Here is a 72089-nt window from a genome sequence, read left to right as displayed (position 1 = left end):
CAGATCGCTGTGAAAACAGCGCTACAAGGCAAAAGCAAGGTGAATAGTAGGTGAACACAGCGGTTGCTAAATTAGCCTTTGGAAAGCACAAAGAAGCAAATCGCTATCTCTAAACTGTCCCTCAGTCAGCAAACAGCGTCCTGTCACTAACTGAATTCACAGCAGAGTGATCGCAAAATGGCGCCAGCGACTTTTAAACTGCAGCATGACATCATTTCAGCAGCCAATCACAGCCTTGCCAGTAGTTTCATGCCCTCCATGCTAAACAGGATGTGCCCACACTTGGAATCATTCTCATTGGCTGAATTTCTGCATTTTGAATCTTGGAACTTCCGATTCCGGTATCCGATACGCGGCAAGTATCGGAATCCCGGTATCGGAATTCCGATACCGCAAGCATCGGCCGATACCCGATACTTGCGGTATCGGAATGCTCAACACTAGTTGCGACACCAAAAAATGTAATTCTGGCATTTCATTTTTTTCTTGTTACTCTGTTTATTGATTGGATTAATTTATTTTATATATAGATCAGACAATTCTGAATTCAGTGATGTCAAATATGTTTTTTTTTGTATTGTTTTATTTTAAATGTGTCAAATGGGGAGTGATTTGAACCTTTGTGGGTTTTTTTCTTCATAGTTTTAAAAACTTTGTTTTTACTTTATTTAATAGCCAATCACGATCATAATGACAGGCACAAGGGGTCATTAGCAGACTCCCAGCTGATAGGACAACCCATCGGTGCCTCACAAACACGTGACAGGGGCGCTGATGGGCGGGATTAGTGATGTGTTTCTGGCCTGTACATTAGTGACTGATAGCAGGATTTAACAGGTTAAAAGCTATGGATGGAGCACCATTCCACTCGCAACTATTAAAGGCACATGATGACTGATTAAAAAAGTCTATGACATTTAATACATGGGGACCCAGACAGTTTTCAATAAACCCCTGGTTTGGATTTCTCTGTTAGGCATTTTGATAAGGCAGACACAACTTAGTGAGGATAATGAGATACGTGCAATTATTTATGTTATTCAGCCTTCTATGAGGATGGTTGGGTCAATGAAATTGTTGTGTGATCTTGATATTGAATGTACACTAGTCTCTAGAGGGATGATTCATTCTGATTTTACATAAAGTGAAGCAAGAAAGGGCCTTTAATATTTTCTCAGTGAATCTCTGTACAGACCTTTTGGTAGTTGGATACAAGTATTTTCTACCTTTTGTAACAGAGAGGTCATTAGTTTGGATGTTTTGTTATCATGTATGTGCTGTAATATTTTTGCTCGGTACATGTACTATTTTGCTGACTGCTGTGATCTTTAACCTATGTGGTCAGGGATGTTAGCTCTTGTAGGAGAATACCTGTGAAAGTTGATATAGCTTTACTAAAGTAGTTTTCATTGGTTATGTGTTTCCTACAGGTACAAGAGATAAGAGTTCTCTTAAATTATGTTTTTTGAGCTTCACATAGTGTGTTACCAGCCTTGCCTGAGGTTCGATTGTAGTTCAATTTTTATTTTTTTGCTCTGTTCTCAAGGACATCATTTTCTGCTGTAGCTCCAAAAGTTTTGAGAGTTTAACAGATTAAATAAGTAGAATAGATGTGTTAGCTGTAAACATGCTATCTATGTCACAAACCAGTGGGGATTCCAATGCCTTAGGGCACTGTATGTTCCCATGGTCAGTAAACGCTGCGACTTGGACGCTTCATACATCCGCGGCGTCCAACAAGCAGGGGCCAGATATTACAGCATAGTGGATGGGATTTCACCGGCGCCCCTGGCTTCCCTGTGGAGATGGTCTTTCCACACCGCATGTCTATTTATCTTGCAGAGATGCTCAGTCTCCGCAAGATAAGTATCACCTGTACAATGTATTGGACGTGGTGATTCCGCACGGTTCAGTGAATACATGCGAAATCACCTGCGTTCAATAGCCGGCAACGCTTTGGACGGCGCGGACATGTGCTGCGTCCAAAGCGCAGCCTAATACTGAACGTGTGGACATACCCTCATATATGAAAACATATTGGGGTCGCGTGTAGACATATGGTTGAAGGCTGTATACAATACACTATTATAACATGCAGGCTTAGCTTTCTTAAACAGCTTCACATTTTACAGACTTCCTGTTTCTATATAGAGCAGAGAAACAAGAAGAATTGAAAACGAAAAAAAAAAAAACACTTGAAAAATAAATTACCAAAAAATCACTGATTAAATTGAATTCAATTTATTGTATTAAATATTGACACCAAACAAGGCCAAACTATTAAAAGAAGAAGTAACAAAACACAATAAAAACAAAAAACATATATTGGAACCAAAGGGGAGCAGGTCAGCACACACAGCACCATCACAGATCAGTAAGTACAAGGAGTTTTTAATTCCACAGTGCAGAATGCCAGGAGCCCAAGGAAGCAAATTCAATATACCGTCAATTAATATAAGGTGCAGTACATTTTATTAACAATCATCATAGTCATGCTTCCCTATTCTCCCAGGAATCCGCACTGAAGGCACAAGTAACAGAAAAAAAGTGGCCACAACAAGATGTCAATAGTATGACCACAAAATAAATTGCCAGTGGCAGAAAATATGCAATATAATTTATACCGTATATTACAGGTAAGTGCATTAATAACATGATCATAAAAATCCTTTCATAAGATCGTCAACAAGGAAAGATTTAGCCAATCCCAAAATGTGCATAGTGCCTTCCCTGACGAAGCAACATATGAAACGCAGGTTGGAGTGTGGGGTGGCGGCTCAAGCACGTCCAGCATGAGCACTGGTTAGTATTATTGACTCTTTATGATCTAAGCATGAACTTGTTTGTAATACCTGGAAGGCACTATGCACAATTTGGGATTGGCTATATCTTTCCTTGTTGATAATCATATGAATGGATTTTTTTATTATCATGTTATTGACGCACTTACCTGTAATACATAAATGATATTGTATATTTTCTGCCACTGGTAACTTATTTTGTGGTCATATTATTGACATCTTGTTGTAACCACTTGTGCCTTCAGTGCGGATTCCTGGGAGAATAGGAAAGCATGACTATGATGATTGTTAATAAAATGTACTGCACCTTATATTAATTGATGGTATATTGAATTTTCTTTTTTTATTGTGTTTTGTTACTTCTTCTTTTTAATAGTTTGTCCTTGTTTTGGTGTCAATATTTAATAAAATAAATTGAATTTAATTTAATCAGTGATTTTTTGGTAATTTATTTTTCAAGTGTTTTTTTTCGTTTTCAGTGTTTATGTGTCTACTTCGGGATCCAAGAAGTATTGTTTCTCCTTGCGGAGAGTGACATGTTAAGCATGTCGAGGTGAGCAGACTTAAAGCCGCAATGCTCCTCTGGGAAATATGCGAATTGTCTCTTCAGAGAGGAAAAGGACTAGAACTCTAGTGCCACCAATTGGAAGTAGCAATCCTAACAGTCAATGTCGACCCTTTAACGAGCCTTGTCACATGAGTTGGGATAAGAGCCACACCAGATCTCAATTTGCAGACACTGTGTTTCGGGGTACTGCCCCTCGTCAGAGCAAAGTGGAGATCTGGTTTGGCTGATTGAGAGGCATCTGACTGAGATCCAAGACGTATCGTTTCTCCTTGCGGAGAGTGACATGTTAAGCATGTTGAGGTGAGGAGACTTAGAGCCACAATGCTCCTCTGGGAAATATGCAAATTGTCCTTCAGAGAGTCAATATTGACTGTTAGGATTGCTATTTTCAATAGGTGGCACTAGAGTTCTAGTCCTCTTCCTCTCTGAAGACACAATTTGTATGTGTCTACTTAAAAATGTATATGATACAACCCCTGTCAAAAATTATGGAATCACCGGCCTTGGAGAATGTTCATTCAGTTGTTTAATTTTGTAGAAAACAAGCAGATCACAGATATGGCACAAAACTAAAGTCATTTCAAATGACAACTTTCTGGTTTTAAGAAACACTAAGAGAAATCAAGAACAAAAAGTGTAGTAGTCAGTAATGGTTACTTTTTTTAACCAAGCATAGGGGAAAAATTATGGAATCACCCTGTAAATTTTCATACCCCAAAATGACACCTGCATCAAATTAGATCTGCTCGTTAGTCTGCATCTAAAAAGGAGTGATCACACCTTGGAGAGCTGTTGCACCAAGTGGACTGACATGAATCATGGTTCCAACATGAGAGATGTCAATTGAAATAAAGGAGAGAATTATCAAACTTTTAAAATAGGGCAAATCATCATGCAATGCTGCAGAAGATGTTGGTTGTTCACAGCCAGCTGTGTCTAAATTCTGGACCAAATACAAACAACATGGAAAGGTTGTTAAAGGCAAACATACTGATAGACCAAGGAAGACATCAAAGCATCAAGACCGGAAACTTAAAGCAATATGTCTCCAAAACAGGAAATGCACAACGAAACAAATGAGGAACGAATGGGCGGAAACTGGAGTCAACGTCTGTGACCGAACTGTTAGAAACAACCTAAAGGAAATGAAATTTACATACTGAAAAGCTAAACAAAAGCCATCATTAACACCAAAACAGAAAAAAACAAGGTTACAATGGGCTAAGGAAAAGCAATCGTCGTCTGTGGATGACTGGATGAAAGTCATATTCAGTGATGAATCACGAATAGTGTTCAGTGATACCTTCCGATATTCAAAAAATATCGGATATCGCCGATACCGATGCCCGATACCCGATACCAATACAAGTCAATGGGACACAAATATCGGAACGTAATAGGGAACGATCCTGGATGGTTCCCAGGGTGTGAAGGAGAGGAAACTCTCCTTCAGGCCCTGGGATTCATATTCATGTAAAAAATAAAGAATAAAAATAAAAAATATGGATATACTCACCCTCGGACGGCCCCTGGCTGTCACCGCTGCAAGCGTCTGCCTCCGATCCTAAGAATGCAGAGTGAAGGACCTTCGATGACGTCGCGGTCACGTGAGCGGTCACATGAGCGCTCACGCGACCAATCACAAGACCACGACGTCATCGCAGGTCCTACACTCACTGCATTCTTAGGAACGGAGGCTGCCGGTTGCACCGCTGAGAGCCAGGGGCCGTCGGTGGGTGAGTATATCCATATTTTTTATTTTTATTCTTTATTTTTTACATAAATATGGATCCCAATTCCGATTTCCGATAACGCAAAAATATCGGAACTCGGTATGGGAATTCCGATACAGCGAATATCGGCCAATACCCGATATTTGCAGTATCGGAATGCTCAACACTAATCACGAATCTGCATTGGGCAAGGTGATGATGCTGGAAATTTTGTTTGGTGCCATTCCAATGAAATTTACAAAGATGACTGCCTGAAGAGAACATGCAAATTTCCACAGTCATTGATGATATGGGGCTGCATGTCAGGTAAAGGCACTGGGGAGATGGCAGTCATTACATTTGCCATAAATGCCCAAGTTTATGTTGGTATTTTGGACACTTTTCTTATCCCATCAATTGAAAGGATGTTTGGGGATGATGAAATCATTTTTCAAGATGATAATGCATCCTACCATAAAGCAAAAACTGTGAAAACATTCCTTGAAAAAAGACACATAAGATCAACGTCATGGCCTGCAAATAGTCTGGATCTCAATCCAATTGAAAATCTTTGGTGGAAGTTGAAGAAAATTGACCATGACAAGGCTCCAACCTGCAAAGCTAATCTTGCAACAGCAATCAGAGAAAAATGAACTAAACAAAAAAGGTACCATAAAACTGTATTTATTGGAAAATATGTAAAACACTAAAAGACATCATATATATTGTATCACAAAAGTGAAATGGTGATTAAATCAAAGTGCACCAAAAGTTCCAGATACATAGGACAGTACTCTCATATCCTAATTATTGCGGTAACTGCAGTTTATATCACATGTGTGACAGCCATTGCTTAGTATGTGTGCTCACATGTGTGAAATAGTGGCAACACATCCTCCACTATACAGCACACTATACATTGCCATGCCGCATTTACCGTATCACATCCAAAGACATAACCATATTAAAGTGCAGGGATTGATTTACCCATAGATGTTAGTGGAGGTCCGTCCTAGTCCTGGATACGTGGGCCACACCCCCTGAGGAAGCGGTCACATACCAACGCGAAACGCGCGTCGGGGCACGTATCCAGGACTAGGACGGACCTCCACTGACATCTATGGGTAAATCAATCCCTGCACTTTAATATGGTTATGTCTTTGGATGTGATACGGTAAATGCGGCATGGCAATGTATAGTGTGCTGTATAGTGGAGGATGTGTTGCCACTATTTCACACATGTGAGCACACATACTAAGCAATGGCTGTCACACATGTGATATAAACTGCAGTTACCGCAATAATTAGGATATGAGAGTACTGTCCTATGTATCTGGAACTTTTGGCGCACTTTGATTTAGTCACCATTTCACTTTTGTGATACAATATATATGATGTCTTTTAGTGTTTTACATATTTTCCAATAAATACAGTTTTGTGGTACCTTTTTTGTTTAGTTCATTTGACTCTTGTTCCTCCTACTTAGCCATGATATATTGAGTCGTAATGTGCAGTTATTTACTGACGCTCTAATTTATGTATAAGCAATCAGAGAAAGTTGGAGCCAGACTGATGAAGAGTACTGCAGGACATGCATTTAGTCCATGCCTCAGAGACTGCAAGCTGTTATTAAAGCCAGAGGTGGTGCAACAAAATACTAGTGATTAGAGTTGAGCGACTTTTACTTTTTTCGGATCGAGTCGGGTATCGCGAGAAATAGGCCAATTATTGCAAAAAGTCGGGGGGCCAACTGAAACACGAAACCCAATGCAAGTCAATGGGGAATCAAAGTCGGCAGTGAGTGGAGGACAGGAAAACACCTACAGTGCCCATTTTAAAGCCAAAAACATCAATTCTTTCACTGAAGCTTGACAATCTTAATTTACTTTATAACAATAGTTAGGCATTGAAAACTGGGGGTCATTTGGCTAAAGTTGTGGGGGGTAGGGCTGGATAAAGATTTTCGTGGGCCCAGGAAACGCGGAATACGTCACGGCGGTGGAGCAGGGAGAGGTAAGTATTTCAACTTTGCAAGTGCTGTGATCCTGAGCAAGCAGGGGGGGTCCACTCATTGGCATTGGCACTGGCACAGGGCCCCTCATAGTACGGCGGTGTGATTGATGGCGGGTGGCGCCTCCCACCGGCAGAGACACTTTTGCATACTATGAGGGGCCCTGTGCCAGTGACGTCGCCAATGAGTATGCCCCCCCCCACCTGATGAAGGAACCTGCACTTTCATCTGCACCTTCCTCTTTGTCCCCATGTAAGGTGGTATAGTATGCGGGAAGGGGAACCTGACTTTCAGCAGGATCAGATTCTGGCTGTGTAGAGTGCAAGGGGAATGTAGTGGTCTGGGTCAATGTACCAGCAGACTCATATAGCATTGCTGGGCAATGGGCAGGATGAGGAGAAAACACAGATATAGGCCCAAATAATAAAGTGGGCTAAATGCAGTTCAAATGTGGTAACATGACTAAACAGGCGGCATTGCTTTGTTCAGTGGAGGACGACTGTAATGAGTGGCAGACACAGTTAGTAGGCCCAAATAATAAAGTAGGCTACATGCAGTTCAAAATTGGTAACAGGACTAAACAGGCGGCATTGCTCTGTTCAGTGGAGGACAACTGTAATGAGTGGCAGACACACTTAGTAGGCCCAAATAATAAAGTAGGCTAAATGCAGTTCAAAATAGGTAACAGGACTAAACAGGTGGCATTGCTTTGTTCAGTGGAGGACAACTGTAATGAGTAGCAGACACAGTTAGTAGGCCCAAATAATAAAGTAGCCTAAATGCATTTCAAAATTGGTAACAGGACTAAACAGGCGGCATTGCTTTGTTCAGTGGAGGACAACTGTAATGAGTGGCAGACACAGTTAGTAGGCCCAAATAATAAAGTAGCCTAAATGCAGTTCAAAATTGGTAACAGGACTAAACAGGCGGCATTGCTTTGTTCAGTGGAGGACAACTGTAATGAGTGGCAGACACAGCTAGTAGGCCCAAATAATAAAGTAGCCTAAATACAGTTCAAAATTGGTAACAGGACTAAACAGGCGGCATTGCTTTGTTCAGTGGAGGACAACTTTAATGAGTGGCAGACACAGTTAGTAGGCCCAAAAAATTACGTAGCCTAAATGCAGTTCAAAATTGGTAACAGGACTAAACAGGTGGCATTGCTTTGTTCAGCGGAGGACAACTGTAATGAGTGGCAGAGACATCTAGTAGGCCCAAACAATAAAGTAGCCTAAATACAGTTCAAAATTGGTAACAGGACTAAACAGGCGGCATTGCTTTGTTCAGTGGAGGACAACTTTAATGAGTGGCAGACACAGTTAGTAGGCCCAAATAATAACGTAGCCTAAATGCAGTTCAAAATTGGTAACAGGACTAAACAGGTGGCATTGCTTTGTTCAGCGGAGGACAACTGTAATGAGTGGCAGACACAGTTAGTAGGCCCAAATAATAAAGTAGCCTAAATGCAGTTCAAAATTGGTAACAGGACTAAACAGGTGGCATTGCTTTGTTCAGCGGAGGACAACTGTAATGACCGGCAGACACAGTAGGCCCAAATAATAAAGTGGGCTAAATGCAGTTCAAAATTGGTAACAGGACTAATCAGGCGGCATTGCTTTGTTCAGTGGAGGACAACTGTAATGAGCGGCAGACACCGTTAGTAGGCCCAAATAATAAAGTAGGCTAAATGCAGTTCAAAATTGGTAACAGGACTAAACAGGCGGCATTGCTTTGTTTAGCGGAGGACAACTGTAATGAGTGACAGACACAGTTAGTAGGCCCAAATAATAAAGTAGCCTAAATGCAGTTCAAAATTGGTAACAGGACTAGTGTTGAGCGATACCGTCCGATACTTGAAAGTATCGGTATCGGAAAGTATCGGCCGATACCGGCAAAGTATCGGATCTAATCCGATACCGATACCCGATACCAATACAAGTCAATGGGACCTAAGTATCGGACGGTATCCCTGATGGTTCCCAGGGTCTGAAGGAGAGGAAACTCTCCTTCAGGCCCTGGGATCCATATTAATGTGTAAAATAAAGAATTAAAATAAAAAATATTGCTATACTCACCTCTCCGACGCAGCCTGGACCTCACCGAGGGAACCGGCAGCGTTCTTTGCTTAAAATGCGCGCGTTTACTTCCTTCCGTGACGTCACGGCTTGTGATTGGTCGCGTGCCGCCCATGTGGCCGAGACGCGACCAATCACAGCAAGCCGTGACGTAATTTTCAGGTCCTCAATGCCTAATTTTAGGCATTGAGGATTTTAAAATTACGTTCCGGCTTGTGATTGGTCGCGTCGCGGTCACATGGGCGACGCGACCAATCACAAGCCGTGACGTCACGGGAGGCAGGAAACGCGCGCATTTTAAAATTACATCACGGCTTGTGATTGGTTGCGTCGCGGCCACATGGGCGGCACGCAACCAATCACAAGCCGTGACATCACGGAAGGAAGTAAACGCGCGCATTTTAAGCAAAGAACGCTGCCGGTTCCCTCGGTGAGGTCCAGGCTGCGTAGGAGAGGTGAGTATAGCAATATTTTTTATTTTAATTCTTTATTTTACACATTAATGTTGTTTCGATACCGATACCCGATACCACGAAAGTATCGGATCTCGGTATCGGAATTTCGATACCCGCAAGTATCGGCCGATACCCGATACTTGCGGTATCGGAATGCTCAACACTAAACAGGACTAAACAGGCGGCATTGCTTTGTTCAGTGGAGGACAACTGTAATGAGTGACAGACACAGTTAGTAGGCCCAAATAATAAAGTAGCCTAAACGCAGTTCAAAATTGGTTACAGGACTAAACAGGTGGCATTGCTTTGTTCAGTGGATGATAACTGTAAGGAGCGGCAGACACAATTAGTAGGCCCAAATAATAAAGTGGGCTAAATGCAGTTCAAATGTGGTAACATGACTAAACAGGCGGCATTGCTTTGTTCAGTGGAGGACAACTGTAATGACCGGCAGACACAGATACTAGGCCCAAATAATAAAGTAGGCTAAATGCAGTTCAAAATTGGTAACAGGACTAAACAGGTGGCATTGCTTTGGTCAGTGGAGGACAACTGTAATGAGTGGCAGACACAGTTAGTAGGCCCAAATAATAAAGTGGGCTAAATGCAGTTCAAATGTGTTAACAGGACTAAACAGGTGGCATTGCTTTGTTCAGTGGAGGACAACTGTAATGAGCGGCAGACACAGTTAGTAGGCCCAAATAATAAAGTGGGCTAAATGTCTGCAAAAAAATTGTTCATAAATAAACTGGTGGCATAGATAGGTACAGGGGTGGGCTCATCTGCTGAGTAGCAGACAGTGGTAGTAGGTGCAAAGTATTAACTGGTCTAAATGGAGGCCAGGGCCCCTGTATATTTTAACTATCATCTATCATTTCAACAAATTTGTATTTGCAGTGACATTGAAGGATTTAACAGCCCAGACTACACTGTGGTGGAGCAGGGAGAGATAAGTATTGCAAGTGGTAGAGCACTGTTCGAGCTGGGGGGAGCACTCTCTCTTGGGCAGCGGTACTGGCACAGGGCCCTTCATATTACGACGGTGTGTCTGACGTTGGTTGTGCACCACCACCGTCAGAGACACTTCTTTGTAGTATGAGGGACCCTGTGCCAGTGCCGTCGCCCAAGAGTGGGCACACCCACCTGTCCAGGCAAACGCCACTCACACGGTGCTTGCGCCAGGTGGTGACCAGGGCCCTTTGGGAGGAGTCATCCCATTTAGGGAGGTATAAAAATGGCCTATGATGGACATTCAGCAGCTGCAAATGGAGGAATTGGAGCAGTCAGTAAGAGGAGGCCAAAAGCAAGACATTTTTTAGGCAAGCTACGTGTCAGCAGGGGAAGGTGGGGCCAAAAATTTGAAATCCATGATTGGTTCATTTTAATGAAGGTTAGATCATCAACATTTCGGGTAGCCAGATGTGTCCTTTTTTCAGTCAGTATTGAAGCAGCAGCACTGAAGACTCTTTCTGATAGCACACTAGCAGCAGGGCAAGCGAGCTCCTGTAATGCATATTCTGCCAATTCAGGCCAGGTGTCTATTTTTGATGCCCAGTAATCAAAGGGGAATGACCTGTGAGGGAGAACATCGATAAGGGAGGAAAAGTAGTTCGTAGCCATACTGGAAAAATGCTGTCTCCTGTCACTTTCAATCGATGCAGCAGTACCTCTCATGTCAGCGGTCATTGCGAAATCACTCCACAACCTGGTCATAAAACCCCTCTATCCAATGCCACTTCAGATTTGTGCACCTCTAACACCTCTGCCATGTTGCCCCCTACGGCTCGTGGGAGAACCTTCACCGCCTCTGTGTGCTAGGAATGTGTTATGATCCCTAGTGGCTGAGGATCACAAATAGATCAGCAAGTGATTACACTAAGGATGAGCTCTAGGGAGATGGTAACTGGACTGATCGCAAATCTGAACCTATCCAAAACAACTAGAGGTAGCCGGTGAACGTGCCTAAAAAATTCCTAGATGTCTCGAGCCAGCCTGAGGAACTAGCTACCCCTAAAGAGAAAGAAAGACCTCGCTTTCCTCCAGAGAAATAATCCCCAAAGATATAGAAGCCCCCAACAAATATTAACGGTGAAGTAAGAAGAAGGCACATACATAGGGATGAAATCAGATTCAGCAAAAGAGGCCCACTAGTACTAGAAAGCAGAAAATAGAGCAGGGGTCTATGCAATCAATAAAAAACCCTTACAAAATATCCATCCTGAGATTTCAAGAACCCACACACCAACTAACGGTGTGTGGGCAGAAACTCAGCCCACTAGAGCAACCAGCAAGCAAGGGAATTACATTTTAGCAAGCTGGAACAGAAAACATGATAAACACTGCTGATCAAAAAATGAGCAAACAAAACCTAGCTTATCCTGGATGGACTGGGAGCAAGGTAGTCAGAAGGAATCTGAGTAGCACTGATTACATCGACAGCCGGCAACAAGTGGAAGTAAAACAGAGCTATATAGGAACCTCCCAGAGGATAACGAACCAGCTGATAGCCAGAGACCAGCAGGATAACAGGCAAAGCCACCAGGGGGAGCCCAAAGCAAAAGTCACACCATACCACCAGTGACCACAAGAGGGAGCCTGAACACAGAGTTCACAACAGTACCCCCCCTTGAGGAGGGGTCACCGAACCCTCATGAAAACCACCAGGGTGATCAGGATGAGCCACATGGAAGGCACGAACCAAATCGGCTGCATGAACATCAGAGGCGACAACCCAAGAATTATCCTCCTGACCATAGCCCTTCCATTTAACCAAATACTGGAGCCTCCATCTAGAAATACGAGAATCCAAGATCTTCTCCACCACGTATTCCAATTCTCCCTCAACCAGCACCGGGGCAGGAGGCTCAACCGGAGGAACCACAGGCACCACATACCTCCGCAACAACGAGCGATGGAACACATTATGAATAGCAAATGATGCTGGGAGGTCCAGACGAAATGACACAGGGCCAAGGACTTCCAGAATCTTATAAGGACCGATAAACCGAGGCTTGAACTTAGGAGAGAAGACCTTCATAGGAACGAAGCGAGAAGCCAACCACACCAAGTCCCCAACGCAAAGTCGGGGATCCACACAGCGACGGCGGTTGGCAAAGAGCTGAGCCTTCTCTGGAGACAGCTTCAAATTGTCCACCACATGATTCCAAATCTGATACAACCTATCAACCACAACATCCACTCCAGGACAGTCAGAAGGCTCCACCTGACCCAAGGAAAAACGAGGATGAAACCCCGAAATACAAAAGAAAGGAGAAACCAAAGTAGCAGAACTAGCCCGATTATTAAGGGCAAACTTGGCCAACGGCAAAAAAGTAACCCAGTTGTCCTGATCAGCAGAAACAAAACATCTTAAATAAGTCTCCAAGGTCTGATTAGTTCGCTTGGTTTGGCCATTCGTCTGAGGATGGAAGGCCGACGAAAAAGACAAATCAATGCCCAATTTAGCACAACAGGTTCGCCAAAATCTACACACAAACTGGGATCCTCTGTCAGAAACAATGTTCTCAGGAATCCCGTGCAAACAAACCACATTTTGAAAAAAACAGTGGAACCAACTCGGAGGAGGAAGGCAACTTAGGCAAGGGCACCAAATGGACCATCTTAGAAAAACGATCACACACCACCCAGATGACAGACATTCTCTGAGAGACAGGGAGATCTGAAATAAAATCCATGGAAATGTGCGTCCAAGGCCTCTTCGGGACAGGCAAAGGTAACAGCAAACCACTGGCTCGAGAACAGCAAGGCTTCGCCCGAGCACAAATTCCACAAGACTGCACAAAGGAACGCACATCCCGCGACAAGGAAGGCCACCAAAAAGACCTGGCCACCAAGTCTCTGGTACCAAATATTCCAGGATGGCCCGCCAACACCGAAGAATGAACCTCGGAGATCTATCTAGTCCATCTATCCGGGACAAACAGTCTCTCCGGTGGACAGCGATCAGGTCTATCCGCCTGAAACTCTTGCAGCACACGTCGCAAATCTGGGGAGATGGCAGACAAAATCACCCCTTCTCTAAGAATACCAGCTGGCTCTGAATCTCCAGGAGAGTCAGGCACAAAACTCCTAGAAAGAGCATCAGCCTTCACATTCTTCGAACCAGGCAGGTACGAAACCACGAAATCAAAATGACAGAAAAACAATGACCAACGAGCCTGTCTGGGATTCAGCCGCTTGGCCGACTCGAGATAAATCAAATTCTTGTGATCAGTCAAGACCACCACACGATGCTTAGCTCCCTCGAGCCAATGTAGCCACTCCTCAAATGCTCACTTCATAGCCAACAACTCCCGATTACCGACATCATAATTCCACTCGGCAGGTGAAAACTTTCTTGAAAAGAATGCACATGGCTTCATCACAGAGTCATCGGAGCTTCTCTGCGACAAAACAGCCCCCGCTCCAATCTCGGAAGCATCAACCTCCACCTGGAAGGGAAGTGAGACATCTGGCTGACATAAGACCGGAGCCGAAGAAAACCGGCGCTTCAGCTCCCGAAAGGCCTCAACAGCCGCAGAGGACCAATTAGTCACATCAGAACCTTTCTTGGTCAAATCCGTCAAAGGCTTAACAACACCAGAAAAATTAGCTATGAAGCGACGGTAAAAATTAGCAAAACCCAAGAACTTCTGAAGACTCTTAACCGATGTAGGCTGCGTCCAGTCATGAATAGCCTGAACCTTGACTGGGTCCATCTCAATAGTAGAAGGAGAAAAAATGAAACCCAAAAAAGAAATCTTCTGGACTCCAAAAAGACATTTTGAGCCCTTCACAAATAAAGCATTTTCACGCAGGACCTCAAAGACCATCCTGACCTGCTTAACATGAGACTCCCAAGCATCCGAAAAAAACAGAATATCATCCAGATACACAATCATAAACTTATCCAGATATTCATGGAAGATGTCGTGCATAAAGGACTGAAAGACTGAAGGAGCATTAGAAAGTCCAAAAGGCATCACCAGGTACTCAAAATGGCCTTCAGGCGTATTAAATGCAGTTTTCCATTCATCACCCTGTTTTATACGCACAAGGTTATACGCACCACGAAGATCTATCTTGGTGAACCAACTAGACCCCCTAATGCGAGCAAACAAATCAGTTAACATTGGCAAAGGATACTGAAATTTGACCGTGGTTTTATTCAAAAGGCGATAATCAATACAAGGTCTCAGGGAACCATCCTTCTTAGCCACAAAAAAGAATCCCGCACCAAGAGGGGAAGAGGACGGGCGAATATGTCCCTTCTCCAAAGACTCCTTTATATAACTCCGCATGGCAGCATGCTCCGGCACAGATAAATTGAAAAGTCGTCCCTTAGGAAACTTACTACCAGGAATCAAATTTATAGCACAATCACAGTCCCTATGAGGAGGTAGAGAATTGAGTTTGGGCTCCTCAAATACATCCTGGTAGTCTGACAAAAACGTAGGGACTTCAGAAGGAGTGGACGAAGCAATTGACACCACAGGAGCGTCACCATGAATTCCCTGACAACCCCAACTTGACACAGTCATAGCTTTCCAATCCAGGACTGGATTATGAGTCTGCAACAATGGTAGACCCAACACGACAACATCATGCAAATTATGCAATACAAGAAAGCTAATCACCTCCTGATGAACAGGAGTCATGCACATGGTCACTTGTGTCCAGTACTGAGGTCTATTCGTAGCCAATGGCGTAGAGTCAATTCCCCTTAGTGGAATAGGGAATTTTAAAGGCTCCAAATCAAAACCACAGCGCCTGGCAAATGAGCAATCCATCAGACTCAGGGCAGCACCTGAATCTACAAAGGCATTAACCGGGTAAGATGACAGGGAACAAATCAGGGTAACAGACAAAATGAACTTAGGCTGTAAAGTACCAATGGTGACAGATTTATCAACCTTTTTTTGTGCTTAGAGCATGCTGAGATAACATGAGCTGAGTCACCACAGTAAAAGCACAACCCATTTTGCCGTCTATAATTTTGCCGTTCACTTCTGGTCAGAATTCTGTCACATTGCATAGATTCAGGTGTCTGTTCAGAAGACACCGCCAAATGGTGCACAGGTTTGCGCTCCCGCAACCGCCGATCAATCTGAATGGCCAGAGTCATTGACTCATTCAGACCTGCAGGCGTAGGGAACCCCACCATGACATTCTTAATGGCTTCAGAAAGACCTTCTCTGAAATTTGCAGCCAGGGCACACTCATTCCACTGAGTAAGCACCGACCATTTCCGAAATTTCTGGCAGTACACCTCAGCTTCATCTTGCCCCTGCGAGAGGGCCAATAACGCTTTTTCAGCCTGGTTCTCAAGATTAGGTTCCTCATAGAGCAATCCAAGGGCCAGAAAAAATGCATCCACACTGAGCAATGCAGGATCCCCTGGCGCCAATGCGAAGGCCCAATCTTGAGGGTCACCACGCAAAAAGGAAATAATAATCCTAACTTGCTGAACGGCATCACCAGAGGAACGAGGTTTCAAAGAAAGAAACAACTTACAATTGTTCTTAAAATTTAGGAACCTAGATCTATCTCAAGAAAACAACTCCGGAATAGGTATCCTAGGCTCAGACATAGGACTGTGAACAACAAAATCCTGAATACTCTGAACTCTAGCAGCAAGATGATCCAGACTGGAAGCCAAGCTCTGGACATCCATGTCAGCAGCTGAACTCAGAGCCACACCAAGATTAAGAGGAGGAGAGAAGCTAGCACAGCAGCTAGACACACGGCAACAACAAGAAAAAAAAAAAAATTCTCAAGGCTTCTTTTCTCCTGCTTCTGCCATGCAATTAACACTTTGCGGGCCGGCGGTACTGTTATGATCCCTAGTGGCTGAGGATCACAAATAGATCAGAAAGTGATTAAACTAAGGACGAGCTCTAGGGAGATGGTAACTGGACTGATCGCAAATCTGAACCTATCCAAAACAACTAGAGGTAGCCGGTGAACGTGCCTAAAAAATTCCTAGACGTCTCGAGCCAGCCTGAGGAACTAGCTACCCCTAAAGGGAAAGAAAGACCTCGCTTGCCTCCAGAGAAATAATCCCCAAAGATATAGAAGCCCCCAACAAACATTAACGGTGAAGTAAGAAGAAGGCACATACATAGGGATGAAATCAGATTCAGCAATAGAGGCCCACTAGTACTAGAAAGCAGAAAATAGAGCAGGGGTCTATGCGATCAATAAAAAACCCTTACAAAATATCCATCCTGAGATTTCAAGAACCCACACACCAACTAACGGTGTGTGGGGAGAAACTCAGCCCACTAGAGCAACCAGCAAGCGAGGGAATTACATTTTAGCAAGCTGGACAAGACAACATGATAAACACTGCTGATCAAAAAATGAGCAAACAAAACTTAGCTTATCCTGGATGGACTGGGAGCAAGGTAGTCAGAAGGAATCTGAGTAGCACTGATTACATCGACAGCCGGCAACAAGTGGAAGTAAAACAGAGCTATATAGGAACCTCCCAGAGGATAACGAACCAGCTGATAGCCAGAGACCAGCAGGATAACAGGCAAAGCCACCAGGGGGAGCCCAAAGCAAAAGTCACACCATACCACCAGTGACCACAAGAGGGAGCCTGAACACAGAGTTCACAACAGGAATGCCTGAACAAAACGGTCTACAAGAGTTGCTTGTTTGGTAGCCAATATTTGCTCAAGGTTCTCATGTGGCATGATATTTTGTAATTTTCCTTTATATCGTGGATCCAGGAGGCAGGCCAACCAGTAATCGTCATCGGTCATCATTTTCATAATGCGGGGGTCCCTTTTTAGGATATGCAAGGCATACTCAGCCATGTGGGCCAATGTTCCAGGTGTCAATTTACTGCTTGTGCTACGTTGAGGAGCACTTTCTTGCAAATCAACATTACTTGTGTCCCGCAAAAACCCAGTACCTGACCTTGCAACGCCACCGGTTTCTATTGCCCCCTGAGAAGAATCCTCCTCCCATAAATATTCATCCCCATCATCCTCCTCCTCCTCCTCTTTGTCCGCCACCTCGTCCAGGACAGTTCCCTGAGCAGACAACGGCTGACTGTCATCAAGGCTTCCCTCCTCCTCGGCTGCAGACGCCTGCTCCTTAATGTGTGTCAAACTGTGCATCAGCAGACGCATTCGTGGGATGCTAATGCTTATGATGGCGTTGTCTGCACTTACCAGCCATGTGCATTCCTCAAAACACTGAAGGACTTGAGAGAGGTCTTGTAGCTTCGACCACTGCACACCAGACAACTCCATGTCTGCCATCCAAGTGCCTGCCCGTGTATGTGTATCCTCCCACAAATAAATTACAGCATGCCTCTGTTCGCACAGCCTCTGAACCATGTGCAGCGTGGAGTTCCACCTTGTTGCAACGTCGATAATTAGGTGGTGCTGGTGAAGATTCAGCGATCGCTGATGGTTCAGCATATGGCTGGAGTGTACGGGCGACCGGCGGATGTGCGAGCAAAGTCTTCGCACCTTCAGGAGCAGGGCTGGTAACCCAGGATAATTTTTCAGGAAGCACTGCACCACCAGGTTCAAGGTGTGAGCCAGGCAATGTATGTGTTTCAGTTCTGAAAGGGATATGGCAGCCATAAAATTCCTTCCGTTATCACTGACTACCTTGCCTGCCTCAAGATGTACATTGCCCAGCCATGACTGAGTTTCTTGCTGCAAGTACTCGGCCAGTACCCCCGCGGTGTGTCTGTTGTCACCCAAACACTTCATTTGTAACACAGCCTGCTGACGCTTACCACTAGCTGTTCGATAATGGGACACCTCGTGTGCAACACTTGCAGCTGCGGATGGAGTGGTCGTGCAACTGCACTCTGTGGACGAGCTTTCGCTTCTGGAGGAGGAGGAGGAGGAGGAGGGGTGGTGAACACCTACGGCCAACTGTTTCCTAGACCATGGGCTAGGCAGAACTGTCCCACTATGGCTGTCCCCTGTGGACCCTGCATCCACCACATTAACCCAGTGCGCCGTGATGGACACGTAACGTCCCTTGCCATGCCTACTGGTCCATGCATCTGTTGTGAGGTGCACCTTTCCACTGACTGATTGCCTCAGTGCATGGACAATGCGGTCTTTGACATGCTGGTGGAGGGCTGGGATGGCTTTTCTCGCAAAGAAGTGCCGACTGGGTAGGTCATAGCATGGTACTGCGTAGTCCATCAGGTCTTTGAAAGCTTTGCTTTCAACCAACCGGTAGGGCATCATCTCTAACGAGATTAGTATAGCAATGTGGGCGTTCAAACACTGTGTACGCTGATGAGAGGATGAGTACTTTCTTTTCCTAACGAGAGTCTCTTGTAGGGTGAGCTGGACTGGAGAGCTGCATATGGTGGAACTAACGGTGGTAGTGGTGGTGGACACGGCAGATTGAGAGAGGGTTGGTGATGGTATTCTTAATGTTGGCATACATACAGTGTTTCCTACCAATAACCTTGTGATTCCCTGACTGCTTTGGCCTTGCGACGATACCTCCACATTTGCTGCTGGTGGTGTCCTAACCGGTGGGCTTACAGTAAGGGAAGCAATGTAGCGTTGCTGACTACCTTCAATCTGAGCAGGTGCACCAACGGTACATGACGTTTGGTAGTTAGTCCAGGCTTGCAAGTGCAAGTGCAAGTGAAGATTCTTCCCTCTGCTAAAGGTCTTTGAGCATTTCTTACAGATAACTTTGCACTGATCATTCGGATCTTGGTTAAAAAATTGCCACACTGCACTTTTCCTACTATGGAATACCTTTTCAGGCATTGCACGCTGTGCTACTTTCACCGGATGGCCACACTTTCCTAAAACTGTTTTTGTTTTTGACACACGTTTTTGGCCTGATACGGGCCAGCTAGATAACAGCTGTTGCGATGTAGATGGCTGCTGTGGATCATCCTCCTCCGCTTCTGAGCTACTGGCAGTGGCACCCTCTTCCCCCAATGGCTGCCAATCTGGGTCAACAGCTGGGTCATCTATCACCACCTCTTCAATGTCATGTGCACCTTCCTCTGTGTCACCGTGTAAGGTTCTATAGCAGTCGGGACTGGGCTCGATAGTCTCATCAGGGTCAGATTCTGGCTCAGTACACTGCGAGGGCAATGTAGTGATCTGAGTCAATGGAACAGCATAATAATCTAGCTGTGGCTGTGCATCAGTGCACTCCATGTCCGATTCATCTTGCAATGAGCAGTTAACCATTTCCCTTTCTAACCCAGGCACGGTATGTGTAAAGAGCTCCATGGAGTAACCTGTAGTGTCGCCTGATTCATCCTTCACTTTTGGTTTGGGTGAAAGACACAAGGAAATGTCTTGTTCCTGACAGGGAGCATCCACTGACAACTCACTGCTTTTATATTTGGAACTTTCTGAAGAGGAGGTGAAAAAGCTAGAGGCTGAGTCAGCAAGGAAAGCCAAAACTTTTTCCTGCTGCTCTGGCTTTAAAAGCTGTTTTCCTACTCCCAGATAAGGGAGCCTTCGAGGCCTTGTGTAGCTTTTGCCACTACCACCAGATGCACCACCACCACCATCAGTACCAGCTGGCAACGACCGCCCACAGGCTCTTCCACCAGACTTCCTCATTATTTGGAAAATCTAACCAAAATAACAACTGTTATATGGGACTGTTAAACAAGGTAGAAGGTGTATATAAACTTGTTGAGAGTTTGAATCTCCCTTTTTTGTTGGGGAGACTGAACCAAAACTCAGGCCCAGTGTATAAAACAACACAATGTAAGTGGCAGAAAGTGGCTGGCTGATAAACGACAATCTAACAGGACTGTAGTATATCCACTTTGAAGGAATTTGAATCTCCCTTTCTTTGGTGGGAGACTGAACTAAAACTGAGGCCCAGTGTATAAAACAACACAATGTAAGTGGCAGAAAGTGGCTGGCTGATATACAACAAACTAACAGGACTGTAGTATATCCTGTTTGTGAGAATTTGAATCTCCCTTTTTTTGGGGGGAGACTGATCCAAAACTCACTCCCAGTGTATAAAACAACACAATGTAAGTGGCAGAAAGTGGCTGGCTGATAAACGACAATCTAACAGGACTGTAGTATATCCTGTTTGTGAGAACTTGAATCTCCCTTTTTTTGGTGGGAGACTGAACCAAAACTCAGTCCCAGTGTATAAAACAACACAATGTAAGTGGCAGAAAGTGGATGGCTGATATACGACAAACTAACAGGACTGTAGTATATCTTCTTTGTGAGAATTTGAATCTCCCTTTTTTTGGGGGGAGACTGAACCAAAACTCAGGCCCAGTGTATAAAACAACACAATGTAAGTGGCAGAAAGTGGCTGGAAGACATATGAAAAAATACAAGGACTGTAGTACAATTTCAATCTCCCTACAATGATCTCAGGACAAGTATGGCAGCAATAAAAAGGACTGCTGCACACAAAAGTGCACTGTGGACAAATAAACAAGATAACTGTGCAGAAAGGAGCAACAGGATTTTTGCTTTTAAAAAAGTAGTTGGTTTGCACAGCACCGTGCAAACAGCAATGCAGCTATCAGGGAGCCTTATAAGGCAGCCTAATAGGCTACAGAGCTGATGCACAAAAATATAGCCTCCACTGTCCCTGCAAAAAAAAGGTGGTGTTGGACAGTGGAAATCGCTACAGCACAAGCGGTTTGGGGGTTAATCTTCCCTCCCTAACTATAGCCCTTATTCTGATGAAGCTGCAGCAACCTCTTCCTATGCTAAGATCTACAGAAGTAAGATGGCGGTCGGCGTGCACGCCCCTTTATACCCCCTGTGACGCTGCAGAAAGCAAGCCAATCACTGTCATGCCCTTCTCTAAGATGGTGGGGACCGAGACCTAAGTCATCACGCTGCCCACACTCTGCATCATCCTTCATTGGCTGAAAAATGGCGGTGAAAGCGTCATATGAAACGCGACTTTGGTGCGGAGATCGCCGACCGCATGGCCAATCCCACACTAGGATCGGGTCCGGTTTCATGAAACCCGACTTTGCCGAAAGTCGGCGATTTTTGAATTTGTCCGATCCGTTTTGCTCAACCCTACTAGTGATGTTCTGGAGTGTTTTTTTGTTTGTTTGTTTTTCATGATTCCATAATTTTTTCCTCAGAATTGAGTGATTCCATAATTTTTCCCCTATGCTTCTTTAAAGGGGAACCTGTCACCCCCAAAATTGAAGGTGAGCTAAGCCCACCGGCATCAGGGGCTTCTCTACAGCATTCTGTAATGCTGTAGATAAGCCCCCGAAGTATCCTGAAAGATGAGAAAAAGAGGTTAGATTATACTCACCCAGGGGCGGACCCACTGTGGTCTGGGTCCAATGGGCATCGCGGTCCAGTCCGGGGCCTCCCATCTTCTTACAATGACGTCCTCTTCTTGTCTTCATGCTGCGGCTCCAGCGCAGGCGTACTTTGTCTGCCCTGTTGAGGGCAGAGCAAAATACTGCAGTGCGCAGGTGCCAGGAAAGGTCAGAGAGGCCCGGTGCCTGTGCACTGCAGTACTTTGCTCTGCCCTCAACAGGGCAGACAAAGTACGCCTGTGTCAGAGCCACAGCATGAAGACAAGAAGAGGACGTCATCCTATGAAGATGGGAGGGCCGGACCGCGACGCCCAATGGACCGAACCGCCCCCCCAGGTAAGTATCATCTATCCTCTTTTTCTCATCTTTCAGGATACATCGGGGGCTTATCTCCAGCATTACAGAATGCTGTAGATAATCCCCTAATGCCGGTGGGCTTAGCTAACCTTTGATTTTGGGGGTGACAAGTTCACTTTAAAAAATGGAACCATTACTGACTACCACATTGTTTTGTTCTTGATTTTTTTTAGTGCTTCCTAACCCCTTTCTGACATCTGACGTACTATCCCGTCGAGGTGGGGTGGGCCTGTATGACCACCGACGGGATAGTACGTCATACGCGATCGGCCGCGCTCACGGGGGGAGCGAAGCCGATCGCGGCCGGGTGTCAGCTGCATATCGCAGCTGACATCCGGCACTATGTGCCAGGAGCGGTCACGGACCGCCCCCGGCACATTAACCCCTGGCACACCGCGATCAAACATGATCGCGGTGTACCGGCGGTATAGGGAAGCATCGCGCAGGGAGGGGGCTCCCTGCGGGCTTCCCTGAGACCCCCGGAGCAACGCGATGTGATCGCTTTGCTCCGAGGGTCTCCTACCTCCCTCCTCGCCACAGGTCCCGGATCCAAGATGGCCGCGGCATCCGGGTCCTGCAGGGAGGGAGGTGGCTTACCGAGTGCCTGCTCAGAGCAGGCGCTGGTAAGCCTGCAGCCCTGCACAGCAGATCGTCGATCTGACAGAGTGCTGTGCACACTGTCAGATCAATTATCTGTAATGTCCCTCCCTGGGACAAAGTAAAAAAGTTTAAAAAAAATACCCCACATGTGTGTAAAAAAAAAAAAAAAAATATCCTAAATAAAGAAAAATATATATATATATATTATTCCCATAAATACATTTCTTTAGCTAAATAAAATAAAAAAAACAATAAAAGTACACATATTTAGTATCGCCGCGTCCGTAACGACCCAACCTATAAAACTGCCCCACTAGTTAACCCCTTCAGTAAACACCGTAAGAAAAAAAAAAAACGAGGTAAAAAACAACGCTTTATTATCATACCGCCGAACAAAAAGTGGAATAACACGCGATCAAAAAGATGGATATAAATAACCATGATACCGCTGAAAACGTCATCTTGTCCCGCAAAAAACGAGCCACCATACAGCATTATCAGCAAAAAAATAAAAAAGTTATAGTCCTGAGAATAAAGCGATACCAAAATAATTATTTTTTCTATAAAAGTTTTTATCGTATAAAAGCGCCAAAACATTAAAAAAATGATATAAATGAGGTATCGCTGTAATCGTACTGACCCGACGAATAAAACTGCTTTATCAATTTTACCAAACGCGGAATGGTATAAACGCCTCCCCCAAAAGAAATTCATGAATAGCTGGTTTTTGATCACTGTGCCTCACAAAAATCGGAATAAAAAGCGATCAAAAAATGTCACGTGTCCGAAAATGTTACCAATAAAGACGTCAACTCGTCCCGCAAAAAACAAGATCTCACATGACTCTGTGGACTCAAATATGGAAAAATTACAGCTCTCAAAATGTGGTAACGCACAAAATATTTTTTGCAATGAAAAGCGTCTTTCAGTGTGTGACGGCTGCCAATCATAAAAATCCGCTAAAAAACCCGCTATAAAAGTAAATCAAACCCCCCTTCATCACCCTCTTAGTTAGGGAAAAATAAAAAAAATAAAAAATGTATTTATTTCCATTTTCCCATTAGGGTTAGGGTTAGGGCTAGAGTTAGGACTAGAGTTAGGGCTAGGGTTAGGGTTAGGGTTAGGGCAAGGGTTAGGGTTAGGGCTAGGGTTAGGGCTAGGGTTGGGGCTAGGGTTAGGGCTAGGGTTAGGGCTAGGGTTGGGGCTAGGGTTAGGGTTAGGGCTAGGGTTAGGGCTAGGGTTAGGGCTAAGGTTGGGGCTAGGGTTAGGGCTAGTGTTACGGATAGTGTTACAGCTAGTGTTAGGGCTAGTGTTAGGGCTAGTGATAGGGCTAGTGATAGGGCTAGGGTTATTGCTAGGGTTAGTGCTAGGGTTAGGGCTAGGGTTGGGGCTAGGGTTGGGGCTCCAGTTAGGGTTGAGGCTAAAGATAGGGTTAGGGTTTGGATTACATTTACGGTTGGGAATAGGGTTGGGTGTGTCTGGGTTAGAGGAGTGGTTAGGGTTACTGTTGGGATTAGGGTAAGGGGTGTGTTTGGATTAGGGTTTCAGTTATAATTGGGGGGTTTCCACTGTTTAGGCACATAAGGGCCTCTCCAAACGGGACATGGCATCCGATCTGAATTCCAGCCAATTCTGCATTGAAAAAGCAGTGCTCCTTCCCTTCAGAGCTCTCCTGTGTGCCCAAACAGGGGTTTACCCCAACATATGGGGTATCAGCGTCCTCAGGACAAATTGTACATCATCTGTTGGGGTCCAATTTCTCCTGCTACCCTTGGGAAAATACAAAACTGGGGGCCAAAAAAGAAGTTTTATGGGAAAAAAAGGATTTTTTTATTTTCACGGCTCTGCGTTGTAAACTGTAGTGAGACACTTGGGGGTTCAAAGTTCTCACAACACATCTAGATAAGTTCCTTGGGGGGTCTAGTTTCCGATATGGGGTCACTTGTGGGGGGTTTGTACTGTTTGGGTACATCAGGGGCTCTGCAAATGCAACGTGACGCCTTCAGACCAATCCATTTAAGTCTGCATTCCAAATGGCGCTCCTTCCCTTCCGAGCTCTGTCATGCGCCCAAACAGTGGTTCCCCCCCACATATGGGGTATCAGCGTACTCAGGACAAATTGGACAACAACTTTTGGGGTCCAATTTATCCTGATACCCTTGTGAAAATACAAAACTGGGGGTTAAAAAATCATTTTTGTGAAAAAATTTTTTTTTATTTTCACGACTCTGCGTTATAAACTGTAGTGAAACACTTGGGGGTTCAAAGCTCTCAAAACACATCTAGATAAGTTCCTTAGGGGGTCTACTTTCCAAAATGGTGTCACTTGTGGGGGGTTTTAATGTTTAGGCACATCAGGGGCTCTCCAAACGCAACATGGCATCCCATCTTAATTCCAGTCAATTTTGCATTGAAAAGTAAAATAGCGCTCCTTCCCTTCCGAGCTCTGCTATGCGCCCAAACAGTGGTTTACCCCCACATATGGGGTATCATCGTACTCAGGACAAATTGCACAACAACTTTTGTGGTCTAATTTCTTCTCTTACCCTTGGGGAAATAAAAAAATGGGGGCAAAAAGATCATTTTTGTGAAAAAATATGATTTTTTATTTTTACGGCTCTGCATTATAAACTTCTGTGAAGCACTTGTTGGGTCAAAGTGCTCAACACACATCTAGATAAGTTCCTTAAGGGGTCTACTTTCCAAAATGGTGTCACTTGTGGGGGGTTTCAGTGTTTAGGCACATCAGGGGCTCTCCAAATGCAACATGGCGTCCCATCTCAATTCCAGTCAATTTTGCATTGAAAAGTCAAATGGCGCTCCTTCCCTTCAGAGCTCTGCCCTGCACCCAAACAATGGTTTACACCCACATATGGGGTATCGTCGTACTCAGGACAAATTGCACAACAACTTTTGTGGTCTAATTTCTTCTCTTACCCTTGGGGAAATAAAAAAATGGGGGCGAAAAGATCATTTTTGTGAAAAAATATGATTTTTTATTTTTACGGCTCTGCATTATAAACTTCTGTGAAGCACTTGTTGGGTCAAAGTGCTCACCACACATCTAGATAAGATCCATAGGGGGTCTACTTTCCAAAATGGTGTCACTTGTGGGGGGTTTCAATGTTTAGGCACATCAGGGGCTCTCCAAATGCAACATGGCGTCCCATCTCAATTCCAGTCAATTTTGCATTGAAAAGTTAAATGGCGCTCCTTTCCTTCCGAGCTCTGCCATGCGCCCAAACAGTGGTTTACCCCCACATATGGGGTATCAGCGTACTCAGGACAAATTGTACAACAAATTTTGGGGTCTATTTTCTCCTGTTACCCTTGGTAAAATAAAACAAATTGGAGCTGAAATAAATTTTGTGTGAAAAAAAGTTAAATATTCATTTTTATTTAAACATTCAAAAAACTCCTGTGAAACACCTGAAGGGTTAATAAACTTCTTGAAAGTGGTTTTGAGTACCTTGAGGGGTGCAGTTTTTAGAATGGTGTCACACTTGGGTATTTTCTATCATATAGACCCCTCAAAATGACTTCAAATGAGATGTGGTCCCTAAAAAAAAATGGTGTTGTAAAAATGAGAAATTGCTGGTCAACTTTTAACCCTTATAACTCCGTCACAAAAAAAAATTTTGGTTCCAAAATTGTGCTGATGTATATTAGACATGTGGAAAATGTTACTTATTAAGTATTTTGCGTGACATATGTCTGTGATTTAAGGGCATAAAAATTCAAAGTTGGAAAATTGCGAAATTTTCTAAATTTTCACCAAATATTCGTTTTTTTCACAAATAAACGCAAGTTATATCGAAGAAATTTTACCACTATCATGAAGTACAATATGTCACGAGAAAACAGTGTCAGAATCGCCAAGATCCGTTGAAGCGTTCCAGAGTTATAACCTCATAAAGAGACAGTAGTCAGAATTACAAAAATTGGCCCGGTCATTAACGTGCAAACCACCCTTGGGGGTGAAGGGGTTAAAGCCAGAAAGTTGCCATTTGAAATGACTTTAGTTCTGTGCTATGTCTGTGATTTGCTTTTCTTCTACAAAATTAAACAACTGAATGAACATCCTCCAAGGCAGGTGATTCCATATTTTTTGCCAGGGGTTGTATAATATAATTTATAATTGTTTAGGGTATTATTTTCTCCTAATTTTTTGGATTAAAAAACAAGAAGAATTAGCTGGGTAGAAAGGCAAAATGAGCAATTGTAAGTACACTATGTTATATAATAAGATGACTACAATATATTAAAAGGATAAAAACGTTGATGGGAGGAGTACTTCTTTAATATAATTTTTATGTACCCAGTTAATGTATGGAGAAGGATCCTTTGAATGAAGTTGCCTTAATTTGGAGAAAACATTGTTGTCTGTGTCCCATAATTATTTATTTATTTTAAAGAGTAAATAACCCCTTAACGACAGCCAATAAGCATTTAGACAGCGATTGCATAGAGGCCTTATTCCCTCATTGTCATATAATGGTGAACGGGAATGAGTATACAGTATAGTGCCTGCCAGAGTCAGAAAATCTCCTGGGTTCCAGCAACGGGGGGTTGCTGAGACCCTGGAGAACACAATTGGGCCGGATTTTGAAAAGTACAATCATTTCTCTTTCCTCTGACTTGATCAAATCTATGGTACCGCAATACTCCCTCGCCATCCTCCTCCTCTTCCTGATGTAAAAATGATCTGCCAGCTGGCAAGCACCAACTTCAGGAAACAATTTAATTGGTTTTTAGCAATTTTTCAAGTTTGTATTGCTTCAACTGTTTAAAAAAAATGATGGTATCAAACTAATCACTGCCTCACTAGAGAAATACATTAGAAGGTATTGTGATGATTCAGCATCAATAAATGGAAAAACTGGGTGCTTGTGCAGTGGTGAACTGTTCTTAATTATGCCAGATATGCTATTCCTTTATTTAGTAAGTCAAGGGACATGAGCCATTTTTTCATGTAAGACTTTCCAGTTTCCCTATTTCGAATGTTATATTGTTGATTGACGGATGATTACGGATTGCAACAGCTCTCTTCGGTGTACTATTCTGCATTATTTGGAGGACCATTATACAGTCTGATTGAATAGAGGGAACAGCCATGTTTATCTGCCCCAATTCTGTGGGACACAATGCCCTAAAATGAAAGCTGAGCGATATAAAATGGGGCCTACTCCTGTCATGGTAAGATTCTACAGGACTTCAGCCTAGGCACCCTGGTTCCAACTGGTGGATTACAGAACTTCTCCATTGCCCAACACGGAGATCACAAATTTGTTTGGATAGCCCAGGTTGGGACAATCCGGTCACCTGGCCACATGCATCGCTGTGCTTGGTCAGCTTCTTAAGCTTGCAGCAACCTCCTCTCTATGGGTACCTGCCAAAAACGCAATGCTGTTGGTTGGGGTAGTTGGCCCTGGATGCAGAGGTCCTAATCTCGAGTGAGCCAGTGGAAGAGTGAGCCACTGTCACTTGCACCATCTTGTGTCCATGCTGGGAATGCAATATATGCTGTTAATGGTTGGTGATCCAATAAAGTCTTATCGGAGTGTGGTACCCAGTTGCCTGAGTAGGGTTCTGCCCACAGGGAAAGAGTGAGGGTGTTTAGTGGGATGAGTCCTAGCCAGTGTGGTCTTTCTAAAGAAAACCAGGTCAGTAGGCCAAAGCACCCACTGACCCTCGTGTCTTCACAGGTATAATTTACAAAAAAGACATGTATGGTGTTTTTTTTGTTGTTCTTGGATCACACAGGCTCCACAAATATGACAATTTATTCCAAATACAGCCAAATTTGCGTTCCAAAATTTAAATAGTGCCTCTTCTAGTCTGAGCCCTGCCATTTGTCCAAATAGAAGTTTTGAAGCGTGGGTTATCGCTGCTCTTATAAGAAAGTGGATAACAAACTGTGGGGTCCACATTTTAGTGTTACCACTTGCAAAAGTGAGAAATTTGGGCCAAAGCAAAATTTTTATAAAAAATATATACATTTTCAATATGGCAAACTAATGTCATCAAATTCTGTGTAGCACCTGTGAGTTAAAAATGCTCACGATGCCCCAGGAAAAAATTCTAGAGGGGTGTGTTTTCCAAATTGGGGTCACTTATGGAGGGTTTCTACTGTTAGGTTACTTTAGGCCCTGCAAATGCGACATGGTGCCCGCAGTTATTAGCCAAATTTGTGTTCCAAAATTCAAGTGGTGGTTCTTCCCTTCTGAGCCCTCCCGGTTATCCAAACAGAGGTTGCTAAAAACATGTCGCGTATCAGCACACGTCGGGTATCAGAAGAAACTGATTACAAATGCTGCGGTCCATTTTGTCCCCTTGTAAAAGTGAGAAAATATGGGCTAAATCAAACTTTTTGAGATAACATTTAAATTGATTTCTTTTTCATTTCACTTTGCATTAATTCCTGTGTAACACTTCAAAAGGCAAAAGATTTCAGGAAAGCAGTTTCGAAGTATTTTAGGCATGCACTTTTTAAAATGATATCATTTTTGGTGTGTTTCTAATATTTAGGCCCTCAAAGTCAATTTAAATCTGAATAAAATGCTAAAGAAATAAGCTTTGTAAAATTTTGGAATAAGTCTCTCCGCACCGAGAGATAGGTGGGGGAACGCAGTGAATATTCATTAAGCATTTACATATGCAAAACTGGCAGATGAGTTATTTAAAAACAAATAAATTCACACAAAACTTCTATATATATAAAAAAAAAAATCCCTGACAATTCCCTTCATTTACCCATTTATTTGAAAGAAAAAGGTCATATGAAGGTCTGACGTAGACCAAAGCACGACGATCACTGCTCCACAGCATATAAAGCCTCGCTAACAGAACAGCTTGATTTGCTGCAGCAGACACTGCTGGTTCTCACACTGAGGATATCGTGTGAGCTAGTCGCTGTGACGAGTCGTGACATCAGGTAGGTTACCACCGGTTACAGATGCTGTCTGACAGCATGGGAAACAGTGTCTGTGAGCAGCGGTAACCTAATTAACATCACCGCCGGTCACAGAGACTTACTTCTGTGAAATCCTGCAGTGTAATGCTGGTGTGACCGCCTGTGAAGCCTCTTGACAAGGCATCAGCACAGTCCTATGTACTACAGCGATTCTGCCAGGTCACGCAGTTTGACGGACTGCCAGTCACGGTGCTCCGTGAGACCCATGCAGTTGTGAAATGATGTAACCTCACTGATGTCACTGAGGTTACATCAGTTCATATCTGGCCAGTCTCGTGGAGCAGAGTGCCAGGCAGTGACAGCTGCGAAAGCCTATTGTGCATTGTTACGGCGTTCCTTTCCTTGACGAAACTGCTTGTTGGCAGCGATACGCTTGGGATCTTCCCACACCCTTCCTCTTGCCCTGCTTTGCCCCACCATCCTCTGGACTTGCACTCCATCTATATTCATGTGCATGTATTGAGCAGTTCCTGCTGTTTCCAGGTCTGGTTACTAATACCAGGTTCCGGGCTGGTTTTACTATCATTTCTTTACACCAGGCTCGGTTATTTGATATGGCAGGCTTCACAGCCATACTTGAACATTCTTTATATGGCTTGATTTATTTATTTATTTTTGCAGGTCCTTTTGATCGGGATAGGGCATTTTTCACACTCTACATCTCCACATACTACATGTTTGCTGAGCATTATCCATGACATAATTGGAGACGCCCATACTTTGTCATATTTAGGCTATGGTGTAGTGCCATTGTTTACTCTGCAATATCATTGATGGTGTTTTGTCACATGTTATTATTGTACCATATGCCCTTGTTACAATGTCATGGTCACAGCATCGGTAGTGTATGTCATATACATTGTTTGATATGGGTTTTGTGGTAAGGGTGTTTTGTAATTTTTAATTGTTTTGATATGTACATGTCCTTGTTGTGGTGTAAGAGTGTGGTGCTGTTATGGACAGTACGGAACACGCTGTCACTTTAAGAGACTGCACCCCCTTGTCTGGTGTGAGATGGAATGTTCTGCTTTTCCCCTGCTTAAGGCTGTGAAGATGAACTGCCCTAGCTTGAGGGGAGGAGTTGAGCCTGGACTGCGTGTGTGAGCAGAAGCTTCTAGAGAGAGAGAACTGTTTGCTACAAGAAAGATCCCAGGCTGGGACAGAGTTTACTTCTGAAATTTGCAAGACTGTTCCGGTTTGCAGCAAAGGTGGCTGTTCTGTGCTAGTTTGTGAAGCCACGAAAATACTGAGAAAGGGACTAGCAGTTTCCAAGAGCATTCCTAGGATCCGGCGGCAAGGAGAAGACCACACTTCAGAGCTGACAGAAAGCCGTGCGCACCACCGTATAGACTGCTGGGGCCCCCCCTGGGACTGGACCTGAGTCCCCAACATCACCGTGAGTCTGTTCCTGTATGGTGCACCTGTTAGGGCCTAGTGTAGGCTTCAGTAGTCAGAACACGGGAGCCGTGTGGCCTGTTTAGTAAAGGCCAGGGAGGTTATACATAGAGTAGCATCGTTATTGGTTTTATTGTTTAAAGTGGCTTGTGAGACAAATTCTGAGTCTGTAATTGTTGGAGCACTGTGCTATTTTCCGGACAGGATTACTCATTTATATTGTCTTTTGCTATTGTTAACCCCTGTTTGCATCTTCCTATTTCCTTCATTCCTGGCCTCCCAATAAATCTACCCTTTGTTGTTTGCACCTCATCTTGTGTACAGTAGTCTTCCTGCACAGTGGTGGTCCCCAGGCCATCGCTTCAGTGGTAATAAAATTTATATCAGTTTTGGTATTTTGTAGCAGGTGTGCGCATTTATATGCATTGGTCTTCTTTCTCTTGTTTACATTTGCTACTTCTATGCTTAATGTAGCACCTTGCTCTATCATAGCCCATATTATTGTTACAGTGGTGCACCCGCTACTAATTTTGTTACGGCGTTCCTTACTCTTCAGGCAACATAGGATCTCGTGGGTTTGTTGTACTCGCTCGGAACTGCATGAAATTTGTTTTTTTTTTAAATAAATGGAAGAACAAAGACATTTGTTGGGGAGTGTTTTTGTGAATAAAGCATTTTTGTGTGTGTTTTCTTTTCTGTGTACCAAATGGGGAGTCTAACATACACATCTCCATTACTAACTTTAGAGGTTGATTCCATATGAAATTTTTGACAAATCATAGCTGTCATCAACTCCAAATTCTTTTACCCCAATTGCCGCCGCACCAGGGTAATCAGAAAGAGCTGATACAGAGTGCCAGAATTGGCGCATCTAACGTGATTTGCCAGTTCTGAGGCTGTTGTGGGCTGGCGATTTTGAGCTGGGAACTCACCAATAACCATGAAGCTTACCAGAGTAATATCAGCCCGCAGCTGCCTGCTTTACCTTAGTTGGTTAGTAAAAATAGGAGGGACCCCACATCATTTTTTTTAAATCATTTATTTATTCACTGCTAAAAACAACAGGGAAATAGAGAGGTGATGTTTCTTTTCTTCTCTTTTTTATTTTGCCTTATAACCAACCAAGATTGTTTTCTTGTAAAATCCATTTTATCTTTTTATGTTTTTGCATGTTTTATTGTCAGTCTGTAAAAGTGGTGTAATACTCTTTAGACTATTGTTCCCAGCAGTAACCCAATTGTCAGATATGCATACAGGAGTCTTCTCCATGCTGTCCCCATTCTATTTCAGAGGGGTTTCCATCTATTTCAGCAATTTTCTGGCTCCCCAGACCTCCTGGTAGGGTCTGCAGGGAAAATGCTGGAGTTTCCTTTTGACTACCATTATACTTGTTACTTGAGTCGAGCACCTGAGTATTATGATTTTCTTAGTTCGAATAATCAGCACCTGAGCATTTTAATGCTCGCCTATCATTATTTATCACTATTTTTTATGAGTGTCTTTTTAATTTCTCAAAATCGATGAGAAGGCAGGTCATGAGTCCCATCAATTGTTCCAAAAACTCAATGAAAGTTGCACAAATAAGGTGAATGGAGACCCCCGCTTCTTCCTTACGACACACATAGACTCTGTCTTTATGAGAGGTAATGTTGGAAGTGATGCTCCGGATTCATTAAGTGACTTGCGCCTCTTAATGAATCAGTTAATATGCGCCTTATGTTCCTTACCACAAATTCTTCTTCAGCCCCAATAAGATTTGTGAGGCAGTGAACAATGCCGTTCGTCATGAATTTGAATAGCGGGGGTCGCCATGCCGTATCAAGCCCCTGCACCAGCTCCACCCACTTTGTTGATGTTAGGACAAGAATGGTGTGAAACATCACAATCAAAAGAAAGATAAAGTTGTATGCAATACATTGGGATTGCCATATAATATAATCTTTATAACAACATAAAAGACACTTTTAGACATGTTTGTTAGAAACATTTAAAAAGCCAAAGGACTACATACATATCATTATAGGCATGCTGGTATAAGGCCATCACCTAACCTCATCTACCTATTGATATATACTACAGATAACCCACAATATAGATATCTTAAACACAGTATTCAATAGTTCCCCAACACCATTATCATATAATGTGATGAAATATCACTTTTATGCTTAATGTGAGATATTATTACTGGATCAGCCATACAACCGACTGAAAGAGATATCTAATTTACATGACCACTAGTACAAAACCAGAATTTTATTAAAGGCTGAATACAAAGATCTGTGAGTACAGGGTGGGCCATTTATATGGATGCATCTAAATAAAATGAGAATATTTGGTGATATCAACTTCCTGTTTGTGGCACATTAGTATATGGGAGGGGGAAAACTTTTCAAGATGGGTAGTGACTATCACGGCCATTTTGAAGTCAGCCATTTTGGATCCAAATTTATTTTTTTCAATGGGAAGAGGGTCATGTGACACATCAAACTTATTGAGAATTTCACAAGAAAAACTGGTGTGCTTGATTTTAATGTACCTTTATTTTTTCATGAGCTATTTACAAATTTATGATCACTTATAAAATGTGTTCAAAGTGCTGCCCATTGTGTTGGATTGTCAATGCAACCCTCTTCTTGTGAAATTCTCAATACGTTTGATGTGTCCCATGACCCTCTTCCCTTTGAAAAAAATAAAGTTGGATCCAAAATGTCTGACTTCATAATGGCCGCCATGGTCACCACTCACCTTGAAAAGTTTTCCCCCTCCCATATACTAATGTGCCACAAACAGGAAGTTGATATCACCTACCATTCCCATTTAATTTAGGTGTATCCATATAAATGGCCCACCCTGTAAGGTAGATATATATTAAATTGTACTTAAATACCACTATAGTATAAAATTATATGGTAGAATCACCACCTTTATATTTGATGTGATATTATAGTACCAGTCATACAAGCAAATAAATTAAGTATTTAATATACAAGAAGACCATAATCACTAGTACACTGCCCTGATTTCAACGAGGGTTGAGTGTAAAGGAATCTATGAATAAGGCAAAAATATAATGATGAGGAACCTCACATGTTTTGTCACAAGCTCATTGGCTTTCTCATGGGTTAAAAACATCGGAAGTGGCATTTTTTGGCGCCACCTTGCACTGCGCTAAAAAATACAAATTTTGAAAGTTTTTTTCTCTAGAAATCTGATGAAAAAGCTTTGAGGAGAGTTCGGAATCATTAGAAAGCAAAGACTTGCAACTTGTAGTCTAAGGTTCCCCAAAAATCCATACTCCTGTAAAGGAGATGGCAATTGACAGAATCACACAATTAGATACCTAACTGAGCTTCTGTAAACAAACCTACCATCTACTGGCCAAAGGTTATAAGAAGGGGAAAACAGAAAGGAATTGTATAAGTAGGAACCATTAAATAGAATAGGGAGGATGAGTAGGAGGCACCAGGTCATCTGACAGCTGTTTTGCAGCTAGCACATGTAAAAGGCCCAGGAAAGGATAGATGGGGAGCAGTCAATGGCTGAACCTGTATCAGGACACTGGCTTATAGCATGAGACCAATCAATGAAGAGGGGTCTCATTCTTGAGTAAAGAAGAGTGACCAATAGAAGAAAGCTGACCAGTGGGATTGAGGTGACCGTGAAAGACAACCAGAGGGACTGAGATGACTGTGAAAGATTACCACAGGGATTGATATGACCATGAGAGCAGACAAATGTAACCCAGATGACTGCGAGACCAGATAGAGGGATACGGACAATCGTATGAACTTTGATGTGAATTGTATATTATGGTACAAAGGGGACTGGGGCCATGTTTTAGGAGCTGGAGGAGGCTAGAGGAATGCATCATTGAAATGATTAATCAGCACGAGACTTGCGTTCTAACTGAGTAGTATCACTGACTCCTGTACTGTGATTATTAATGAAGACATAGTGACCAAGCGATGATGGTAGCGACCACAAGATGGACTCTGATGTATTAGAAACCAGTGTATTAGACTGAGACATCATTACTTACAGTAACTGTTTACTTGTTTGCATAATAGAGTTGTATTGTTATGTAAGGAGATAGACCGGACCGTGGATACCTGCATGCCAGGTCCAGAACTGAAGGTACTCCATCCTCTGTTCCCAGGGTGAAGCTTTAAGGCGGTGTACCTTCCTCTGCAGCCGAGGGGAAGCACTTGCAAGATGGAGCTTCCTACTGACAGAAGGGGGCAGGGAGAGCCATTAGAGCATGCAGAATCAGTGAAAAAAATGTAAAAAGTGCACGATGCCAGTCAGTCAGTGTGCTGGGCTGCTCCTTCCCCCACCTCAGCTCACAAGATCCTGCCGAGTACAGAGCAGATGACGAAGGGTCCGCCCTGAATGGTTTCAGATCATCGGATCCCAGTTGTGACCGGAATGCGCCTGTCAAAGAGAGGGGGAACTATAAAGAAAAATTACCAGAGCCGAGTCCACAGACTGAGGAGCCCGAGCAAGAAGTCCCTAAGACTTCTGATGAAGATAAAGAGAAGGACAAACCATCTGCTTAAGCATCTGTCAGTAACAAGACTAAGAAGAAGAAAAGAAAAAGAAGAACATGGATGCAGTGGAAAAACCCGATGTTTAAGAGCAAAGTTTGTCCAAAGATTTTTCTCCTGCAGCCGTTGAGGGTGAAGATGGAGAATCTCTTGACCGGTCCTATGCTGAACCAGAAAAGGAACACACCTTAGAGATTGCTGCTCCAGGGGACCAGGATGAACCCCCATTCTCCACTATGCCACCTGAAGTGTGTTTTTGAGCAGTCTCAGGATCTGGACATCCACCTACAGTATCTGCTTGCAATTAAAAAGAAGCTTTAGAATTCTCCAACTCTTTGTTTCCATCAGTTTCTGATTGCTTCTTGAGGTATATTTAGGGTCAATATCCTACTGGAAGACCAATGATCTAGGATGCAAACCAAGCTTTCTGACACCTGATGCTACATTGCAGCCCAAAATTGATAATCTTCAGATTTGATGAAACCTTGCACATAGTCCAGGCACCCAAGAGTGTAAGAGACAGAAAAACAACCCCCAATTTTTTTTGAAGCTCAACCATATTTAACTGTAGTCAAATAAACAGGAGAATGGTGATCTTTGCCAAAAGCTCTATCTTGGAATTATCCATCCAAGAGGTGCTTTCTCAGAAGGATTTTGGCAATTTAAAATCTAGCTTATTTGCGTCTCTATATTGGCAGTGGGGTCCTCCCAGGTCTTGAGCCTGCAGGACAGTTTGAATTGTTTTGGATTGGTTACTTGATTGTGGCTGCTTATTCACAATCCGGACTATCATGCAATGCAACCTCATCAGTTTTTCTCTGCTGTCCACATTGAGAGAGATTAGCTAGAGAGCCATGGGTTGTAAACTTCTTAAATATTTTGCGCATCGTGGACCAAAGAACATCAAGATTTTTGGAGATAGTCTTGTAACCATAGGATTGTTGATATTGCTCAACAATTTTAGTTCTCAAGCCCTCAGACAGTTCTTTTACTGTTCTCCACGCTTAGCGCCGCTCACAAAGATGCAGAATGCAAAGGTTGAGTCATATTTTCCCCATTTTATCTGGATTCAGGTGTGATTTTATTAATGCTCACATCTGTTACTTGCCGCAAGTAATCTTGAACAAGCTTCACATGCTTGAAACAAAGTTGTTTACCAACAATTTGGGAAAGGTGCCAACTATATTGTCCTGCCAATTTTTGGGTTCTGTGTGAAATTATGTCCAAATTGCCTCTTTTTCTATGTTTTTGTTTGCGCTATTCCATTACACACCAAAGGTATTACGGGTTTGCTGCAACAGAGAGGAGCCAGAATACCATAATGTATGATTTCTCCTACTCCTGCACTGATTAGAGGAACTTCACCTTCACATTAAATTGTGTAAATTTATTTTAGCAGTGCAGTGGTTAATCTGCCTCAGTCGAGAACTCCTGGAAGCTTTCCTGCATTAAGGCTCAGCTGTTCACTGTTAACCACTCCCATCTCCTATATAATTTGGGCCCAGGCTAGCATTAATTATCAGAGTAGCTTTTGCTGCATGGCTGGAGGTTGTTGGTAGCTGATATTTGACAAGGCATTTGATGGATTTATCAGTGACTGTTGCTAGGTTTTGGGTGTGTGATAAATAACCATCCTCTCTTACTTTGGTTTAACCTCATCATTCACTTCCCGGTGCATTCCTCTGTTACTTGGGTGAGTATATTTGTAACCCTGTTCGTTTAACCTTGTAAGTCTGATTGGTGTATTATGGTTCACTAATACAGTACTTCCCTCTTACCTGGGTGGGGGAAGGATTCAAACTGGGGCTGGATTCAGAAGCTAAGGCAATGTACGTGGCCCCAGGGTCTTCACCATCAAAAGTAATCAGGAAAAGGGCATGCTAGGGTGCCCATATTGTCAAGGACAGGGAAGTAGCTCCTGGTTCTGGGGCACCCGACACCAGAGTGGTGACATTAGCTTTGACTGAAACAGTTTTTTTATCCATTATGGATCCTATCACTGCTCTGACAGGGCAACTGCAACAGCTCAGCTTGGTGGTGGCAAATCTAGGCACTGTCATTTTATAGCACCCTAATACAACAGGTTTGGGGACCTGATAACCAGGCAACTCTTAGTGGAGCCCAATATGGCTTTGCCAAACAGGTTCTCTGGGGTGTGTGACAAGTTTGTTGTTTTCAGAGAGGCTTGTAAACTATGCTTCAGGTTATATCCTTGTTTCTCGGGAACCGAGGAGCAATGGGTGGGGATAATAATCTCTCTCCTTCAGTGTTACCCCCAAGCATGGGCATTCTCTCTCTTGTCTGACTTCTACTCACTCCAGACTGTGAAGGATTTTTTTCTGGTGCTGGGTCAAATTTATGATGACCCTGACCATGTCCACACCACGTCAGCTTCAGCAAGGAGGCCAACCGGCGGAGGCATATTGCTCTGAGTTTCAGAGATGGTCCACTGACACTAAGTGGAGTGACCCCAAGCTTTGTAGCCAATTCTGTCAAGGGCTATTAGTAAGGGTGAAGGATGCTTTAGCCCTGTATGAGACTTCAGTTTCCCTTGAGGAGGACACATCTCTGACTATCCAGGTGGATCGCTGTCTTCACCAGAGAAATAAAGAGACACCCCAATGTGTGGAAGGTTGGAGGTGAAGGGAAACCTGGTCTGAGTCATATGAGGAACCTATGCAGTTTGGTGGAGCAACTCATTCTAGAAATAAGTCTGTAGTTTTAAAGTAAAAAAGGGAGTGTGTTTTTACTCCAGGAAATAGGGCCATTTTGTGGATGCATGTCCTTCCCTACCTCACTGTAAACAGCCACCAGAAAACTAAGGAGCCCAGGGAAGTTAGCAACCTGGGTGTACATATCTCCTCTATGAGTAGGACAAATTTTTTTCTGCCTCCTGAAATCCATCTGGGAAAAAAAGGTGGTTATTTTTTACTTTATGGACAGTGGGGCGGGGTTTAACTTGATCAACGCTAGGTTCATCCAGGTTCAGGGCCTCTAACCGCATACACTGTTCAGACTTATACCCATAATCACCATTGACTATGCACTCTTGAGACAGGGGTATTTTACTCAATTCATTTGAAGGTTACTCCTACAGGTAGCAGGCATGCACTCAGAAAGTATTGACTGTTATGTGCTAGAGGGTATGCCCTCTCCTATGGTTCTTGGACTACCTTGACTCACTCTGCACAACACTGTGGTAGATTGGCAGACTTGACAGGTGGTAAAGTGAAGTGAGCATTGTCAAGGTCACTGCTCGAGCACTTGGCTTGCAAGGGTGGATATCCAGCCTGTGCCTAAATACCTGCCTAATTTTGGGGATGTGTTTTCTGGGCAGGGGTGCCCAGAACTTCCTTCCCATCATCCTTATAACTGCACCATTAATCTTGTCCCTGCGGCCAAGCTGACAAAGAGCAGACTATGTAATATCTCTTGTCCAGAGAGCACACAAAGGACTATATCGTGAAAAGTTTGGCAAAGAGTCATATCGACCATCCTAATCCTCCATTGCTGTTTGTTTTTTCTCTGTAAAGAAGAAAGATGGGGCTAACGCTCCTGCCTAGAACTCAATCATATTATGGGCCGGAATTCGGATCTGCTCCTTCTCATTCCAATTTTTAATCAGATTGTGGGAGCGAAATGCTTTTTTTAAACTGGATCTCTGGGGGGCATATACTATCATTTGTATTATAGAGGGGGATGAGTGGAAAACAGCATTCAATATGCCTGAGGGACACTATGAGAACCTTCTGATGCTATTTGGGTTGACTAATCCTTCCGCTGTCTTTCAGCACTTAGTAAAAGACATCTTTAGTCACCTGGTTGTAACTTATCTTGATGACATATTAATTTACTCACCTGACCTTAAGTCGCATCAGGTACATGTCAGGCAGGTCTTACAAATGCCCAGAGATAAATTATTTGTCAAACCAGAGAAATGTGTGTTCTCAGCTGAGGAGATCCTTTTTCTAGGATTTTACTAGGTTTCATCACTCACCGGTTTTCAAAAAGATCCAGCAAAAGTCAGAGCGGCACTGGATTGAAATTGTCCTGAGGAATTGAAGGCTTTACAAAGGCTTTTGGGTTTCACCAATCAGGAGGAGAATCAGGAGGTTTGGGCTACCTATTTACCTGTAACTAAATTCATGGTAAATAATCGTTGTTATGAGTCTATTGGTAAGTCCTCGTTTTTTGGGGAGCATACAGGTTTTATCCTCAGTTCAGCTCATTTAACAGGAATTGTTCTTCTGGAATACCTGAAGAAGAACGGTTTTCATCATCAATTACGTCTTTGTGGCAAGATGTTCTTGATAATTTAAGGAAGATAGGGTCCGAATATAAGTGGCAATGGGGTACTCGGTACCGGGTTAAGGGCAATGGGGTACTCGGTACCGGGTCCTTCTCAGTTCTGGGGATGTCACGGTGGCCTGACCCGGTCCGTGGTCCTTTGAGGGACGTCCAATGAAAAGGAAACTTTGTATAATGTTCGTGACGCCACCTGTGGTATTCGGTCAGGGTGACCGACGCTGCTTAGGGGTCCGCTGGGGTGATGTTATGGCAGCTAGATGGTATACCTTCCCACAGGTGAAGTATATCCCCAGGGCTTCCCAGAAGTGTAGATGGTGATGGTGTAAGTCGCGGTGAATAACGAGGACACAAGGTTGCAGTCTCTTTACCTTTTACTGAAGGCTTCAGTGTCCACAGTCCAGGGCACTGGATCACAGGGTAGGCAGAGTCCCGCCAGTCTGAAAGCAAATCTAGAGTCTCCTTGTCCAGGTGGAATGCAATAGCTTCCTATGCGCACAGTAACACAGTAGGTCCTCACTTGCTTAAGCTCTAATAAGGTCTTCCCTTTTATTACTCTTCTCTCTCTGTTCCCCATGGTCGGATAGAACAAAACCGTATGACTGATGGCCTGAGGCTTGTTTATAGGGACCCTAGAGACGCCCCAACCCCCACAAGTTGCCACCTGTCTTCTTAGGTATTTTAGGTCGGGCAGCCAACTTGGAATTGACTGTCCTGCCAGTCTCTGAAGCAATGGCGTAGAGCACTTTACTCCCTCGGTATTCTGGCTACCAGAACGCGCACCAGAAGGATGCAGCTCCTCTCGTCTACTATCCTCTCTGGTATCCACTTGTTGCTATGCCTTCGTTTCTCACTCACTAAAACACACTTCCTTTCAATGTCTCTTTCTTAGGATGCTGCCTCATGGGGTGCAGGCGCAGCTCCGTGGACCCTCGTCCTCCTCAGACCGCAGTCTGGATCTGACTGGACCTCGCTCCAGCCAGCTCGGTCTGGAGACCTTTCTCTCTCAGTCTCCAGCCAGGAACTCTCTGTCTCCCTTTCCTAACCAACCCACCAGTTTTACCTATCTGTGAGGAGTGGCCTAATAAATAGAACCTTTGCTCCCCCTGGTGGACTGGAGTGTGAAATGTGTGGTGTGGTTGTGATACCTGGACAGGAGATCTCCTTTATTGTCTCCAGACGTAATATAACTCCTCCTGGTGGAGGAATAATACTACTGCAGCAACCAGGACTCTGGGGCGCTGCATAAGAGTGTGGCTGCTTGGAGACCTTTGCTGGGTTCGCACCTGTGTGTTGGTGACTTGCTGCAGTTGTGCTCAAAGAACATTAAGTTGAAGATTCCCTCTTAGAAACTGGGTCCCAGGTTCATCGGTCCTTATAATAATGGGACCATCGCCATTCCTGTAGCATTGCGCCTAGCTTTGCTGCTCACTTTCAGGATCCATACTGTGTTTCATCAATCTATACTCCAAAAAGATGTTGCATCCTCTGTACCATTACCGCTACCACCCTTTCTGGTCATTGTGGATGGAAATTTGGAATTTCAGATAGCTAACAACATTGATTCTTGTGTAGTTAATCAGTCGCTTCAGTATTTGGTAAACTGGAAGGGGTACAGTCTTGAAAAGAGGATGTGGGTACCAGCATCTGACATTTATGCGTCTAGGTTGATCCCATGTTTTCACGTGGCACACCCTGATAAACCCAGTTCTGAGTCAGAAGACCACAGAGTCTGAGTTCTCATACTCCTGGACGGATTAGAAGCACTTCACCTTCAAAATAAATGGTCCAGCTTTCTTTTAGCAGTGCAGAGGTTAATCTTGCTCTGTTGAGAGCTCATGGAAGCTTTCCTGCATTAAGGCAAAGCTGTGCACTCTTAGCCACACCCATCTCCTATATAATCTCCTATATCATCCTATATAAACTTTTACTGCATGGCTGTAGGTTGTTAATAGTTGTTATTTGAGATGGCATTGTCACGGCGGTACTGGGTAGACTACAGCTGATTACCCAGGCCCCTACGATATCCCTCAGACTAGGGAAAACCCTGTCTGTCCCTCTCCCAGAATTTACACTGATGGTGTGCTTGTCTGGGCCACCAGGCCTGACCCTGACTCCTGTTTCAGCCCTATGCTGAAACCTCCACCCGCCACCCAGTGATTTGACCACACACCAACCTCCACAGAAAGCACAGACAGGGAAAACTAAAAAAGGTACCACGCCGCAGACACAAAGGAAAACACTATAATGTGCACAGGGCAAAACAAACACAAATATAGGAAGGAGAAATATGACAAAGGATAATACACCACCAGATACAATATTTCTTCTCCTAGACCACCACTCCAGACCGAGATCACCAGGCACAAGACACAAGCTATAATCGGCGAAGCCCAAAGTCCAGAATGACTATTTAAAGGCCACGGGCGTGACCCAGCCTCCAACCAGATTACCAGCTAGATTAACCCCGGACAACCTGGATAAAATCTAGCCGGCGCCACTGAGCGTATAGTGGATGAATGTGGAATTACCGCTGTCTGTCGGACGCCCTAGTGTGAATAGCGTCCGACATGACAGGCATTTGGTGGATTTATCTGTGACTATTGCTAGGTTTTTTCATGTGTGATAATTTACCCTTAATCTCCTACATTGGTTTAATCCCATCCTCCACTCCATTGAATTTCTCTATTGTTTGTGTGAGTATATTTGTATGATTGGTATTTTTCGCTATCCCTGTTCGTATTACCTTGTTAATCTGTTTGGTGTATTACGGTACACTACTAGTCCCTTCTTTCCTGAGTGGAGAAAGGGTATAGACTGAGGATGGATTCAGGAGTTACATAGCCCGGGCGTCTTCACCATCAGAGGTAACCTGGGGAACAGGGCAAACTAGGGCACCCCTAGTGTTAGCGATAGGAAAGAGGCCCCTGACATCTGACAACAGAGTTGTGACAAAGGGATTAAATATGTGTCTTACTTTCTGGGGGAAATACTTCACTTTCTGGAACAATTTCAAACTGGCCAAACTGTAAATAGTTTGGGGTATGAAATCCTGTTGACAGATTCCCTTTAAATTCAAGGTATAACATAAATTCAATTCATGTTAATTCCAATGTACTATTCTGCTATAAATGGGAAATAATGGTCAAAAAAGTTTCATGGAGTTTGACAGACATTTATAAAACTAGGGCACTCACCTTTCTACTTTGACAAGGAAATTGTATTAAATCATTCCAGAAATAATCAAAATATAATGAAAAAAGTTATCCTGTCAAATAAATTTATTGTGCAGCTCCATCAATAAATCAACTGGAACCAAAACAAACCTCCTGTGAGTGTTTTGGTCTGAAGCTCACCAGATGTGACCATTTCATTAAAAGTATGATGTTTTTAGTACACATTATGTATTTTTTGTAAGAGTGATCTGCATGTTAATTAGCTATTATAAATATGCAGTGAGATTGGCAATGACATAAGTACTTATCCTGATAAGACTATATACTTATAGTTAAACTAATTTATAAAAAATGCATATGTACATACACTCACCGGCCACTTTATTAGGTACACCATGCTAGTAACGGGTTGGACCCCCTTTTGCCTTCAGAACTGCCTCAATTCTTCGTGGCATAGATTCAACAAGGTGCTGGAAGCATTCCTCAGAGATTTTGGTCCATATTGACATGATGGCATCACACAGTTGCCGCAGATTTGTCGGCTGCACATCCCAAAGATGCTCCATACAAGGCAGGATGGATCCATGCTTTCATGTTGTTTACGCCAAATTCTGACCCTACCATCCGAATGTCGCAGCAGAAATCGAGACTCATCAGACCAAGCAACGTTTTTCCAATCTTCTACTGTCCAATTTCGATGAGCTTGTACAAATTGTAGCCTCAGTTTCCTGTTCTTAGCTGAAAGGAGTGGTACCCGGTGTGGTCTTCTGCTGCTGTAGCCCATCTGCCTCAAAGTTCGACGCACTGTGCGTTCAGAGATGCTCTTAGGCCTACCTTGGTTGTAACGGGTGGCGATTTGAGTCACTGTTGCCTTTCTATCAGCTCAAACCAGTCTGCCCATTCTCCTCTGACCTCTGGCATCAACAAGGCATTTCCGCCCACAGAACTGCCGCTCACTGGATTTTTTTTCTTTTTCGGACCATTCTCTGTAAACCCTAGAGATCGTTGTGCGTGAAAATCCCAGTAGATTAGCAGTTTCTGAAATACTCAGACCAGCCCTTCTGGCACCAACAACCATGCCACGTTCAAAGGCACTCAAATCACCTTTCTTCCCCATACTGATGCTCGGTTTGAACTGCAGGAGATTGTCTTGACCATGTCTACATGCCTAAATGCACTGAGTTGCCGCCATGTGATTGGCTGATTAGAAATTAAGTGTTAACAAGAAGTTGGACAGGTGTACCTAATAAAGTGGCCGGTGAGTGTATGTAATAATAAAAAAAGAATACAGCATTATCTCTGTAAACAAGTATTAATGTTTAGTGCAAGTTATTAAGTGATGTGCAAAGAAATACATGTTTTGTTAGATTTACTTCTTCAACTCCTTTAGTGCCAAAATGTTAGCATTAGTGTTGAGCGATACCGTCCGATACTTGAAAGTATCGGTATCGGAAAGTATCGGCCGATACCGGCAAAGTATTGGATCCAATCCGATACCGATACCCGATACCAATACAAGTCAATGGGACTCAAGTATCGGACGGTATCCCTGATGGTTCCCAGGGTCTGAAGGAGAGGAAACTCTCCTTCAGGCCCTGGGAACCATATTAATGTGTAAAATAAAGAATTAAAATAAAAAATATTGCTATACTCACCTCACCGAGGGAACTGGCAGCGTTGTTTGCTTAAAATGCGCGCTTTTCCTTCCTTCCGTGACGTCACGGCTTCTGATTGGTCGCGTGCCACCCATGTGGCCGCGACGCGACCAATCACAGCAAGCCGTGACGTAATTTTCAGGTCCTTCTAGGCATTCAGTATTTTAAAATTACGTTCCGGCTTTGTGATTGGTCGCGTCGCGGTCACATGGGCGACGCGACCAATCACAAGCCGTGACGTCACGGGAGGCAGGAGACGCGCGCATTTTAAAATGCGCGCGTGTCCAGCCTCCCGTGACGTCACGGCTTGTGATTGGTCGCGTCGCCCATGTGGCCGCGACGCAACCAATCACAGCAAGCCGTGACGTAATTTCAGGTCCTTCAGGATTTTAAAATTACGTTCTGGCTTGTGATTGGTCGCGTCGCGGCCACATGGGCGATGCGACCAATCACAAGCCGTGACGTCACGGGAGGCTGGACACGCGCGCATTTTAAAATGCGCGCGTCTCCTGCCTCCCGTGACGTCACGGCTTGTGATTGGTCGCATCGCCCATGTGACCGCGACGCGACCAATCACAAAGCCGGAACGTAATTTTAAAATACAGAATGCCTAGAAGGACCTGAAAATTATGTCACGGCTTGCTGTGATTGGTCGCGTCGTGGCCACATGGGCGGCACGTGACCAATCAGAAGCCGTGACATCACGGAAGGAAGGAAAAGCGCACATTTTAAGCAAAGAAGGCTCCCGGTTCCCTCGGTGAGGTCCAGGCTGCGTCGGAGAGGTGAGTATAGCAATATTTTTTATTTTAATTCTTTATTTTACACATTAATGTTGTATTTTACACATTAATGTTGTTTCAATACCGATACCCGATACCACAAAAGTATCGGATCTCGGTATCGGAATTCCGATACCCGCAAGTATTGGCCGATACCCGATACTTGCGGTATCAGAATGCTCAACACTAGTTAGCATCAAAATGTTCATATTTGAAAACGAATACACTCTAAGACCAGAGTCACATTAAATGTATGAAAAATCGGTCAGAGTCACCCTGCCCAGAGTCGCACGAGTGTAATGCGATTGTCATGTGATTACAATCCAATTTTTGACAACTAGCATCCAATTTACATCCGAATGCAGTGTGATTGCTATCCGATTGCAATGCGATTTTAAAATGAACTTTTACATACTGTACAGCAATGACTCTATGTCATTTACACATCGTTATCATAGGTAATATTGGTCAAAACACACACACACACACACACACATATGTATATATATATATATATATATATATATATATATATATATATATACAGTACAGACCAAAGGTTTGGACACACCTTCTCATTTAAAGATTTTTCTGTATTTTCATGACTATGAAAATTGTACATTCACACTGAAGGCATCAAAACTATTAATTAACACATGTGGAATTATATACTTAACAAAAAGTGTGAAACAACTGAAATTATGTCTTATATTCTAGGTTCTTCAAAGTAGCCACCTTTGCTTTGATGACTTCTTTGCACACTCTTGGCATTCTCTTCATGAGCTTCAAGAGGTAGTCACCGGGAATGGCTTTCACTTCACACGGGTGCCCTGTCAAGTTTAATAAGTGGGATTTCTTGCCTTATACGGTATATGGTGTTGGGACCATCAGTTGTGTTGTGCAGAAGTCTGGTGGATACACAGCTGATAGTCCTACTGAATAGACTGTTAGAATTTGTTTTATGGCAAGAAAAAAATAGCTAAGGGTTGTTTCACACCTGCATTTTTGTCTGCAGCGTTTTTTCCCTATATTTAACATTGAAAACGCATGCGGTTTTTTTGTACGCGTTTGGTCGCGTTTTCAATCGCATGCGTTTTTTTACTGCATGCGTTCATTTTCAGAAATGCAACTTGTAGTATTTTTGAGAGGCGTTTTTTGGACACATAAAAACTCATGCGTTTTTTTGCGGCAAAAAATTGTATTGCCGTCTATGTAAACGCATGCGTTTTTAAGCACATGCGTTTATTTGCGTTAAAAACGCATGCGTTTCTATAGAAAAAACACAAGAAAAAACATGAAAAACCTAACCCTAACCCTAGGGAACCTAACCCTAACCCTACCCCTAACCCTAACCCTAAGGGATAGGATCATAACCCTAACCCTAAGGGTTAGGGTTAGGATCCCTAAGGTTTGGGTTAGGGTTAGGATCCCTAGTGTTACTAGGGATCCTAACCCTAACCCAAACCCTAGGGATCCTAACCCTAACCCTACCCCTAACCCTACCCCTACCTACCCCTAACCATAACCCTAACCCTAGGGAACCTAACCCTAACCCTAACCCTACCCCTAACCCTAACCCTAACCCTAAGGGATAAGATCCTAACCCTAACCCTAAGGGTTAGGGTTAGGATCCCTAAGGTTTGGGTTAGGGTTAGGATCTCTAGTGTTACTAGGGATCCTAATCCTAACCCAAACCCTAGGGATCTTAACCCTAACCCTACCCCTAACCCTACCCCTACCCCTAACCATAACCCTAACCCTAGGGAACCTACCCCTAACCCTACCCCTAACCCTAACCCTAAGGGATAAGATCCTAACCCTAACCCTAAGGGTTAGGGTTAGGATCCCTAAGGTTTGGGTTAGGGTTAGGATCCCTAGTGTTACTAGGGATCCTAACCCTAACCCAAACCCTAGGGATCCTAACCCTAACCCTACCCCTAACCCTACCCCTAACCATAACCCTAACCCTAGGGAACCTAACCCTAACCCTAACCCTACCCCTACCCCTAACCCTAACCCTAAGGTATAAGATCCTAACCCTAACCCTAAGGGTTAGGGTTAGGATCCCTAAGGTTTGGGTTAGGGTTAGGATCCCTAGTGTTACTAGGGATCCTAACCCTAACCCAAACCCTAGGTATCCTAACCCTAACCCTACCCCTAACCCTACCCCTACCCCTAACCATAACCCTAACCCTAGGGAACCTAACCCTAACCCTAACCCTAAGGGATAGGATCCTAACCCTAACCCTAAGAGTTAGGGTTAGGATCCCTAAGGTTTGGGTTAGGGTTAGGATCCCTAGTGTTACTAGGGATCCTAACCCTAACCCAAACCCTAGGGATCCTAACCCTAACCCTAACCCTTAGGGTTAGGGTTAGGATCCTATCCCTTAGGGTTAGGGATAGGGTTAGGGGTAGGGTTAGGTTCCCTAGGGTTAGGGTTATGGTTAGGGGTAGGGGTAGGGTTAGGGTTAGGGTTAGGGTTAGGGGTAGGGTTAGGGTTAGAGTTAGGGTTAGGGTTAGGGTTAGGATCCCTAGGGTTACAAGGGATCATAACCCTAACCCTAACCCTAACCCTACCTATTTCTGTTTTTGTGGGTTTTATAGTTGATTTTGGTGATTGGCAGCTGTCACACACTTCTCTGCATGCGTTTAAAAAATGCAAACGCAGGAAAAAACGCATGTAAACGCGTTAAAACGCCGCGTTTTTTTTCTGCATGCAAAAACGCATGCGTCAAAAAAACGCAGCGTTTGCATGCGCTTACATGCGTTTTTTCACCACATGCGTTTTTTCAAAAAACGCTGCAGATCAAAACGCAAGTGTGAAACCAGCCTAAGTAAAGAAAAAGGAGTGGCCATCATTACTTTAAGAAGTGAAGGTCAGTCAGTCCGAAAAATTGGGAAAACTTTGAAGGTGTCCCCAAGTGCAGTTGCAAAAACCATCAAGCGCTACAAAGAAACTGGCTCACATGGGGACCAGTCCAGGAAAGGAAGACCAAGAGACACCTCTGCATCTGAGTATAAGTTTATCCGAGTCACCAGCCTGTTGTGAATTCTGCTCTTGGGCTCCCTCCGGTGGTTATAAGTGGTAGCGCTGCTGTCTTTGGATCGCAGCATTCATGAGGTGTGTCCACTTATTGCAATTCTGACTGGGCTATTTAGTCTTGCTTGACCCTTTAGTTAGTGCCAGTTGTCCATTGTTTCCTGGAGGATTCATTTCCCTGCCTGGTCTCTCTTGCTTGCTGTTCATTTCAACAAAGATAAGTTCTGGCTTTGTTTTTTGCAGTCCACATGCTGTGGGCCTGATCGTTCAAGTTATTTTCCATGTTTTGTTTTGTCCAGCTTGGTCTGTATAAGGATTTGTTCAGCCAAGCTGGTATCTCTGGAGATGCAGATATACCCTCCACGTCTTTAGTTAGATGTGGAGATTTTGTATTTTCTGTGGTGGATATTTTCTAGTGTTTTAATACTGACCGCATAGTACTCTGTCCTATCCTTTCTATTTAGCTAGAAGTGGCCTCCTTTGCTAAATTCTGATTTCAGTCTGCGTATGTTATTTCCCTCTCCTCTCACAGTCAATATTTGTGGGGGGCTGTCTATCCTTTGGGGATTTTCTCTGAGGCAAGATAGTTTTCCCTTTTCTATCTCTAGGGGTAATTAGTCCTCCGGCTGTGTCGAGATGTCCAGGGAGTGTTAGGTACATTCCACGGCTACTTCTAGTTGCGGTGTTAAGTTCAGGGTCTGCGGTCAGTACAGGTACCATCTTCTCTAGAGTACGTCTCATGCTGCTCCTAGGCCACCAGATCATAACAGTACAACTGGCCAACAATGAGTTAATTGCATCTCAGAAGAAGGAAAGGAAAGTGCTGAGCCATTTTTTTTTCTGTAGTCTGTTGTGCCTTTTCTTTCCTCTTTACCTCTGGGTGGTTCAGGAGTTTGGCGCTGGTATGGATGTTCAGGGATTGGCTTCTCGTGTGGACCAGCTTGCTGCTAGAGTACAGGGTATTTCCGATTATATCGTTCAGACTCCGGTTTTAGAGCCTAGAATTCCAACTCCTGATTTATTTTTTGGGGACAGGTCCAAATTTTTGAGCTTTAAAAATAACTGTAAACTGTTTTTAGCTCTTAAACCCCGTTCCTCTGGTGATCCCATCCAGCAGGTTAAAATAGTCATCTCTCTGCTGCGCGGTGACCCTCAGGATTGGGCATTCTCCCTGGAAGCTGGAAATCCTGCTTTGCTTAATGTACACACCTTTTTTCAAGCGCTAGGGTTATTGTACGATGAACCTAATTCAGTGGATCATGCTGAGAAGACCTTGTTGGCCCTGTCTCAGGGTCAAGAAGCGGCAGAATTATATTGCCAGAAATTTAGAAAATGGTCTGTGCTGACTAGATGGAATGAGGATGCCTTGGCTGCAATTTTCAGAAAGGGTCTTTCGGAATCTGTTAAAGATGTTATGGTGGGGTTTCCCACGCCTGCTGGTCTGAGTGATTCTATGTCTCTGGCCATTCAAATTGATCGGCGCTTGCGTGAGCGCAGAGTTGTGCGCGCTGTGGCGTCGTCTTCCGAGCGGAGTCCTGAGCCTATGCAGTGTGATAGGATTGTGTCTAGAGCTGAACGACAAGGATTCAGACGTCATAATAGGTTGTGTTTTTACTGCGGCGATTCTGCTCATGATATTTCTGATTGCCCTAAGCGTACTAAGATAATCGCTAGTTCTGTTACCATCAGTACTGTACAACCTAAATTTCTGTTATCTGTGACCCTGATCTGCTCATTATCGTCATTTTCTGTCATGGCATTTGTGGATTCAGGCGCCGCTTTAAACTTAATGGACTAAGAATTTGCCAGATGTTGTGGGTTCCCTTTGCAGCCTTTGCAGAGTCCTATTCCTTTGAGGGGCATTGATGCTACACCGCTGGCTAAAAATAAACCTCAGTTTTGGACACAGCTGACCATGTGTATGGCGCCAGCTCATCAGGAAGATTGTCGTTTTCTGGTGTTGCATAATTTGCATGATGCTATTGTGCTGGGTTTCCCATGGTTACAGGTGCATAATCCGGTATTAGATTGGAAATCTATGTCTGTGACTAGTTGGGGTTGTCAGGGGGTTCATGGTGACGTTCCTTTGATGTCAATTACCTCCTCCCCCTCTTCTGAAATTCCTGAGTTTTTGTCAGATTTCCAGGATGTACAGTTAGGTCCATATATATTTGGACAGAGACGACATTTTTCTAATTTTGGTTATAGACATTACCACAATGAATTTTAAGCAAAACAATTCAGAGGCAGTTGAAGTTCAGACTTTCAGCTTTCATTTGAGGGTATCCACATTAAAATTGGATGAAGGGTTTAGGAGTTTCAGCTCCTTAACAAGTGCCACCCTGTTTTTAAAGGGACCAAAAGTAATTGGACAATTGACTTCAAGGCTATTTCATGGACAGGTGTGGGCAGTCCCTTCGTTATGTCATTCTAAATTAAGCAGATAAAAGGCCTGGAGTTGATTTGAGGTGCGGTGCTTGCATTTGGAAGGTTTTGCTGTGAAGTAAACATGCGGTCAAAGGAGCTCTCCATGCAGGTGAAACAAGCCATCCTTAAGCTGCGAAAACAGAAAAAAAAAACATCCGAGAAATTGCTACAATATTAGGAGCGGCAAAATCAACAGTTTGGTGCATCCTGAGAAAGAAAGAAAGCACTGGTGAACTCATCGATGCAAAAAGACCTGGGCGCCCACGTAAGACAACAGTGGGGGATGATCGCAGAATAATCTCCATGGTGAAGAGAAACTTCTTCACAACAGCCAACCAAGTGAACAACACTCTCCAGGAGGTCGGCGTATCAATATCCAAATCTACTATAAAGAGAAAACTGCATGAAAGTAAATACAGAGGGTTCACTGCACGGTGCAAGCCACTCATAAGCATCAAGAATTAAAAAGGCTAGACTGGACTTTGCTAAAAAAAACAACTAAAAAAGCCAGCACAGTTCTGGAAGAACATTTTTTGGACAGATGAAACCAAGATCATCCTCTACCAGAATGATGGAAAGAGAAAAGTATGGCGAAGGCGTGGTGCAGCTCATGATCCAAAGCATACCACATCATCTGGAAAACACAGCGGAGGCAGTGTGATGGCTTGGGCATGCATGGCTGCCAGTGGCACTGGGTCACTAGTGTTTATTGATGATGTGAAACAGGACTGAAGCAGCCGAATGAATTCTGAGGTATTCAGACCCACACTGTGTGCTCAGATCCAGCCAAATGCAGCCAAACTGATTGGTCGTCATTTCATACTACAGATGGACAACGACTCAAAACATAAAGCCAAAGCAACCCAGGAGTTTATTAAAGCAAAGAAGTGGAATATTCTTGAATGGCCAAGTCAGTCACCTGATCTCAACCCAATTGAGCATGCATTTCACTTGTTAAAGACTAAACTTCAGACAGTAAGGCCCACAAACAAACAGCAACTGAAAACCACCGCAGTGAAGGCCTGGCAGAGCATCAAAAAGGAGGAAACACAGCGTCTGGTGATGTCCATGAGTTCAAGACTTCAGGCAGTCATTGCCAACAAAGGGTTTTCAACCAAGTACTAGAAATGAACATTTTATTTAAAATTATTGAATCTGTCCAATTACTTTTGATCCCTTTAAAAACAGGGAGACACATGTTAAGGAGCTGAGATGCCTAAACCCTTCATCCAATTTTAATGTGGATACCCTCAAATGAAAGCTGAAAGTCTGAACTTCAAGTGCATCTGAATTGTTTAGTTTAAAATTCATTGTGGTAATGTCTATAACCAAAATTAGAAAAATGTTGTCTGTGTCCAAATATATATGGACCTAACTGTATTTGATGAGCCCAAGTCCAGTTCCCTTCCACCGCATAGGGACTGTGATTGTGCTATCGACTTGATTCCAGGTTGTAAGTTCCCTAAGGGCCGACTTTTTAACCTATCTGTGCCAGAACATGCCGCCATGCGGAGTTATGTTAAGGAATCTTTGGAGAAGGGGCATATTCGGCCATCTTCTTCACCATTGGGAGCAGGGTTTTTTTTTGTTGCCAAGAAGGATGGCTCCTTGAGACCCTGTATTGATTATCGCCTCTTGAATAAGATCACGGTCAAATTCCAATACCCTTTGCCTTTGATTTCTGATTTGTTTGCTAGGATTAAGGGGGCTAGTTGGTTTACTAAGATTGACCTTCGAGGGGCATATAATCTTGTACGTATTAAGCAGGATGACGAATGGAAAACTGCGTTTAATACGCCCGAAGGCCATTTTGAATACCTTGTGATGCCATTCGGGCTCTCTAATGCCCCATCTGTGTTTCAGTCCTTCATGCATGATATATTTTGGAATTATCATATAAATTCATGACTGTATATTTGGATGATATTTTGATTTTTTCAGATGATTGGGAGTCTCATGTGATACAAGTCAGGATGGTATTTCAGATCCTCCGTGATAATGCTTTGTTCGTGAAGGGGTCTAAGTGCCTCTATGGAGTACAGAAGGTTTCTTTTTTGGGCTTCATTTTTTCTCCCTCATCTATAGAAATGGATCCGGTTAAGGTTCAGGCCATTCCTGATTGGATCCAGCCCACTTCTGTGAAGAGCCTTCAGAAATTTTTGGGCTTTGCTAATTTTTATCGCCGTTTCATTGCCAACTTCTCCAGTGTGGTTAAACCCCTGACCGATTTGACGAAGAAGGGCGCTGATGTGGCGAATTGGTCCTCTGCAGCTGTTTCTGCCTTTCAGGAGCTTAAACGCTGATTTACGTCTGCCCCTGAGTTGCGTCAGCCGGATGTCTCCCTTCCATTTCAGGTTGAGGTTGACGCTTCTGAGTTTGGGGCAGGGGCCGTTTTGTCTCAGAGGAATTCTGATGGTTCCTTGTTGAAACCGTGTGCCTTTTTTTCTCTAAAGTTTTCTCCTGCGGAACGCAATTATGATGTCGGCAATCGTGAGTTGTTGGCTATGAAGTGGGCATTTGAGGAGTGGCGTCATTGGCTTGAGGGGGCCAAGCACTGTATTGTGGTCTTGACTGATCATAAGAATCTGATTTACCTCGAGTCTGCCAAACGGCTGAATCCTAGACAGGCCCGATGGTCCCTGTTTTTCTCCCGTTTTGATTTTGGGGTCTCGTACCTTCCGGGTTCTAAGAATGTTAAGGCGGATGCCCTCTCTAGGAGCTTTTTGCCTGATTCTCCTGAGGTCCTTGAGCCGGGCGGCATTCTGAAGGAAGGGGTAATTCTTTCTGCCATCTCCCCTGATTTACGACGGGCTCTTCAGGAATTTCAGGCTGATAAACCTGATCGCTGTCCAGTGGGGAAACTGTTTGTTCCTGACAGATGGACAAGTAAAGTGATTTCTGAGGTTCATTGTTCTGTGTTGGCTGGCCATCCTGGGATTTTTGGTACCAGAGATTTGGTTGGTAGGTCCTTTTGGTGGCCTTCTTTGTCACGGGATGTGCGTTCTTTTGTGCAGTCCTGTGGGACTTGTGCGCGGGCCAAGCCTTGCTGTTCCCGCGCTAGTGGGTTGCTTTTGCCTTTGCCGGTCCCTGAGAGGCCTTGGACGCATATTTCTATGGATTTTATTTCGGATCTTCCGGTTTCCCAGAGGATGTCGGTTATCTGGGTGGTTTGTGAACGGTTTTCAAAGATGGTTCATTTGGTACCTTTGCCTAAATTGCCTTCCTCTTCTGATTTGGTTTCGTTGTTTTTTCAGCATGTGGTTCGTTCGCATGGCATTTCGGAGAATATTGTGTCCGACAGAGGTTCTCAGTTTGTTTCTAGGTTTTGGCGAGCCTTTTGTGCTAGGCTGGGCATTGATTTGTCTTTTTCTTCCGCGTTTCATCCTCAGACAAATGGCCAAACCGAGCGAACTAATCAGACTTTGGAAACTTATTTGAGATGCTTTGTGTCTGCTGATCAGGACGATTGGGTGGCTTTCTTGCCATTGGCCGAGTTTGCCCTTAATAATCGGGCTAGTTCTGCTACCTTGGTTTCACCCTTCTTTTGTAATTTTGGTTTTCATCCTCGTTTTTCTTCAGGGCAGGTTGAGCCTTCTGATTGTCCTGGGGTGGACTCTGTGGTTGACAGGTTGCAGCAGATTTGGGCTCATGTTGTGGACAATTTGGTGTTGTCTCAGGAGGAGGCTCAGCGTTTTGCTAACCGTCGTTGGTGTGTTGGTTCCCGGCTTCGGGTTGGGGATTTGGTCTGGTTGTCTTCCCGTCATGTTCCTATGAAGGTTTCTTCCCCTAAGTTCAAGCCTCGGTTTATTGGTCCTTATAGGATTTCTGAGATTGTCAATCCGGTGTCTTTTTGTTTGGCCCTTCCGGCCTCTTTTTCCATCCATAATGTTTTTCATAGATCTTTGTTTTGGAAATATGTGGTGCCTGTTGTTCCCTCTGTTGATCCTCCTGCCCCGGTGTTGGTTGATGGGGAGTTGGAGTATGTGGTTGAGAAGATTTTGGATTCTCGTTTTTCGAGGCGGAGGCTTCAGTATCTTGTTCAATGGAAGGGTTATGGCCAGGAGGATAATTCTTGGGTTGTTGCGTCCGATGTTCATGCTGACGATTTGGTTCGTGCCTTTCATTTGTCTTGTCCTGATCGGCCTGGGGGCTCTGGTGAGGGTTCGGTGACCCCTCCTCAAGGGGGGGGTACTGTTGTGAATTCTGCTATTGGGCTCCATCCGGTGGTTATAAGTGGTAGCGCTGCTGTCTTTGGATCGCAGCATTCATCAGGTGTGTCCACTTATTGCAATTCTGACTGGGCTATTTAGTCTTGCTTGACCCTTTAGTTAGTGCCAGTTGTCCATTGTTTCCTGGAGGATTCATTTCCCTGCCTGGTCTCTCTTGCTTGCTGTTCATTTCAACAAAGATAAGTTCTGGCTTTGTTTTTTGCAGTCCACATGCTGTGGGCCTGATCTTTCAAGTTATTTTCCATGTTTTGTTTTGTCCAGCTTGGTCTGTATAAGGATTTGTTCAGCCAAGCTGGTATCTCTGGAGATGCAGATATACCCTCCACGTCTTTAGTTAGATGTGGAGATTTTGTATTTTCTGTGGTGGATATTTTCTAGTGTTTTAATACTGACCGCATAGTACTCTGTCCTATCCTTTCTATTTAGCTAGAAGTGGCCTCCTTTGCTAAATTCTGATTTCAGTCTGCGTATGTTATTTCCCTCTCCTCTCACAGTCAATATTTGTGGGGGGCTGTCTATCCTTTGGGGATTTTCTCTGAGGCAAGATAGTTTTCCCTTTTCTATCTCTAGGGGTAATTAGTCCTCCGGCTGTGTCGAGATGTCCAGGGAGGGTTAGGTACTTTCCACGGCTACTTCTAGTTGCGGTGTTAAGTTCAGGGTCTGCGGTCAGTACAGGTACCACCTTCTCTAGAGTACGTCTCATGCTGCTCCTAGGCCACCAGATCTTAACTCCAGCCTCAGAAATCACAGGGTAACAGCAGTTCAGATTAGAGACCAGGTCAATGCCACACAGAGTTCTAAGGAGCAGACACATCTCTACAACAAGAGACTTGTTAAGAGGAGACTTTGTGCAGTAGGCCTTCATGGTAAAATAGCTGCTAGGAAACCACTGCTAAGTACAGGCAACAAGCAGAAGAGATTTGTTTGGACTAAAGAACACAAGGAATGGACATTAGACCAGTGGAAATCTGTGCTTTGGTCTGATGAGTCCAAATTTGAGATCTTTAGTTCCAACCACCGTGTCTTTGTGCGACGCAGAAAAGGTGAAAGGATGGACTTTACATGCCTGGTTCCCACCATGAAGCATGGAGGAGGAGGTGTGATGGTGTGGGGGTTCTTTGTTGGTGACACTGTTGGGGACACCCCCTGAAGAAGGAGATCCGTAGGTTGAAGAGTGAGTCCCGGCTTACTAACTCTGCACCATGACGGGTAATAGTATTTAACTGCATCTGTTTATCTTTTTACTGCTTATTCACGTGTGGTATTTAGAGAATGGTGGCTATTATATCTGAGGCTAAGAGGTCTTTTTGTGATATTGGTTGGTAGTTAAATGCACCTGTGAGATTTCTATTATGGCCCCTATTGCCCTCCCAGCTGAACCAACTCACTAGCCACTAGTGATATAATACTTATAGCAGCAATTTAACCTCTCATTTACCCTCGGTGCTTTGTGTTGTTAGTGGCACTCATTGTTAGGAGTCGAGTTTCATCTGCTGCACAGGGGGAATCTCGATCCGTGTCTGCTGCGGTCTCCCATTCTCCATCGGCCGCAGTGGAGCCTGCTCAGCGGAGACATCGGTCCCAGCGTCTCACTGAGTCTGATTCAGTGCAAAGGGTTATTGCTGCCTCTCCAGGCTCTGCTATTGTACCCTGCACTGATCTACGGCGAGCAGGCTTTTCTGGGACTAAGTCCTGCTTTGCTCACACTGAGCATGCCCAGGGTAAGATCTCTCAGTGGAGATCAAGGGTCACATGCTCAGGTACTGCAGCCAAATCTATTGGTCCTTCTAGGAAGGTCCTGTAGGTATGCAGGCTCTGTAGCAGTCTCTCATTGGTCCTTTTTAGGAAGGTCCTGTACGTGCTGCAGCTATTTAAGGCTCGCATGGCCGCACGGCCATGCGCTAGTATCTTCCAAAGTTACGTGCTTTGCGCCACTGTGGTCATGTGCTTGAATGTGTTCAGGGACCCAGCTGAAATAAGCCCCTAGAATGCTGGCACCTCCGGCGAGGAGATTGTGTATGAGTGTATTCAGGGACCTGGCTGAAATAAGCCCCTAGAATGCTGGCACCTCTGGCGAGGAGTGTTGTGTGCATGCAAGACCACTGACTGCTCTCATCTGGGTGTGTAGCCTGTGCCTCTGTGAGAGTCTAACAGGGCACAGAGCTTTGCTTTCTCGGCCGCTCTGTGAAGTTAACAGAGCTTGTTCATACTGCCATATTGTGCCGCCATTCAATTAGCAGCAGGATCTTTCCTGCACGGTGGATCCCAGGTTGCGAACGCACCAATCCCATCAATAAATATATTCGGTGCATTCCGCAAACCCTAACACTCATTATCTTAGATTTTTATCATTGACCCAGTAGATATATTCTTCTCTAATATTGCTCTATACGTTGCTTTTTTAACTTTTGTACTGAATTGATTTTTGTGTGATCTATGGGTTGAAATAAAATATTGTTCACTTTGTATGTTAAACTAGCATTGACTCAGTCCCTTTTTTGTATATACCAAGCAGAAAAGACTTGTTTGGGCTAAAGAACACAAGGAATGGACATTAGACCAGTGTAAATCTGTGCTTTGGTCTGATGAGTCCAAATTTGAGATCTTTGTTTCCAACCACAGTGTCTTTGTGCAACGCAGAAAAGGTGAAAGGATGGACTCTACATGCCTGGTTCCCACCGTGATGCATGGAGGAGGAGGTGTGATGGTGTGGGGGTGCTTTGCTGATGACACTGTTGGGGATTTATTCAAAATTGAAGGCATAATGAACCAGCATGGCTACCACAGCATCTTGCAGCAGCATGCTATTCCATCCAATTTGCGTTTAGTTGGACCATCATTTATTTTTCAACAGGACAATGACCGCAAACACACCTCCAGGCTGTGTAAGGGCTATTTGACCAAGAATGAGAGTGATGGAGTGCTATGCCAGATGACCTGGCCTCCATAGTCACCAGACCTGAACCCAATCGAGATGGTTTGGGGTGAGCTGGACCGCAGAGTGAAGGCAAAAGGGCCAAAAAGTGCTAAGCATCTCTGGGAGCGCCTTCAAGATTATTGGAAGACCATTCCCGGTGACTACCTCTAGAAGCTCATCAAGAGAATGCCAAGAGCATGCAAAGCAGTCATCAAAGCAAAAGGTGGCTACTTTGAAGAACCTAGAATATAAGACATAATTTCAGTTGTTTCACACTTTAAGTATATAATTCCACATGAGTGAATTCATAGATTTGATGCCTTCAGAGTGAATTGTGAGTGTACAATTTTCATAGTCATGAAAATACAGAAAAATCTTTAAATGAGAAGGTGTGTCCAAACTTTTGGTCTGTACTGTATATATATACAGGGGGGGCATTTCTATGGATACACCTATATAAAATGGGAAAGTTTGGTGATATTAACATCCTGCTTGTGGCACATTAGTATATGGGAGGGGGAAAGCTTTCCAATATGGGTCATGACCATGGCGGCCATTTTGAAGTTGGCCATTTTGGATCCAGCTTTATTTTTTCCAATGGGAAGAGGGTCATGTGACACATCAAATCTTTTGAGAATTTCAAAAGAAAAACAATGGTGTGCTTAGTTTTAACATAACTTTATTTTTTCATGAGTTATTTACAAGTTTATGACTACTTTTAAAATGTGTTCAAAGTGCTGCCCATTGTGTTGGATTTTCAATGCAACCCTCTTCTCCCACTTTTGACACACTAATAGCAATGCTGCAGAAGAAATGCTAGCACAGGCTTCCAGTATCCATTGTTTCAGATGCTGTACATCTCGTATCTTTACAGCATAGACAATTGCCTTCAGATGACCCCAAAGATTAAAGTCTAAGGGGGTCAGATCAGGAGACCTCGGTGGCCATTCAGCCATCATGATGATGTGTTACCGCACTGAAGATGGCACGTTTCCTAAGTTCTTCCATGAAGATGGTGCACCACCACATTATGGGTGTCAGGTATAAGCATTCCTACATGAACATTCTCCCGGAAAGTGGATTGGTCGTCGTCGGCCAGTTGAATGGCCACACATAGAATAAATAAATGTATAGTTGTCAGTGACACCATATAGATAAATGTATATATATATATATATATATATATATATATATATATATATATATATATTACATAGACAGAAAGAAGTAAAGCCAGCAATTCATTTGCTATGTACTGTAAAAATACTGCAGGAGCCAACAGGAGAGAAGAGATGGATTACGTACAGTAAATACATATAGAATACATAGACATATAGATATCAGTGACAAATACAATTTGTGCAGTGTGTGTGCAGCTTACTGTACGTGTATTTAATTAATAAAATATTATTTTTCTGAAAAAAATGGTGTGGGCTCCTGCGTAATTTTCATAACTAGCAGAGGGAAAGCAAATGGATGGGGGCCGATGTATACCCATGGAGCTTTCCAGGCTATTAATATCAGCGCACAAATGTATACTTAGCCTTGACTGGCTATTAAAATGAGGGACCTAAAAAAAATGACATAGGGTCCTACCATAATTAATAACCAGAAAAGGCTACGCAAACAGCTGCGGGCTGTTATTAATAGCTGTAAGGAATGTCACTCAGATGCGTAGGAGGAAACAGGAGGCATATTCTCTTCAGCGTTCATGTGGGTTTATTCGCTTCATAAACCATTAAGTCAGCAACACAAAGGTAAACAGTCTTTACATCAGGCCGACTTAGTATTAATGTCCCTAGCAGATGCTCTGCTCTCACAGACCTGTAGGCACACAGGCTGTGCCATGTCCAGCACGCAGGCTCTCCAGCCTAAATATGGTCTCTGTGTGCTGTTCAGGACGTCTGTCCCCACTTGCATCTGTCCAACACACAGGCCACTCTGTCCAGCCAGGACACATGGAAGTCTGTCCACACTGGCAGACTCCCCAACACTCACTACAATGTGCTAAACACACCTCCTTTAGATAGTCTGTAACCACACCCACAGGTGAGGTAACATCACATGCACTGTCATGTGATCATGACATCACTGCAGGTCTACAAACTCATGCAGGGGAAAGGGTACAGTTAGCGCCCCCACTAAGAGGTGAGGTATGTGGTAGCCAGACCCTCCCATCTCTCATAGCTACCCACAACCCGGACCCAGGTGCACTAAACGACATCTTTAGTGCTCATGTGCACTAAAGACAAAATACTCCGGATTGCATCGCAGGGAGCATCCATCCCTGTGATACATACCTCCCATTAACCACGTGACCACCAGTCACACCACATATTTCCCCCCTCTGTTCAAACCTGTGTGGGTTGAACACTTGTCCTAAACCGAGGGCCTCGAGACAGGGCACCCACATAACCTTGCTCTATCCGTCGAGAGGGCCTTCCCAATTGGTTTTGAGCGTCAGTTCCTGAGACATAGTCCATCACTGTCACCGCATCCCTGTCTGTGAACAATGTGCTATCAGACTTTGTCGCCTCATGTTTCAGTGTCAGTAATCTATTAGGCCTTCCCCGCCTCCATCGGTCAGTACGTAGGCATAATCCCCTTGTACCCACACATCCCTTCTGGTCTGACTCTTTGTCATTTTATCCGCTACACGGTCTCCCACTTTGGTCACTCAGCCCTGAGCTAACTGAGGCATCACTGCTTCTACCTGTTCCTTCCAGCCACCTTCTCTTATGTCTCTGCTGGCCACTTCTCCCATGGTCTTTATTGCCTGGAGAGCAATCCATCCATTTTTCTCTATGTCCTCTGTTAGCTTCAGCTGGAGGACTTCCAGTCTTATGCAAACCTCTTTGCCTCTCTATACCGCGAGTTGAAGGTGGTGGCAATCTGTTTGCCAATTCCTGCAGTTCTATATTGATCTGCTCCCTCTCACGTCTTAGCTGCTCAACTTCTTTTAGATAACCCACGCGATACCCCAGGAGCACCCGGATATTCTCAAGACTCTCCATGGATCCGACAAAAAGGAATGGAATCATCCCATCTTCACCCACGACCTGGGACTTGTCATCACCCAGAACCGTCAGTCTCTTCACACCGGATCTATTTACAATCTCCTGCATCACTCGCCCAAGCCTTCCGAGGACTTTACCCACCAAATTTCTGGGTACCAGAATGATGTCTTCCACCAAGCCAAGCCGATTTTGAGCTTCTCTCACTAGCTCCAGACGTTGAACGGCTTCCTCATTCTTCAACGTGATCATTTGTTTTGTGCGGAGGCATTGTAGATGCATCTCTCTCAGGACAGCCACCCACTTCACTGTGACTTCTCTAGTCGACAGTATGACCAGTTGATGAGTCTCAGGTGCCCAGTTCACCCTATACGCTTCGACCACCTTTTCAAAAGCTTCATGCACCTCCTCACTGGCACACGCTTCTTGCATGTCTTTGGGTACGTCTATTACGCACTTGAAAATCAAAGTCTCACCTTCTTGGTCATATCGTTGGACCTCCTCGTCCTTAGCGTCAGCGCAGTTTTCCAAGACCTCGATTTCCTTTGTTCGGCCATCTGCGTGGCTCTTCCCTTGCTGGATTTCTTCCTCCGTGGAGGCCCATTCTTTGGTCAGCCTCTCCAGCTCACTCTCCTTCATAGCGATCAGATCGGGAGAGAGCAACAGTTTGATTTCCCAGTCATCCATGGATTTCTGGAGCTGTTGATTAGTCTCCTTTATCTTGAGCTCTCGGAGAACTTTATCTTGCTCCTCTATCAAGCAGCGACGCTTATAATCTCTCTGGAGAAGCTCCTGCTGATTCTTCTCTTGGGCCTCTCTGAGCACCTCCATATCTTTCAATACGGCCTTATTCATGGTTTGACATGCTGACAGGTGACCTCTGAGCTCAGAAACTTCCTTCTCCATCTCATCCACTCTGTGCTCAATCACCTGTCTCAGGACTCTTTCTCGCTCGACTATTTCATTATGCAGCTCTATCTCATGGTCCTGCTCTCTTTTGGCCAGCACTAGTGTTGAGCGATACCGTCCGATACTTGAAAGTATCGGTATCGGAAAGTATCGGCCGATACCGGCAAAGTATCGGATCCAATCCGATACCGATACCCGATACCAATACAAGTCAATGGGACTCATGTATCAGACGGTATTCCTGATGGTTCCCAGGGTCTGAAGGAGAGGAAACTCTCCTTCAGGCCCTGGGAACCATATTAATGTGTAAAAGAAAGAATTAAAATAAAAAATATTGCTATACTCACCTCTCCGACGCAGCCTGCACCTTACCGAGGGAAGCGGCAGCGTTCTTTGTTTAAAATTTGCGCTTTTCTTTCCTTTACTGAAGTCCCGGCTTGTGATTGGTCGCGTGCCGACCATGTGGCCGGGACACAACCAATCACAGCAAGCCGTGACGTAATTTCAGGTCCTTCAGGATTTTAAAATTACGTTCCGGCGTTGTGATTGGTTGCGTCGCAGTCACATGGGCAACGCAACCAATCACAGCAAGCCGTGACGTAATTTCAGGTCCTTAAGGATTTTAAAATTACGTCCCGGCTCTGTGATTGGTTGCGTCGCAGTCACATGGGAGACGCAACCAATCACAAGCCGTGACGTCACGGGAGGCTGGACACGCGCGCATTTTAAAATGGGCGCGTGTCCAGCCTCCCGTGACGTCCCGGCTTGTGATTGGTTGCGTCGCGATCAACCAATCATAAGCCGGGAGGCTGGACACGCGCGCATTTTAAAATTTTAAAATGCGCGCGTGTCCAGCCTCCCGGCTTATGATTGGTTGATCGCGACGCAACCAATCACAAGCCGTGACGTCACGGGAGGCTGGACACGCGCCCATTTTAAAATGCGCGCGTGTCCAGCCTCCCGTGACGTCACGGCTTGTGATTGGTTGCGTCTCCCATGTGACTGCGACGCAACCAATCACAAAGCCGGGACGTAATTTTAAAATCCTGAAGGACCTGAAATTACGTCACGGCTTGCTGTGATTGGTTGCGTTGCCCATGTGACTGCGACGCAACCAATCACAACGCCGGAACGTAATTTTAAAATCCTGAAGGACCTGAAATTACGTCACGGCTTGCTGTGATTGGTTGCGTCCCGGCCACATGGTCGGCACGCGACCAATCACAAGCCGGGACTTCAGTAAAGGAAAGAAAAGCGCAAATTTTAAACAAAGAACGCTGCCGCTTCCCTCGGTAAGGTGCAGGCTGCGTCAGAGAGGTGAGTATAGCAATATTTTTTATTTTAATTCTTTCTTTTACACATTTTTACATTAATGTTGTTTCGATACCGATACCCGATACCACAAAAATATCGGATCTCGGTATCGGAATTCCGATACAGCAAGTATCGGCCGATACCCGATACTTGCAGTATCGGAATGCTCAACACTAGCCAGCACATGTCACACCATCACTTCTTTAATTAGATTTTCAGATGTGATCTCTTGCCCACCCACACTCTGCCTCTTCAGAGTTCCACCTGTTTCTGCATCCACCTCAATGGTGTCTCCTGGGCTCTCTGTCTGTTTACTCCTAGGTACCTCTTGACTCTTGGTAACTTCAGAGTTCTCCATCTCTTCAGCATCAGGTACTTCATCATACTGAGCCATTTCACTCTTTCCAGGAATTGCAGATGTGGGTCTACTACAGGTCTGTTCTAACCCCAGCCCGTCACTAACTACCTCAGTGCTAGGGTTTGTCAGAGATAAAGTGACCCCCTCATCAGGAACTATATCGTGATCTGCACGTGACCCGTCTTTCCACGGCCCCCACGACGAGATGAAGATGTGTCATTTTTACTCGGCTCCCCCTTACTGCACTCTTTTCCCCTTGCATTTCAGTCAAAGTCTGAATAGGAGTCACCCCCTCTCACCCTGTCATCCTGGAACAAGTCCCCACTTAAACAGGTATCAGACCCACACTTTCTTCCGGTCACCCGTAACTCTGGACTATTGACATTAGGTGGTGCTACCTCCTCTTTATACATCCCATTAACAGGAATCCCCACAGCCTGCTGCTGTAGTGGGGCTTCAAAATGACCATTCTGTCTCTACTCTGAGCAACCCCACACTTCATCAACTTCCCATACGTCTTCAAAGACAATAAAGTCCCGGCCCCTCTCAAAGGGGTAGAACGAGTTTGGTGTTATACCACCATCTTGGCACTCTACACTTTTGAACATATCAACGATCACTCTGTCCACAGTATAGTCCACAGTGCCCCCATGGATGCAGCGAACCTTTACCTTTTTCTCGGTTAGACAGAGAATGAGAGGAGTTCCCATCAGAGTCACCCGACTCTTTGAGTCCAGCAGTCCAGATACTCCTTCACGGTGTAACATAACAGTACAGACCTGTGGCCTGTCATCAAATGGGAAGTCTATGCCGCACTCGGAATACGCAAAACACAAACACTGCTGTTCCCTAGACATGTCTACTGAGGTAACCAGTGCCGCCCCTTTTGAAATCTCCACCCTTTTTTGGGCAACTATCCCCTTTTGGGACTCCACCCCTTTTTGGGCCACCACCCCCTTTTGGCACACCACCCCCTTGTGGGCTACTTTCTCCTTTTGGGATGATGCCCCATTTTTGGGATGCCCGGACCCTTTTTTGCCAACCATAATTATTTGGGTCACCGCTCCATTTTTGGGACTCCACCCCCTTTTAGGGACACCACCCCACTCTGGGGTACACCCCGTGGACTTCCCCACGGTACTCTCAGGCCCCAACAGTTCCACAGTATATGTCTCTTTAGGTCAGCACTGGCCCTTTAAGAGTCTGCACGACCTGGTCCAGCAATGTCATTTTCGACACCTCACCAGTTCCTACTGGTGTTACCACAGCTCCCGCTGCAGACACAAACCACCGGCAACTCCAGCTGCCGATCACAAGCCGCTGCTGCTGCCACTTCAACTCCGACTGCTGCAGAACCTGTTGCTGCAACTGCACTTCACGTAACCACCACAGACTTCATGGACCCACCGATCCACAGCAAACTTCGTAACCCCGCCAGACGCCTTCAGTCTTCGTGGCCCCGCCGAGCCACAGCAAGTTGATCAGAGAAGAAAAAAAATACATGGACCCACCAGTTCACAGCAAACACCTGCTTCATAAGAAAAACACAGTCTCTCACTGACCCCGGTAAGCACAGCACAGACTCCTGTCTGTTACACACCCAGCTTTACAGCCCAAACACAGTTTCTCACTGACCCCGGTCAGTGTCACATGGACTCCTGTCTGTTACTTGTTGGTGTCGGCCACACAGGTAACTGGAACCCTCTTCTCCTCGAAGGTATCCCACAAACAACAGTTCTCACTGACCCCGGTCAGCATAACACGGATTCCTGTCCGTTACTTGCCGACCACACAGGTTCCCGGATCCCTCTTCTCCTCAGAGGTATCCCACAAACAGCAGTTCTCACTGACTCCGGTCAGTATTACTCACGGTTGTCAAGACCGTCCACTCTTCTGGCTCAGACCAGCCAGTGCAGCAACATGTGCTCCTTGGATCGTTGCCCGCATTCTCCACCAATTGTAAGAATTGTACTCACTCAGATGCGTAGGAGGAAACAGGAGGCACATTCTCTTCAGCGTTCATGTGGGTTTATTCGCTTCATAAACCATTAAGTCAGCAACACAAAGGTAAACAGTCTTTACATCAGGCCGACTCAGTATTAATGTACCTAGCAGATGCTCCGCTCTCTCAGACCTGTAGTCACACAGGCTGTGCCATGTCCAACACAAAGGCTCTCCGGCCTAAATATGGTCTCTGTGTGCTGTTCAGGACATCTGTCCCCACTTGGAACGGTCCAACACACAGGCCACTCTGCAGTGTCCAGCCAGGACACATGGAAGTCTGTCCACACTGGCAGACTCCCCAACACTCACTACCATGTGCTAAACACACCTCCTTTAGGTAGTCTGTAACCACACCCACAGGTGAGGTAACATCACATGCACTGTCACGTGATTATGACATCACTGCAGGTCCTCAAACTCATGCAGGGAAATGGGTACAGTTAGCGCCCCCACTAAGAGGTGAGGTATGTGGGTAGCCAGACCCTCCCATCCCTCATAGCTACCCGCAATCCAGACCCAGGTGCACTAAATGACATCTTTAGTGCTCATGTGCACTACAGACAAAATACTCCGGATTGCATCTCAGGGAGCATCCATCCCTGTGATACATACCTCCCATTAACCACGCGACCACCAGTCACACCACATAGCCTAGAAAGGGGCCATAGATACTGGTCCCCCTCCAGGCTAAAAACATCAGCTCTCAGCCGCCCCAGAAAACAAAAACTATGTGACAAATACAACTGTTTATATTTAAAGATCTACCTAAAGATTGGTGAATAGTACTGAAACAAAAGTGGGAATACAAACATAGTTAACAAAATATATATTTATATACGACTCTGGAAAAAATTAAGAGACCACTGCTTAATGTTCAAGTTTGTCTGACTTTTCACCTTATATGTATATTTTAGAGTAGAATATAAGTTTTCCAATATTCTATAAATTAATGACAACATGTCTCCGAATTTCCAAGCAATAAATTTAGTATTTTTTTTCTGAAAAGGAGAAATGGTCAAAATTAAAAAAACCTAGTGCTTTCAGACCTCAAATAATGTAAAGAAAACCAGTTCATAATTATTTAGAAACAACAATACTAATGTTTTCACTCAGAAAGAGTTCAGAAATCAATATTTTGTGGAATAACCATGATTTTTAATCACAGCTTTCATGCATCTTGGCATACTTTCCATCAGTCTTTCACACTGCTTGTGGCGCAAAAATTTAAGCAGTTCTTTGGTTGATGGCTTGTGACTATCCATCAATCCCTTGATTACATTTTCCAGAGGTTTTTGAATTGGGTTCAGGTCTGGAGATTGGGCTGCCCATGACAGGGTTTTGATGTGGTGGTGTGATGTGATGTGGGTACGGAAATTATTCAGACCCCTTTAAATTTTTCACTATTTGTTTCATTGCAGCCATTTGGTAAATTCAAAATTCAAAGAGATCTTTTTTCACATTAATGTACACTCTGCACCCCATCTTGACTGAAAAAAACCCAGAAATGTAGTAATTGTTGCAAATTTAGTAAAAAAAATAAAAAAATAAAATATCACATGGTCATAAGTATTCAGAACTTTTGCCCAGACACTCATATTTAAGTCACATGCTGTCCATTTCCTTGTGATCCTTCTTAAGATGATTCTACTCCTTCATTGGAATCCAGCTGTGCTTAATTAAACTGATAGGACTTGATTTGGAAAGGCAAACACCTGTCTATATAAGATCTCACAGCTCACAGTGCATGTCAGACCAAATGAGAATCATGAGGTCAAAGGAACTGGCCAAGGAGCTCATAGACAGAATTGTGGCAAGGCACAAATCCAGCCAAGGTTATAACAGAATTTCTGCAGTACTCAAGGTTTCTAAGAGCACAGTGGCCTCCATAATCCTTAAATGGAAGATGTTTGGGCCCAATAGAAGTCTTCCTAGACCTGGGCATCCAGCCAATCTGAGCAAATGTGGGAGACGAGCCTTGGTGAGAGAGATAAAGGAGAACCCCAAGATCACTGTGGCTGAGCTTCAGAGATGCAGTATGGAAATGGAAGAAAGTTCCACAAAGTCAACTATCACTCCAGCCCTCCACCAGTCTGGCCTTTATGGTAGCGTAGCCTGATGGAAGCTTCTCCTCAGTGCAAGACATATGAAAGAGTTTGCTAAAAAACACATGAAGGACTCCCAGACTATGTGAAATAAGATTCTCTTGTCTGATGAGATGAAGATAGACCTTTTTTGTAATAATTCTAAGCTGTATGTGTCAATACAATCCCAACAGAGAAACATGGTGGTGGCAGCATCATGCTATGGGGGTGGTTTTCAGCTGCAGGGAAAGGACGACTGGTTGTCATTGAAGGAAACATGAATGTGGCCAAGTACAGAGATATCCTGGATGATAATCTCTTCCATATTGCTCTGGACCTCAGACTTGGTTGAGGGTTCACCTTTCAACAAGACAATGACCCTAACAACACAGCTAAAATAACAAAGGAGTGGCTTCAGAACAACTCTGTGACCATTCTTGACTGGCCCAGCAAGAGCCCTGACCTAAACCCAATTGAGCATCTCTGGAGAGACCTGAAAATGGCTGTCCACCAACGTTCACCATCCAACCTGATGGAACTGGAAAGGTTCTGTAAAGAATAGTGGCAGAAGATCCCCAAATACAGGTGTGAAAAATTTGTTGCATCATTCCCAAGATGACTCATAGCTGTACTAGCTCTAAAGGGTGCTTCTACTCAATACTGAGCAAATGGTCTGAATACTTATGACCATGTGATATTTCAGTTTTCTCTTTTATTAAATTTGGAAAAATTACTACATTTCTGTTTTTTTTTCAGTCAAGATGGGGTGCAGGGTGTACATTATTGAGAAAAAAATGAACTTTTTTGAATTTGCCAAATGGCTGCAATGAAACAAAGAGTGAAAAATTTAAATGGGTCTGAATACTTTCCGTACCCACTGTACATTGTTTGTCATTAGTTTATGCTCTGAGGTTGTTTATCTGTTATTGGGGGTCTTTGTACATTTATTTACCCCTTGCAGCTACCCACTTTATACCATATGTGATGTTCCTCTGTCCCTCATTGGTATTTATTGCTCAGCGTACCCTAACAGCATTTCTGCTTTTTAATGTAAGAGGTTTTTAATTATTGTCTAATAAACTGTATTATTTTATCTCTAAATATTTTTGGGATCTCTTTTTCTCATCCCATATTAATTCATAGGCCGGTGTCACACTTGCGAGTGCAATGCGAGATACTCACGGGAATCTCTCGCATCAATACCCGGAACTGCCGCTGGCACTTGGGACCGGAGCGTGCGGCTGCCTGTATTTCTATGCAGCTGAACGCTCCGCTCCAGAGTGCCGGCGGCAGTGCCCAGTATTGTGCAAGAGACTTGCGCGAGTTTCTCGCTTTGCACTTGCAAATGTGACACTGGCCATCTATGGAAATTTTGTTGTTCTCTTTTATATGAAGTGCCCTTTTCTATTTTAAACATTTTGTTGATCCAGTTTTTATACAAGACATAAATTTAATTTACCCATACAAGTCTAATTGTCCATGAGCAATCCATGTCCTGTCCATCATTAGTCTTTTCACGGTGAGGAGAAGCTTTCCAGTTTTCTTATCAGTCAAAAATCACTGATGAAACACATGGTAAAAACAGATCAAACACTGATGAAAATTGTATCTGAAACATTGCTGAATAATGATCCTTGTTTTTATGTATGAGAAAAATCAGGGACGTCTGAATGAGGTCTTATTGCTTCTGTAGGATCTATTCTGTATGGAGATTTATTTAAACAGAACAATAAAAAGGAGGTATCTTTAATGATAGATGAATACTGATTAGTGATTCACGCTGAGCAGCAGATCATTAATTTCTCAAAATAAAAACTTGCATTTTACTTCTTTTTATAGCTTACCTTATGGCCTCCATTAACTGGAGTCAATTACTGTACATTCAATTACATAGTTGTTAAAATATAGCTGACTGGCCGCAATCTCTTCCTCCATAAAAAAATAAATGTTTCATGTATAATAGTAATAGATATTTTACTTAATGGATAGAACTGGGCTATTATATATTTAAACATTTTTTCTAAATGCAAATATTACACTGACATTATAAAACACCTAAAATGAAATATTGATGCGTATCTAATTCTTTATTTCGTTCATTTTTAGTTTCATGCGTTGCGTATTTAGTGAGAATTTTATCTGCAGATTTTACACTACCAGTAAAGGTTATTACATTAATCTTTTCCACATGCTGCTGTTTATCTATGTGCAGCCACGTTCACACATTCAGTTTTTGGTCAGAATTTTACCTCAGTATTTGTATTCCAAAATCACGAGTCAAAAATCCAGGAGTGGTGACGTGTTTCTGTTATACTTTTCTTCTGACTGTTCCACTCCTGGTTTTACCTTGCAAATTCCGAGGTAAAAAACGTTTTTTAAATCTGCAGCATTTCCATTTTTATCATGGAAGTGCACAATTTTGTGCAGATTTCACCTATTCATTTCAGTGTGGAACCTAATCTCCTGGTCTGGCATTGTGTTACATTTCTAGTGCATTTCTGCGACAACAAAAAACAATAAAACACATAAATAAGTATGGAAAACGAAAAAGGGGATTATACTGAGGTGATTCAGCTGATTAACCTCTCTGACTCTCTTGCTACTGTGGGGCAGCAATTCCCCTTGAGTGACAATTCTGTTTAAACTGCTGTGTAGAAAATGATTGTGTAAAAGAAGGAGAATAATACATATATACAATTGATATATATATACAGAGAGAGGAGAGGTGTCCGTGGTTGATCAGAGCGATTATAGAGCTGCAGCATGTCAATTACAAATTTGTTTTGTGTTCATGTACAGTAGATGCAGCATTAATATTCCTAAATGAAAAAAAAATGCATATGCAAACAATGTTTATTCAGGCAAATTCCACCTGAGAGCCACCTGAAAAAGCCCATCTAACCACCTCCAAAACAACACTGCTGTACACATTTTCAGTCTTTTATTACTTCTTTGAACCGCTGAGGCCGGCGTCACACTAGGCGTATGAAAATACGGTCCGTTTTTTACGGCCGTAATAAGCAGAAATGTTCCCAAAATAGTGGTCCGTATGTCATCCGTAGGCAGGGTGTGGCAGCGTATTTTGCGCATGTCATCCTCCGTATGTAATCCGTATGGCATCCGTACTGCGATATTTTCTCGCAGGCTTGCAAAATCGACATACAATGGATCCATGGGCTCAAATATTCGGTAAAACATATATACAGTCTATATATATATATATATATATATATGTATATATATGTCAGTGAGACACATATATATATATATATATATATATATATATACTGTATTAATATTTAATTCAGCGCTAGATAGCAGAAAAGCCGGTAATTCAATTGCCTGCTTTTCCTCTCTCCTTCACAAACCCGACATGATATGAGACATGGTTTACATAAAGTAAACCATCTCATATCCCTTCTTTTTATTACATATTCCTCTTTACTAATGTAAGAAGTGTCTTGGTGTCAAATTTGGGGGCTCTAGCTATTAAATTAAAGGGTTAAATCGCGGAAAAAACTGGTGTGGGCTCCAGCGCAATTTTCCCGCCAGAGTGGGAAAGCCAGTGACTGAGGGCAGATATTAATAGCCTAGAGAGGGACCATGGTTATTGGCCCCCCCTGGCTAAAAACATCTGCCCCCAGCCACTCCAGAAAAGGCACATCTGTAAGATGCGCCTATTCCGGCACTTAGCCTCTCTCTTCCCACTCCCTTGTAGCGGTGGGATATGGGGTAATGAAGGGTTAATGTCACCTTGCTATTGTAAGGTGACATTAAGCCAGGTTAATAATGGAGAGGCGTCAATTATGACACCTATCCATTATTAATCCAATAGTACGAAATGGTTAATAAAACACACACACATTATTAAAAAGTATTTTAATGAAGTAAAGACACATGTTGTTTTAATATTTTATTTTATTATACTCTTAATCCACCTGAAGACCCTTGTCACCTGACATGCTTGTCATGTGTGAATTGTGCTCACATGTTGAAGGGTCCCACGTTTAAACATCCGGATACTAATAAAGTATATACAATTAGGCAATTTTTAACTTGCAATTCTGATCATGTGATTTACCTGTTAGAATGTCC

This window comes from Ranitomeya variabilis, chromosome 5, assembly GCF_051348905.1.
Source record: "Ranitomeya variabilis isolate aRanVar5 chromosome 5, aRanVar5.hap1, whole genome shotgun sequence".
Taxonomy (NCBI): domain Eukaryota; kingdom Metazoa; phylum Chordata; class Amphibia; order Anura; family Dendrobatidae; genus Ranitomeya; species Ranitomeya variabilis.
Note: the sequence above shows the minus strand (reverse complement) of the source record.